The sequence below is a fragment of the Mobula hypostoma genome, chromosome 23 (assembly GCF_963921235.1).
Source record: "Mobula hypostoma chromosome 23, sMobHyp1.1, whole genome shotgun sequence".
Taxonomy (NCBI): Eukaryota; Metazoa; Chordata; class Chondrichthyes; order Myliobatiformes; family Myliobatidae; genus Mobula; species Mobula hypostoma.
This window is the reverse complement of record NC_086119.1, coordinates 3,970,523-4,033,305: the sequence shown is the minus strand read 5'-3', so window position 1 is coordinate 4,033,305 and position 62,783 is coordinate 3,970,523. Positions and strand designations below refer to the sequence as shown.

At 49.7% G+C, this 62,783-nt stretch overlaps 2 protein-coding genes across 2 annotated transcripts; one reads left to right on the top strand and one right to left on the bottom strand.

The window, feature by feature from the left end:
* Window positions 1-8,120: 8,120 nt before the first annotated feature.
* scarf1 (scavenger receptor class F, member 1) lies at window positions 8,121-41,666 on the top strand. Its single transcript, XM_063031974.1, has 11 exons — window positions 8,121-8,310; window positions 21,908-21,969; window positions 23,788-23,889; window positions 24,443-24,965; window positions 28,539-28,757; window positions 32,970-33,098; window positions 34,649-34,752; window positions 36,270-36,372; window positions 37,035-37,159; window positions 39,464-39,589; window positions 39,900-41,666. The coding sequence occupies exons 1-11, from the start codon at window positions 8,210-8,212 to the stop codon at window positions 40,736-40,738; spliced, it is 2,433 nt and encodes an 810-aa protein (XP_062888044.1). The 5' UTR covers window positions 8,121-8,209; the 3' UTR covers window positions 40,739-41,666.
* A 12,125-nt stretch (window positions 41,667-53,791) lies between these two features.
* Window positions 53,792-62,190, bottom strand: LOC134336986 (cardiotrophin-2-like). Its single transcript, XM_063031729.1, has 5 exons — window positions 62,098-62,190; window positions 56,934-57,089; window positions 55,386-55,487; window positions 54,587-54,754; window positions 53,792-53,974 (listed from the first exon to the last, which is right to left on the bottom strand). The coding sequence occupies exons 1-5, from the start codon at window positions 62,188-62,190 to the stop codon at window positions 53,792-53,794; spliced, it is 702 nt and encodes a 233-aa protein (XP_062887799.1).
* Between the last annotated feature and the right edge of the window lie 593 nt (window positions 62,191-62,783).

The window sequence follows — 62,783 nt, the reverse complement described above, 5'->3', positions numbered from 1 at the left end:
CCCACATCCCAGCGATGGGCAGGATGGGTTGGGTGGAGTGGGGTGGGGTGGGGAAAACTTATATAAGCGCAAATAGGTCACAGTGCATCCGGTGGGGGAAATGAAGTGGGCGGGGTCACTGTAAGAGTTGGGCGCTAGCAGAGACCCAGTGGGCCGAACGTTCCCAGTGTCAGAGGGGCTCATACGTGAGGACATGCTTCCGAGAAAGAATTTCGGGGTTGTAAATGGTGACTTATATGTACAGTACCTTGATGATAAAGATTTACTTTGAGAATTTTCAGCGGAGGCCGGTTCAATGTTTGTTTCGGGGCTCCCCCCGTTCCCGACGACAGTGATTGTATGACGGGGTTGAGTTATGATCCAATCGAGGAAAAGACCCCGGGGTGGGGAAAAGAGAGATACCAGGATAGCAGGAGGACGAAGAGAGGAGTCCCGGGGGTAGGAGGAGGGACCAAAATTTCCCCGGTGGAGTTCTGATGGAGGGACGCCGCGTTTCGGGTCGTTCTCCAGTAGCTGCGGCCTCGGCGTTGGGCGGTGAAGTTGCCCGGAACCGCTGCCCCTTCGGGATCGGCCAGTCCGCGCTCACCAGCACTAGCAGCCGCCCCCGCTCCTCCCGAAGCAGCTGCTCCAGCGCATCCGGGCCCAGGTGTCGCACCGCGGGGAAGCGCTGCTGGAGCCACTCGGTCACCGACTCCATGTCGCAACCCCTACCCCAACCCCGGTTGAGGTCCCGCCCACTGGATACGCCCATTCAGCGGCTCTACCCCTGGATTCATCCCCTTGGACAGGCCCTGCTCCTGTCCTGGAAAACACGACTCACCCTGCCCATTCCCTGGACACCAGACCCTCCTACAATGCGGCAGACTCCATGCACAGCAGAATCCAACGACCGGGAGAGAGTGGGATTTGGTGGTCCCAGGAGACTCCCCGCCGCCGCCGCCCCGGCCCCCCCCCCCCACACACACTTCCTGCCGACAGCAGGGACTTTGAACAGAGAGTGCGGTCCCTGTGACTGAACTGCAGTACCTCAGCTCCCGTGTCCAACACCCCCAGCCCCGCTGCCTAAGGGAGACCCCAAGCCCATCAGTGTAATTACCATCCCCTCCACCTCTCTCTGACCCCTCTGTGTCTCCCTGAACCATTCCAACAATGCCCAATGTCGGCTCCAGGAACAGCCACCACCCCCCCACCCAACCACCTTCTGTCTGTCAGGTTGGGTCTGTATATCGGATTCCACAATATCAGATAACCGGCCTTTCCGGCTCGTGTGTCAAGTTCCAACGTCATCGTCATGAACAATACGTCTCCATCCCCATTCAGCCCTTCCGACCGAGGCAGCTCCTCAAACCTGCTGTGGCCATTTATCCTATCTGGTGCTCCCGATGCAGCCTCCCCTACATTGGTGAGATCCGTCATAAATGTATTCACAACAAGTGGAACTTCCAGTGGCCAAACGTTTTAATTCCGATTCCTATTCCCGTTCCAACATGTCAGTCCACAGCTTCCTCTTGTGCCAAGATGAGGCCATCCTCAGGGTAGAGGAGCAACGCCTGGGTAGCCTCCAACCTGATTGTATGAATATAAATTTCTCCTTAATTCGCTCCCTCTTCCCTCTACTTCTATTCCTCACTCTGGCCTCTGCCTATCACCTCCTCTGGATCCCCTCCTCCTTCCCTCTCTCCTGTGCTCCACTCTCCCCTCCTGTCAGATTCCTTCCTCTCCAGCCCGTGACCTTTCCCACCCACCCGGCCTCGCCTATCACCCTCTAGCCACCCTCCTTCCGCCACTTTTTTATTCTAGCATCTTCCCGCTTGCTTTCCCATCCTGACGAAGGGTCTTGACCCGAAAAATCGATTGTTTATTCATTTACAGAGGTTCTGCCTGACCTGCTGAGTTCCTCCAGCATTTTGCGTGTTGACAGGAAAAACTGAGGGTTTCAGAGTTACATAAATAAATCTTGCCTGCCTCTTTTCCAGTGATTCTGACATCCCGTGCTGTCGGCGTGGAGTTTGCACATTCTCTGTCACCTCTGAGGTTTCCCCAGAGTGCTGAAAAACTCCAGGAATCGGTAGGTTAATTGGGAAATTTCCCACCGATGTAATTGCAGGGGGCGTTAATGGGGGCACGAGAAAAGGGTTTCAGAGAAACAAGTGAGGTGATTTGTCTGGTGGGATTGGTTTGAGCTAGTACAGGCTTAATAAGACGAATGGCCTCCAACGCCATAAGGAAAGCTGAGACTATGAGAGCTGATTCTCGTCTCCGAGCCACAGTCGGTCCTGTATCTGGTGGGTAAAGCTCACCAAATATTATGATGCCTGTATTGTGGTAATATTCTGGTTTGTGTGCAGTGTGTGTGATATTTTCTGGATGCACCGCGGTCCGGAGGAACGTTGTTTCGTTTGGTTGTCTATACGTACAGACGGATGACAATAAACTTGAACTTGGATTAACATTTGCAAACCCCCTTTGCTACCCCACCACCACTCTCATTCACCATGTTGCTGAAACTTTCACTGTTCCATCTCCATTTGCTCCCGTCCAACAACGTTTATGAAACTCCGGTGAAGGTGTCTAACATTAAACTTGCCGTGTAAATGAATAGAACAGACTTCCCTCTCCATTCCCCCAACCTCGTGGCATCAGCAGCTCTAGAAATCCTCACAACCCTCCTGTAGACACGCGGCTATCAATAAACCTAGGAATCCCTCAACTCTCCAGTAATCGCTCACCTGGTAGTGAACCTTGCAATTCCTCTGCTCCGTGTTACAGATTAACCACGGTTCAAATTGTCTTTCATAAACACCCTCGCTCAAGTCAACGATGAGCACAGTGCTGAGTTAGCAAAATAGTGCGTTTGCAAGGGAAATCATTCAATATTCCCCGGTAACGCACAAGCCCGAGTGTTCACAGTCAGTAACGATGGAATATATCCACCTCAGCACCGCTCAGCATACACTGACAGACCTGTCCCCACCCGTACCGTACCCCGGTGTTATACACTGACAGACCCGTCCCCACCGGTACCGTACCCCAGTGTTATACAGTGACAGACCCGTCCCCACCGGTACCGTACCCCGGTGTTACACAGCGACAGACCCATCCCCACCGGTACCGTACCCCGGTGTTATACACCGACAAACCCGTCCCCACCGGCACCGTACCCCGGTGTTATACACTAACAGACCGGACTCCGGTGTTATACAGTAACTGTTACGTTGTTATATTTCCCAGACTGTGTGTTTGCACGGTAATGAGCAGTGCTCCGTGTGTTATCCCAGGGCCTCAGTGTCTTTGAGCAGACTTGTCTGCTGTGGGAAAATGTTCTGCGATAGAGGGTGGTGCCTCAGCGATTCCGATGTCATGATCTCTGGCTGCAATCTTCCTCTGGGCAATCCGCCTGCCTTCAGTGTGTTTTTAATGTCACGGATATGTGCCCATGAACTGTGCGCCAGATGTTGTATGAGGTGACGTTGTTCTATCTTGTCCCTGGCCGGGTGTCCCTCGGGATTCCACCCACCCCCCCACCCCCCGCCCCTGCCAGGGTGGAACCCAGTTCTCGCCAATTCAGCAGTTCCCCACCGCAGTACAGAAAGCTAAACTGAAATTGTTGGGCGCGTTGGGCAGGTTTTGCTGGGACCGCGGGGAGGACACGCTTTCAGGGCGTCAGCGGTGGACGAGGGAAGAGACCGCACTCTTTGGGATAGGTCTGTACATTACCATCAGTTGACCCGCAGTTGAAGGTGAAAGCCACAGGGCGAGGAGACGCCCAAAATAAACCACACAAGTCGGCAGAAAGAAGCAGCGTCTGGGAGTGGGAATCCGACAGGAAGCGCGCATTGAACCAAAGACAAGAATCAAAAAGACGTGGAAATTAACTGCTGTTCTCTGGCAGTCGGTCCCAGGCCCAACAGAGTGATGCGATTGCGGAGAAGGCACGCCCAGCAGCTCGACTTCATGAGGGGTCTGAGGAGACTTGGTCTGTCACCGACGACTCCAGCAGAGTTGTACAGAAGTTCTCACCACGGAGGGCATTCTGACTGGCTGCATCACCGTCTGGTACTGAGGGGAAAACTGGATCGGAAAAAGCTGCAGAAAGTTGTAAACTCAGCCAGCTCCATCGTGGGCTCCAGTCTCCCCAGCATCAGGGACATCTTCTAAAGGCGATGTCTCAAGAAGGAGCCATTCATCACGAAGGACCCCCATCACCCAGGACAAACCCCCTCCTCATGGCTACCATCACGGAGGGGGTACAGGAGCCTGAAGACACACACTCGATGATTCAGGACCAGCTTCTTCCCCTCCGCCCCCATCAGATTTCTGAACAGACCGTGAACACTATTTTGCTCGCTTTTAACACTACTCATTTATTTGCTAATATTTCTTCTTGTAAGTTTATGTAGACACTGTTGCCACAAAACAGTCAATTTCACAACGTTATGTCAGCGATGATGAAGCAGACTCTGGATCTAAATCTGAGATGGGAACTGTGAAAGGTTGAGTCAGTGGCTTGACAGCGTAGAGGAACAGAGAAACAGAGAGTGCCAACCGTCAGAAACCAATGCGGAGTGAGGTGGTGAAAGTACTGAAGTTCTACATCACAGAAACAGGCGCTTCAGACCGCTGAGTCTCGGGTAACCATAAACCACACACTCACACTACGTAACGGAGCCACATTCTCCTCAACTCTTCCCTGAAACCTGTCCCTCACTCACACATGTGTGGCGACTGGGAATGTCCATTAACCATATATCGGTGCTACGCTGTGCCCGCCTTTCGACGGGTGCTCAGCCCGAAACGTCAACTGTTTATTCCCCTCCATAGTTGCTGCCTGACCTGCTGAGTTCCTCCAGCGTTTTGTGTGGGTGGCTCTGGATTTGCAGCATCTGCAGAATCTCCTGTGTGTCAGAGACATGGTGTGACCCAGCCACACACGTCGGGCAACTGAGGCCGATTACCGCAGAGTAATGCCAGGTCAGATCCACGGTGAAACTGAGTCACACAAATTCTTTTCGTTATTCCCTCCACCTTTCCCTCAAGCGTCCCTGAATTCAACTTTAAATTCCTGGGTCCAGCCGTAAGTGCCATCGCAAAAAAAGGCGCAACAGCACCTCTGCTTAGAAGTTTGCGAACATTCAGCATGTCACCAAAAACTTACGTATCCTGACAGGTTGCATCAAGACCTGGTATGGAAACGCCAATGCCCAGGAATGGAGAGGGCTACAGAAAGTCCGGCCCATCGCGGGCAAAGCCCTCTCCAGCACTGAGCACATCCACATGGAGCACTGCCACGGGAAATCAGCGTCCATCACCAGGGACCCCCACCATCCAGCCCACGCTCTCTTCTCGCTGCTGCCTTCAGGGAGGAGGTACAGGAGCCTCAGGTCCCACACCACCAGGTTCAGGAACAGTTGTTACCCTACAACCATCAGGCTCCTGAACCAGAGTGGATAACTTCACTCACCTCAACTCTGAACTGATTCCACAACCTACAGACTCACTTTCAAGGACTCGACAACTCACGTTCTCAGTTGTAGTTAGTTTTTTTTTTCATTAGCATAGTTTGTCTTTTGTACGTTGGTTGTTTGTCAGTCTTTCATAAATTCTATCGGTATTTCTTTATTTTCCTGTAAATGCCTGCGAGAATATAAATCTCAAGGTAACGTATAGTATTTGTATGTTATGTTTTATAACTTCAGTACGTTAAACTAATTCAAAGGAAGACACGGAAGACCGGGAACGTGAGTCTAACTTTTGTTTTTCCTTTGAGGCGTGCACGTATCACGGACTAGCATGATGTATGCAATTCACGTATTTATACGTATAACCCATAATGGATTCTTTAAACAAACAAGAATGCTTAATAAACTGACGTATATACAAGATTACTCATATATTAAATACACAACACTGTACTTTGATAAATTGACTTTGGACTTTGACCCTCCCCCACACGCGGGGCAAGTGAGAGAGACCAACAAACCTACTGCCCGCATGTCTTTAGGACGGGGGAGAAAACTGCAGTGCCTGGGTCACACAGAGAGTATGCAAATACCACACAGACGGTGCCAGAAGTCAGGACCGAACCCAGGTCACTAGGACAGTGAGGCACTGCCTACAGTGGTACTGCAACACGCAGCAAGCACAGCGGACCCGGTTCGGTCTCGGCATCCGACACTGTCTGTGTGAAGTCTGCACACCTTCCTTGCGACCGCATGGGCTCCCCCAGTGCTTCGCTTCCCTCCCACATTGCAGGAGCGTGTGGGATGGTGTGTTAACACCCAGAGCAAATTAGCCCTGGTGTGGGGAGGTGGGGTGCAGATTCGTCTCTACCATAGGAGGTATAAGGCGCTCCTTCCCTCCGCTATCCTGCACCTGCTCAGCCCCCGCTCAGGGTCACCTGAAGCCGTGGGAGCGGTGGTGCATCGTCGCATGAGCAGTTGGTGCAGATCACAAGTCCCGGTAATGATACCAGGCAGCATACTCTCTGAAGAGTATCGATAATGGCTGGGGTCACCCGTCTTGTAAAGACACTGCCCAGAAGGCAATGGCAAACCACTTCTGTATAAAACATTGCCAAGAACAGTCTTGGTCGTGGAAAAAGAAAACAATAAGCAGATTAAAGATAAATGGAAAAGACCAAGATCCCCCTCGTCATGCAGCACAACCCATAACGATGATGAGTGGGGTGAATAGCCAAACTGATGGGAAAGTGGGGGGAACGGGCTATAATTAAAGTAGGGGGAAATAAGATTGCTCTGTGAGTCAGCACAGTCTCGATGGGCTGAATGGTATTGGCTTATTATTGTTTCTGTACCGACATATAGTGACAAGCTTGTCTTGCATACTATTGGGTCCTCAGCTCCCGGTGAGTCCAGGCCATCGATGACCTCCCCTCTTCATCGTCCTATGAAGTCGATGGGCTGGTTGGAGTTATCGATGTTTCTGTAATCCATTGCCTGGCCTGTACGGCTTCCCCAGAACCCCGTCCCGTTTCCACTTCCCACAACAGTGCGACAGCGGGGCTGGACCTTGCGAGGCCTTGCATACAGTTCACACCAATCAAACCATTACAGTGCATTCAGGTAGAACAAGGGGAAACAACAACAGAATGCAGAATGAAGTGTAACAACTACAGAGAAAGACAGACAGGAAGGTGCAAGGTCTTAAGGAGCTACATTGTGAGGTCAGGAGTCCATTTCATCGTACCAGGGTCTCTTCAATAGGACAGAGAACTGTTAGGACCAAAGGGCACAGCCTTAGAACAGACGGAGACGAGGAGGAATGTCTTCAGGGTATGACTCTGTGCAATTCATCGCCACAGACAGCTGTGCATTTAAAGTGGAGGTTGGTAGGTTCATGATTATTCAGTGCGTTGAAGGTTACACGTAGAGTAGTGTTGAGAGGGAAAATAAAGCAGCCATGATGGAAACAGAGAAGACCCGATGGGCTGAACGGCCTAATTCCTTATGCCGTTATGGTCTTCGAGTTGGGTGGGACGTGCTTTCAGTCTCCTATCTTCTGCCCGATGGAGGGAAGGAGAAGAGAGGATGGTCCAGGTGGGCTGACGACTTTACTGAGGCAGACAGAGCCCACGGAGGGACCCGGGCAGTATTTGTGAAATACAAGAGGGACAGAGGTTTGGTTCAGGGACTTGCTGAGATCTCTGTGCTCTGCTGGGATCCAGCAGAAACAGCCTGAACACCAGCTTCCCGACAGGATTCGGAGAGGTTGTGCGGGGGTGGGGGTTGGTGAGGGGATGTGCTGAGATCCAACAGGAACAGCCTGAACACCAGATTTCCAATGGGAATCGGAGAGGTTGTGATGGAGTGTGAAGCTCATCCAGCTTCCCAGCACTGGGCTTAGATGGGCTGAATGGCCTCACACGGGGCAGAATGATTCTGGGATTGTCTGGAATCAGTCCTGTTCATTAAGGCATCACTGAGGCTTCAAGTGCTCCATCCAACATAAACGCTGGGTCTCCACCGTCAGCTTTCTTTGTTCCATGCGAACTGAATCACAGGAACTGGGCCTCAAGAGCAGTTTCCCCAGGAACAAGCCACACTTCCTGCAAGGAAGCAGGCCTCTGATCTCTATATCCAAGCCGTTCTGAAGTACACTGCGCAGCCCTGTTCAGGCCAGTGGGACAGAGAGACACAGAGCTGGCTCGGGCAGGCCAGGAATCTTATGCCCGGGTACCCTGAGGGCAGCCATGGGCACGCTACTCCTCCTGGTCACCGTCTGCCCATTGCTGTGGGCTTCGGTTCTCCAGCCTCTCGATCCCAATGGAGCCAACGTGTGTCACTCAGGAAGGTAGGTCCTTCAGCTGAATGTATTGTGTGGCCTGGCCTGTCTGTCTCTCTCTTTCCCTCTCGCTCCCTGGCTCTCTGTCTGTCTCTCTCTTTCCCGCTCGCTCCCTCTCTCTCTCTCTGTCTGTCTGTCTCTTCCCCTCTTGCTCTCTCTCTGTCTGTCTGTCTCTCTCTCAGTCTCTCTTGCTCACCCTCTCCCTGCTTCAGTCTTTGTCTCTCTCACTTACTCACAGTCTCTGTTCGTCTCTCCCCGTTTCCATCTCTCATTCACTCTCTGCTTCTCTTGCTTGTTCAATGTCTCTTGCTCTGTATCCCTGTCTCTCTCTCTGCCTCTCTTCCTCGCTCGCTGTCTGCGTCTTTCTGTTTCACTCTCTGTATCTCTCTCTCCATCTCTGTCTGTCTTTCTCTCTCTCTTTCTACTTTTATCTCTCTCCCTTTCTGTCTCTGTCCGTCTGTCACTCTCACTGTTTCTTGTTCTCACTCTCTCTCTGACCCACTGTGTATCTCTGCCATCCCCTCTCCCACTGTTCCCTCCCCAGCACTGGAGTAGACATGACAAGCCTCATCAGCAGATGTGTCACCCCTCCCCGGACACCCCACACCTTCTGTTGATCATTTCGGTAACCACTTCAAAAACTCAATTAGGCATGATTTTCGATGTATAAAGCCATGCTGACTATCCCAGACAAGTCACCTGGTTTGTTTGGCTCCAGAGGATGTTCAGCAGTGTGTGAGATAATAACACGGTTAAATTACTTGCCAATTACTTGCTCCCCAGTGCCTCAGACCACACGGTTCCAGCCTTCACCACGGCCTGGGTCCCAACACGAGTTCTGGAACATCTTGGATCAAGTCCTCGGCATTCTTCAGCGGGAGGGTAAACAGCCGGAGGTGGTGGTCCATGCGGGTGGCAATGACATGAGAAGGATGCATGACGAGGGTCTGCAAAAGGAGTTCAGGGAGTTAGGTGCTAAGTTAGAGAGCAAAACCTCCAGGGTTGTGATCTCAGAGTTGCTACCCATTCCACACGCTAGTGAGGCCAGAACTAGGAAGGTTGTACAGTTTAACATGTGGCTAAGGAATTGGTGTAGGAGGGAGCACGTCAGATTTTTGGATCATTGGCTCTCTTCCAGGGAAGGTGGGACCTGGACTGAAGGGACAGTTGCTCCTGAACTGGAGGGGGCTAATATCCTAGTGGGAAGGTTTGTTGATGCTGCACAGTGGGGATTAAACTAGAGTTGCAGGGGGATGGGAACTAGAGGGCCAGAACAGATGGTGGAGAGGTTGAGGAGACCAATGTTGTTAAAACCTCAGAAAAGTCAGGGATCAAAAGGTCAAGCATGGTGGGTGGTGGGACTATTATTCTGAGATGCAAGCAGTATCGTAGGAAAGGCAGGTGAGCTCAGGGCATGGATCAATGCATGGAAGTACAATACTGTAGCCATTAGTGAGACTTGTTTGCAGGAGGGACTGGACTGGCAGCTCAGTATTCCGGGGTTCTGTTGTTTTAGATGTGGGAGAGTGGGAGGGATTAAAGGGGGAGGGGTGGCATTACTGCTCAGGGAAAATGTCACAGCATTGCTCAGTCAGGACAGTCTGGAGAACTCATCTAGTGAGGATTATGGGTGGAACTGAGAATTAAGAAAGGTATGAGCATGTTAATGGGATTGTATTACATTATATTGTATTAATAGGATTTAGAGGAATGAATTTGTAGAGAGATTGCACACCACTGCAAGAAACGTAAGATTGTTATAGTAGGTGATTTTAACTTTCCACATATTGACTGGGAATCCCACACTGTCAGAGGACTAGATGGGATAGAGTTTGTCAAACGTGTTCAGGAAGGTTTCCTTAATCAGTATGAAGAAGTTCCAATGAGAGAGGGCATGCGATACTAGATCTGCTATTAGGGAATGAGACAGGGCAGGCATCAGAAGTTTGTGTAGGGAAACTTCTCCCATCTGGTGATCACAATGCCATTAGTTTCACAGTAAATATGTTGAAAGGTAGGTCTGGTCCGCAGGTCGAGATTCTAAATTGGAGAAAGGCCAATTTTGATGGCATCAGAAAGGATCTGGCAAGTGTGGATTGGGATGGGCTGTTTTCTGGCAAAGGTGTGCTTGGTAAGTGGGAGGCCTTCAAAAGTGAAATTTTGAGAGTACAAAGCTTGTCAAAATAAAAGGTAAAGATAACCGATGTAGTTTTCAGGAGATATTGAAGCTCTGGTTAAGAAAAAAGGAGGTGCATAGCAGGTATATTCACGTATGAACAAATGAGGTGCTTATCGAGTATAAGAAATGCAAGAGAACATGTAAGAAAGAAACCAGGAAGATAAATGAAGGCACGAGGTTGCCCTTACAGACAAGATGAAGGAGAATCCCGAGGGATTCTACAGATGGTTAAGAGCAAAAGGATTGCAAGTAACTGGAAGATCAGAGTGGTAATCCATGGGTGAAGCCAAAGGAGATGGGGGAGATCATAAATGGATTTTTTGCATCTGTATTTACCAAGGAGTCAGACACTGAGTCTATGGAAGTGAGGCAAAGAGGCAGTGAGGTCGTGGACCCTGCACTGATTACAGAAGAGGAGGAGTTTGCTGCTGTGAGGCAAATTAGGGTGGATAAATCCACAGGGCATTGAAGCCTACGGGGAGGCAGGTGCAGAAATTGCAGCAGCCCTTTGTGAACATGCAGAGGTATTGAAATCATCCTTAGTGAAGATGAGGTGCCAGAGGATTGGAGGATAGCTAATGTTGTTCCGCTGTTTAAGAAAGGCTCTAAAAATAAACCAGGAAATTATAGGCTGGAGAGCCTGACATCAGTAGTGGGAGAGTTATTGGAAGGTATTCTAATCTAAGCAATTGGATATATTATTATTTAGATAGACATGGACTGATTAAGGATAGTCACCATGGTTTCATGTGTGGTAGGTCATGTCTAACCAATCTTACAGGAGTTTTCAAAGGAAGTTACCAGGAAAGCTAATGAAGGCAAGGCAGTAGATGTTGCTCACATGGACTTTAGACTATAAGATCATAAGACATAGGATTAGAATTAGGCCATTTGGCCAATTGAGTCTACTCTACCATTCAATCATGGCTGATCCTTTTTCCCCTCCTAAGACCCACTCCCTGGCCTTTTCCCTGTAACCTTTGATGTCATGTCCAATCAAGAACCTATCAAGCTCTGTCTTAAATACACCCAATGATCTCACCTCCACAGCCGCCTGTGGTAACAAATTCCTCAAATTCACAACTCTCTGGTGAAAGAAATTTCTCTGCATCTCTGTTTTAAATGGACACCCCTCTATCCTGAGGCTGTGCCCTCTTGTCCTAGATTCCCCCACCATGGGAAACATCCTTTTTACATCTACTCCGTCTGGACTTTTCAACATTCAAAAGGTTTCAATGAGAATCCTTCTGAATCCCAGTGAGTACAGACCCAGAACCATCAAACATTCCTTGTACGATTATCTTTACATTCCCGGAATCATCTTTGTGAGCCTCCTCTGAACGCACTCTAATGCCTGTACATCTATTCTCAGATGTGGAGCCCAAAACTGTTCACAATACTCAAGGAGAGGCCTCATAAGCACCTTATAAAGCCTCAGCATCACATCCCTGCTCTTGTATTCCAGACCTCCTGAATGAATGCTAACATTGTATTTTCCTTCCTCGCCACCAACTCAACCTGCAAGTTAACCTTTAGGGTGTTCTGCACAAGGACTCCCAAGTCCCTTTGCATCTCAGATTTTGGGATTTTCTTCCTGTTTAGAAAATAGTCTGCACATTTATTTCTACTACCAAAGTGCATGACCATGCATTTTCCAACATTGTATATTGTTTGCCACTATCTTGCACATTCTTGTAATGTGTCTAAGTCCTTCTGCATCCTACCTGTTTCCTTAACACTACCTGCCCCTCCACCAATCTTTGTATCATCTGCAAAATTGGCAACAAAGCCATCTATTCCATCATCTAAATTATTGATATACAGCATAAAAAGAAGTGGACCCAACTCCGACTCCTGTGGAACACCACTAGTCACAGGCAGCCAACCAGAAAAGAATCCTATTATTCCCATCCGCTGCCTCCTACCAATCAGCCAATGCTTTAACCATGCCAGTAACTTTCCTGTAATACCATGAGCTCTTAACTTAGTAAGCAGCCTCATGTGTGGCACCTTGTCAAAGGCCGCCCAAAAGTCCAAATATACAACATCCACTGCATCCCCTTTATCTATCCTACTTGCAATCTCCTTAAAGAATTCCAACAGATTCATCAGGCAAGACTTTCCCTTAAGGAAACCATGCTGACTTTTTCCTATCTTGTCCCGTGTCACCAAGTACCTCATCCTTAACAATTGGCTCTATCATCGTCCGGACCACTGAAGACAGGCTAACTGCTCTACAGTTTCCTTTCTGCTGCCTTCCTCCTTTCTTAATGGAGTGACATTTGCATATCCCTCTGATACAACATCTAACCTTGGGCATTCCCAACTACAGCCATCTTTCAGCTGTAATTCAGAGATGGCCACAACGTCATACCCGAGAATCAAGAGAAAATCTGCAGATGCTGGAAATCCGAGCAACACACACAAAATACTGGAGGAACTCAGCAGGCCAGGCAGCATCTGTGGAAAAGAGGACAGTTCACGTTTCAGGCCGAGACCCTTTGGCAGGACTCAGGAATCACACCTGACCATCTGTAATAGTGCACCAAGATCATCCACCTTATTTCTTATACTCTGTATGAGATATAACACTTTGAGTACTGCATTTGCTACCCTTTTTGATTCTGCATCCCTAATGCACTGATACTCACCCTGCTGGCTGCAATTATGTCCCATCATCTGCCTGCACTTCCTGACAGTCTGTCTGCATGCTATCTTTACTTTTTTTACCATCTGTTCTGTCCCGAGTTGCTTCAATCCGATTCCCAACACTCCTGCCAACTTAGTTTAAATCCTCCCCAATAGCTCTAACAAGCCTGCCTGCAAGAATATTGGTTCCCCTCAGGTTCAGGTGCAACTTGTCCCTTTTGAACAGGTCATGCCTGCCCCAGACGAGAGCCCAACGATGCAAGAACCTGAAGCCCTGCCCCCTGCACCAGCTTCTCAGCCACAGGTTAATCTGCCAAATCACCCTGTGTCTACCGTCACTGGCACATGGCACAGGCAACAATCCAGAAATTACTACCCCGGAGGTTCTGCTTCTCAGTTTTCTACCTAGCTCTCGAAATTCTCTTTTCAGGACCTCTTTGCTTTTCCTTCCCATGTCATTGGTACCAATATGTACCAAGACATCTGGCTGCTCCCCCTCCCCATCCAAAATGTTGTGGACGGGATCCGAGATGTCCCTGACCCTGGCACCTGGGAGGCAACAAACCATCCAGGTGTCCCATTCACGTCCACAGAATCTCCTACCTGTTCCTCTGACTATTGAGTCCCCTATCACGACCACTCCCTCTTTCCCTTCTGTACCACAGACCCATGCTCAGTGCCAGTAACCTGGTCTCCATGGCATTCCCCTGGGAGGTCATCCCCCACTACAGTATCCAAAGCGGTATACTTATTATTGAGGGGAATGGCCGCAGGGGTGCTCTGTGCTAACTGCCTATTCACATTTCCATTTCTCCTGACAGTCACCCAGCTACGCTCCTCCTACAGTTTCAGGGAGACTACTTCCCTGTCACTCTGATCAATTATCTCCTCACTCTCCTGTACAAGCCAAAGGTCATCCAGCAGCTGCTCCAGATCCCTAACACGGTCTTCAAGGAGCTGCAGCCGGATGCACTTCACGCAGATGTAGTTCCCTCGGAGACTCTGGGTCTCCCAGGACTCCAACATTCAGCACGAAGAACACACAACTGCCATTTACTACACCAGGTACAGTGAAAGAGAGAAAAAGGAACGTTAACAGAAGATTATCCAGAGCCGAAGCCTCCTTTGACCCAAGCCTAACACTCCTACCCTCACCAGTGGCCTACTCTCAACAGTGGCTACCCCGATTGTCCCTTCTGTACTTCAAACAAGCGTCACCGTCCTGTCAGAAATCTCGTTGCTGTGGCCTGCTCCTGCCACTGATGGGGCTGCCGGAATGAGCCCGAACACCCATGAGGCATTTAACAAGTAATTTGACAAGGTCCTGCATGGGAGGTTGGTCAAGAAGGTTCAGTTATTTGGCATTCAGGAGGAGGTAGTAAACTGGATTAGACTTTGGCTTTCTGGGCGAAGCCAGAGAGTGGTAGGAGATGGATGCCTGTGACTAGCGGTGTCCCAGGGGATCGGTGCTGGGTCCTTTGCTGTTTTGCCGTCTATATCAATGATCTGGATGATATTGTGGTTAACTGGATCAGCAGATTTGTGCATGACACCAAGATTGGGGGTGTAGTGGACAGCAAGTAAGGCTGTCAAAGCTTGCAGGGGATCTGGACCAGCTGAAAAACTGGCAGATGGAATTTAATGCAGACAAGTTTGGTAGGATCAGCCAGGGTAGGTCTTACACAGTGAACAGTAGGGCACCGAGGAGTGTGGTAGGACAAAGGAATCTGGTAATCCAGGCCCATAATTCATTGAAAGTGGTGTCACAGGTAGACAGGGTCATAAAGAGAGGTTCTGGCATGTTGGCCTTCATAGTTCAAAGTATAGTACAGCAGATGGAATGTTATGTTGAAGTTGTATAAGACATTGGAGTATTGTGTGCATGTTTGGCCACCTATATAACCATATAACAATTACAGCACGGAAACAGGCCATCTTGGCCCTTCTAGTCCGTGCCGAACTCTTACTCTCACCTAGTCCCACTGACCTGCACTCAACCCTCTGTTCCTTTCCTGTCCCTAAATCTATCCAATTTAACTTTAAATGACAACATCGAACCTGCCTCAACCACTTCTGCTGGAAGCTCGTTCCACACAGCTACCACTCTCTGAGTAAAGAAGTTCCCCCTCATGTTGCCCCTAAACTTTTGCCCTTTAACTCTCAACTCATGTCCTCTTGTTTGAATCTCCCCCATTCTCAATGAAAAAAGCCTATCCATGTCAACTCTATCTATTCCTCTCATAATTTTAAATACCTCTATCAAATCCCCCCTCAACCTTCGACACTCCAAAGAATAAAGACCCAACTTGTTCAACCTTTCTCTGTAATTTAGGAGATGAAACCCAGGCAACATTCTAGAAAATCTCCTCTGCACTCTCTCAATTTTATTGACATCTTTCCTATAATTCGGTGACCAGAACTGTACACAATACTCCAAATTTGGCTTTACCAATTCCTTATACAATTTCAACATTACATCCCAACTCCTATACTCAATGCTCTGATTTATAAAGGTCAGCATACCAAAAGCTTTCTTCAACACCCTATCCACATGAGATTCCACCTTCAGGGAACTATGCACCATTATTCCTAGATCCCTCTGTTCTACTGCATTCTTCAATGCCCTACCATTTACCATGTATGTCCTATTTTGATTAGTCCTACCAAAATGTAGCACCTCACATTTATCAGCATTAAACTCCATCTGCCATCTTTCAGCCCATTCTTCTAAGTGGTCTAAATCTCTCTGCAAGCTTTGAATACCAACTTCACTATCCACAACTCCACCTATCTTAGTATCATCTGCATACTTACTAATCCAATTTACCATCCCATCATCCAGATCATTAATATATATGACAAACAACGCTGGACCCAGTACAGATCCCTGAGGCACACCACTAGTCACCGGCCTCCAATCTGACACACAGTTATCCACCACTACTCCCTGGTGTCTCCCATCCAGCCACTACTGAATCCATTTTACTACTACGATATTAATACCTAACAATTGAACCTTCCTAATTAACCTTCCGTGTTGAACCTTGTCAAAGGCTTTACTGAAGTCCATATAGACAACATCCACCGCTTTACCCTCGACAAATTTCCTAGTAACCTCTTCAAAAAATTCAATAAGATTTGTCAAACATGACCTTCCGCGCACAAATCCATTTTGACTGTTCCTAATCAGACTCTGTCTATCCAGATAATTATATATACCATCTCTAAGAATACTTTCCATCAATTTACCCACCATTGATGTCAAACTCACAGGCCGATAATTGTCAGGTTTACTCTTAGAACCCTTTTTAAACAATGGAACCACATGAGCAATATGCCAATCCTCCAGCACCATCCCCGTTTCTAATGACATTTGAAATATTTCTGTCAGAGCCCCTGCTATTTCCACACTAACTTCCCTCAGGAAAGATGTCCTCAGGAAATCCTCTTTCCTACCTACAGGAAAGATGTAAATAAGGTTGAAAGAGTACAGAAAAAATTTAGAAGGATGTTGCTGGAGGATAAGGGTTATAGGGAAAGATTGAATAGATTAGAACTTTATTCTTTGGAATGTAGAAGATTAAGAAGAAATTTGATAGAGGTATACAAAATTATGAGGGGTATAAATAGTATAAATGCAAACATTTATACAACCAGACTATAACCAGTGGTCATGGGTTAAGGGTGAAAGGTGAAAAGTTTAAGGGCAATATGAGAGGCTCGTCAGTGTGTGGAAAGAGCTTCCAGCACAAGTGATCCATGCGAGCTCGATTTCAATGTTTAAGCAAAGTTTGAATAGGTATATGGATAGTAGGGGTATGGCGGGGGGGGGGTGCTATGGTCACAGTGAAGGACGATGGGAGTAGGTGGTTTAAATGGTTCAGTATGGGCTAGATGGGCCAAAGGGCCTGTTTCTGTGCAGCACTTCTCTGTGACTCTGCAGACCAGAGAGCTGATCTCTGGAGTGATGTGGGAGTGACTGAGGCAGTGTTTGTCCGAGTATGCATCAAGAATCCCAGTGAGCATCGAAGGGGAGCTCTCCCGTGGACAGCGTCACATCTCACCCAGAGGAAGGCTGGCTGGGTCACTCACACCAGTGCCGGGATATCACACAGGAGTTCCTGAGGACAATGTCCTGGGCACAAACATTGTCAGCTGCTTCATAAAACCTTCCTTTCAGCCACAGGTCAGGGTTGGTGAAGGCACCATGTTCAACCAATTCAGAGTAACACATACAAAAAGACTTGACAAACTTAGCAGGTCATAAATTGGGAACAGATGTTCTCAGGGAAATGCATGGCAGAAATGTGGTAAATGTTCAGGGGATATTTGCATGGAGTTCTGCATAGGTACATTCCAATGAGGGAAAGGATGGTAGGGTACAGGAACCGTTGTGTACAAAGGCTGTTGTAAATCTAGTCAAGAAGGAAAAAAGAGCTTACGAAAGGTTCAAAAAACTAGGTGATGATAGAGACCTAGAAGATTATAAGGCTAGCAGGAAGGAGCTTAAGAAAGGAATTAGGAGAGCCAGAAGGGGCCATGAGAAGGCCTTGGTGGGCAGGATTAAGGAAAACCCCAAGGCATTCTACAATATGTGAAGAGCAAGAGGATAAGACATGAGAGAATAGGATCAATCAAGTGTGACAGTGGAAAAGTGTGTATGGAACTGGAGGAGATAGCAGAGGTTCTTAATGAGTTCTTTGCTTCAGTATTCACTGCGGAATAGGATCTTGATGATTGTAGGGATGACTTACAGTAGGTTGAAAAACTTGAGCATATAGACGTTAAGAAAGAGCAAGTGCTGGAGCTTTTGGAAAGCATGAAGTTGGATAAGTCACCTGGACTGGATGAGGTGTACCCCAGGCGACTGTGGGAGGCGAGGGAGGAGATTGCTGAGCCTCTGGCAATGATCTTTGTATCATCAATGGGGACGGGAGAGGTTCCAGAGGATTGGAGGGTTGCGGATGTTGTTTCATTATTCAAGAAAGGGAGTAGAGATAGCCCAGGAAATTATAGACCAGTAAGTCTTACTTCAGTGGTTGGTAAGTTACATAGAAACATAGAAAACCTACAGCACAATACAGGCCCTTCGGCCCTCAAAGCTGTGCCAAACATGTCCCTACCTTAGAACTACCTAGCTTTACCCATAGCCCTCTATTTTTCTAAACTCCATGTAGCCATCCAGAAGGCTCTTAAAAGACCCTATCGTATCCGCCTCCACCACGGCTGCCAGCAGCAGAGGCTCACCAATCTCCTCTCCCACCTCCCACAGTATCCTGGGGTACATCTCATCCAGTCCCTGTGACTTATCCAACTCGATGCTTTCCACGCACTCACCACTCTCTTTGTAAAAAACTAAACTTACCCTTGACATCTCCTCTGTACCTACTTCCAAGCAGCTTAAAACTGTGCCCTCTCCTGCAAGCCATTTCAGCCCTGGGGAAAAGCCTCTGACTACCCACATGATCAATGCCTCTCATCATCTTACACACCTCTATCAGGTCACCTCTCATCCTCCATTGCTCCAAGGATAAAAGGCCGAGTTCACTCAACTTATTCTCATAAGGCATGCTCCCCAATCCTGGCAACATCCTTGAAAATCTCTGCACCCTTTCTATGGTTTCCACATTTGATGGAGAACATCTTGAGAGGCTGGATTTATGAACATTTGGAGAGGTATAATATGACTGCGTCCGGTGCTCCCGATGTGGCCTTTTATATATTGGCGAGACCCGACGCACACTGGGAGACCGCTTTGCTGAACATCAACGCTCTGTCCGCCAGAGAAAGCAGGATCTCCCAGTGGCCACACATTTTAATTCCACATCCCATTCCCATTCTGACATGTCTGTCCATGGCCTCCTCTACTGTGGAGATGAAGCCACACTCAGGTTGGAGGAACAACACCTTATATTCCGTCTGGGTAGCCTCCAACCTGATGGCACGAACATCGACTTCTCTAACTTCCTGTAAGGCCCCACCTCCCCCTCGTACCCCATCTGTTACTCATTTTTATGCACACATTCTTTCTCTCACTCTCCTTTTTCTCCCTCTGTCCCTCTGAATATACCTCTTGCCCATCCTCTGGGTCACCCCACCCCCCCCCGTCTTTCTTCCCGGACCTCCTGTCCCATGATCCTCTCGTATCCCCTTTTGCCTATCACCTGTCCAGCTCTCGGCTCTATCCCTCCCCCTCCTGTCTTCTCCTATCATTTTGCATCTCCCCCTCCCCCTCCAACTTTCAAATCCCTTACTCACTCTTCCTTCAGTTAGTCCTGACGAAGGGTCTCGGCCTGAAACGTCGACTGCACCTCTTTCTATAGATGCTGCTTGGCCTGCTGCGTTCACCAGCAACTTTGATGTATGTTGCTTGAATTTCCAGCATCTGCAGAATTCCTGTTGATGGCTTTGTCAAAGGCAGGTCGTGCTTGGTAGATGATGGTAGATGTAGTGTATATGGATTTCAGCAAGGCATTTGATAAGGTACCCCATGCAAGGCTCTTTGAGAAAGTAAGGAGGCATGGGATCCAAGGGGACATTGCTTTGTGGATCCAGAGCTGGCTTGCCCACAGAAGGCGAAGAGTGGTTGCAGACAGGTCGCATTCTGCATGGAGGTCAGTGACCAGTGGTGTGCCTCAGGGATCGGTCCTGGGACCCCTGCTCTTTGTGACTTTTATTAATGACCTGGATGAAGATGTGGAGAGATGGTTTAGTAAATTTGCTGATGACACAAAGGTTGGGTGCATTGTGGATAGTGTGGAGGGCTGTCAGACATTACAGCGGGACATTGATGGAATGCAGAACTAGGCTGAGAAATGGCAGATGAAGTTCAACCCAGATTAGTGTGAGTTGGTTCATTTTGGTAGGTCAAGTATGATGACAGAATATAGTATTAATGGTAAGACTCTTGGCAGTGTGGAGGATCAGAGGGATCTTGGGGTCCGAGTCCATAGGACATTCAAAGTTACCGCACAGGTTGACTCTGTGGTTAAGAAGGCATACAGTGCATTGGTCTTCATTAATTGTGGGATTGAGTTTAGGAGCTGAGAGGTAATGTCACAGCTATATAGGGCCCTGGTCAGACCCCACCTGGAGTACTGTGCTCAGTTCTGGTTACCACACTATAGGAAGGATGTGGAAACCATAGAAAGGGTGCAGAGGAGATTTACAAGGATGTTGCCTGGATTGGGGAGCATGCCTTATGAGAACAGGTTGAGTGAACTCAGCCTTTTTTCCTTGGAACGCTGGAGGATGAGAGGTGACCTGTTAAAGGTATATAAAATGATGAGAGACATTGATCATGTGGATAGTCAGAGGCTTTTTCCCAGGGCTAGAATGGCTAGCATGAGAGGGCATAGTTTTAAGCTGCTTGGAAGTAGGTACGGAGGGGATGTCAGGGGTAAGTTTTTTTATACAGAGAGTGGTGGGTGCGTGGAATGGGCTGCCAGCAACGGTGGTTGAGGCAGATATGATAGGGTCTTTTAAGAAACTCCTGGACAGGTACATGGAGCTCAGAAAAATAGAGGGCTATGGGTAACCCTAGGTAATTTTTGAGGTAAGGACATGTTCGGCACAGCTTTGTGGGCCAAAGGGCCTGTATTGTGCTGTACGTTTTCTATGTTTCTGTGTCATGCAGTTTCTATACCAGCTGGTACTCTTTCCCTCCCCTCTCCTTCTTAATCTGGCTTCTTGCCCCTTCCTTGCCAGTCATGATGAAGGGTCTCAGCTGAAACGTTGACTGATTACTCCCCTCCATAGATGCTGCCTGACCTGCTGAGTTCCTCCAGTATTTTGCGTGAGTTGCTCTGGATTTCCAGCATCTGCAGAATCTCTTGTGTTTCATCCACTCACAAGTCTTATTGGCAAAGCATCTAGTGCAACAAAGGGATCTGCAATACAGATCCGTAATCTGTCACAAGGGGGATGGCTTCAGAATCATATTCAGCATCACTGACATACTTTTTGTAAAATTTGTTGTTTGTGTAATCATCTGGTCTGATAATTATACTGTGTTGGATTCCATTCATACCTCAAAGGCAGTCAAATTTATTATAAAACTATATGTACTATTCTACCTTCAGATTTATTGTCTTCATTCTCAAGGGATCGAGTTTAACAGCCGCAAAGTCACACTGCTGTTCTATGAAACCCTGGTTATATCAGACTGGGAATATTGTGTTCAGTTCTGGTCGCCTCATTACACAAAGGATGTGAAACCTTTAGAGAGGGTGCAGAGGAGATTTACCTGGATTAGACAGCATAGAGTCATAGATACGTACAGCATAGAAGCAGGCCTTTTGGCCCATCTAGTCTGTGCCGAACCATTTAAGTAAGCTGTCTGTTCCCATCATAAGCATGACTTTTGAGGATAGGTTGAGTGAGCTAGGGCTTTTTTTCTTTGGAGAGAAGGAGGATGAGAGGAGACTTGATAGATGTGTACAAGATGATAAGAGGCACAGATTGAGTGCATAACCCAAGATCTTTTCCAAGGGTGGAAATGGCTAATACCAGGGGGCATGATTTTAACGTGATGCACCTTAACTCGAAACGTGGGCTAACCAGGGAGCTCCATCTGCCACTTCTCAGCCTGACTCGGCACCCCGTCAGTGCCCCGTTGTAACCCTCGACAACCCACAGCACCACCACCCTTCCCGTCATCTGACCCACCCTAACACTGAAGGATTGGATTGTCGGCCCGGAGAAAGGGGAGGGTGTCTGACGTGGCCCGAGTTTCCCACGTGTATCGCCAGCAATGAACACACTTTGCTTGTCTCGTAGTGGCCTGGCCTCGCTGAGTTGCTGCGCGGGGTGGAAACAACGGGGCAACGACTGCACAATCGGTAAGTGCTCAGTACAACTCCCGCCAAAGTCCAGACCTCCATGACGGGTCATTGGGGGTGGTTGGTAAAGCTGAGGAGGGGCCACACCGTGGGATGGATTGTTTATTAATTATTATTATTGACACGTGTATTGAATGCGTGAAAATCTGTGTTTTGCATGCCATCCACTCAGATCAGTTCATTACAAAGCTGCAATAGAGGGGAAAACAATAACAGAATGCCGAATAAAGTGTCACCGTTACAGAGTGGGCACCGCAGTGGTGTAGTTAGTGCGGCACGGTTCCGAGTTCGATTCCGGTGTCAGCTGTAAGCAGTTTGTACGTTCCTCCCCGTGAGCACGTGGGTTTCCTCCGAGTGCTCTGGTTTCCTCCCATGGTTCAAAGACGGACTGCTAGTAGTTGAACTGGTTATTATAAAATTGTCCTGGGATTGAACAAATGGCTTCTCGGGTGGCGTGGCTGTTTGGCCCGGGAGGCTTTTTTTTTGCGCTTTATCTCCAATTAAATAAAAGAATTAAAAAAGTTAAAAGAAAGTGCAGTGCCGGCAGACAGTACTAACGGGGCAGATTGTGAGGTCGAAAGCGGGGTAGAAGTTGCCCTTCAGCCTGGCGGGACGTGCTTTCAGGCCTTTGTATCTTCCGTCCACTGGGAGAGGGGGAAGTGAGAATATGCGGGTGCGCGGAGCCTTTGATTATATCGGCAACTTTACCGATGCAGTGGGAAGTGTAGACAGAGTCCATGGAGGGGGAGGGCGAGGGGGGAGGCTGGTTTCTGTGATGTGCTGAGCGGGGTCCACATCTCTCTGGAGTTTCTTGTGTCCTGGTCAGAGAGCCGCCGGCATACCAAGCCAGATTGCATCCGGATAGGCACTTTCCACAGTGAATCGATACAAATGGGTCGGGATCGACGGGGACCTGCTGAACTTCTTTCGCCTCCTGAGGAAGTAGAGACGTTGGTGAACTTTCCTGGCAGTGACATCGTGTAGCTGGACCAGGACAGGCTGTTCACATTGACGAACCTGAAACTCCCAACCCTCCCAAACTCAACACTGTTAATGTAGGCAGAACCCTGTGCTCCACCTCCCTTTCTGAAGTCAATGACCGGCTCCTGTCTTGTTGACCTCGAGGGAAAGGCTGTTGTCGTGACACCGTGTCACCAAGCTCTCTACCCCCTTCCTGTTCTCCGACTCGTACGGATACACCCCACTATGGCGGTATCGTCTGCAACCCAGTGGTCGGAGTCGGAGCAGAATCTGGCCCCGTTGCCAACAGCGGAGAGGGAGCAGAGTCGGAAACTGAGAACCACATTGCGGAGCATCAGCGTTTAGAATAATCAAGCTGCAGATGTAGCTGTCTCTCCTTACTGATTGTGATCTGTTGGTCAGGAAGTCAAGGATCCCACTGTAGAGGGAGATGTGTCCCAGGTTTGGCAGTTTGGGGGTCTAGGAGGGGCAGGCCTGAGCGAGTGTGAAGTAGATAGATACCGTGATCACACCTTCCCAATATGTGTGTGGGGGGTGTGGGGTGGTGAGATGGAATTCAGATGGGGGCTGGGGTGATGGTGGAGTGGGGGTGCGCTTCTGGCATGGTGGCAGGGTGTGGGATTGAGGGGCTGAGGTGGGGTTAGATAGGGTGAGATGAGAATGAGATGATGGGTGCTGGTGTGGTGGCCGGGTGGGATTGAGTTGGGGTAGATGGGATTGAGCTAGGGGTGTATAAGATGGCGGGGGTTGCTCAGTCTCCACACTGACCCCCCCCCCCCCACCGTATTCATGGTAAATGTGACGGGACAGCCACAGACCCGATGTTTCTTCCTGCAGCGATCTGTGAAGGGGGGAGCTCCTGTCGCCCTGGAGAGCTCTGCATCCGACCCCAGGAGTGTCGCTGTCCACACGGATACTTCGGAGCCAACTGTGTCACCCGTGAGTGGGCAGAGACCCAGTGAATCCCATCACCGGCCCGTGCTCACCCACTGCATCCCTTCCCTCATCCCACCCTCCCCTCCCGCTCCCTGCCTCCATTCTCCCTCTTCCCTCCTTTCCTTTCCTCCTCCTCCCTTCCCCTCCACTGGTACTGAAGGAGCGTCAGGTGGCCAGAGGGTTGGTACTGAGGGAGCGTCAGGTGGTCAGAGGGTTGGTACCGAGGGAGGGTCAGGTCGCCAGAGGGTTGGTACCGAGGGAGGGTCAGGTGGCCAGAGGGTTGGTACCGAGGGAGGGTCAGGTGGCCAGAGGGTTGGTATTGAGGGAGGGTCAGGTCGCCAGAGGGTTGGTATTGAGGGAGGGTCACACTGTGGGAGCGGCGGCATGAGGGATGACCGCACCGTTGGAGGGGCGTGGGATCCTGCCATGCGCTGTCCGCCGCTGCTCTCAGATGACAGGGCGGAGACAAGACCCAAACCCCTCCCGTTAATTGAGAAGCCCGTGGGGCGTCGGTAGGCGTCACATCAACGCAGACCTGTTTGTTTGTGTCCCGCAGGCTGTCCGGAGCAGTTCTGGGGCGCCGACTGCCGGGAGCTCTGCTCTTGCCACCCCCACGGTGTGTGCGATGCCGTCAGCGGACGCTGCTCCTGCCGGCCCGGCCGCTGGGGCCCCGACTGCAGCCGGAGCTGCAGCTGTTCGCACGGAGTCTGCGAGCCGGACACCGGCCGCTGCCGCTGTAAAGCAGGCTGGTGGGGTGCAGACTGCTCCCGGTTATGCCAGTGCCGGCGGGAGAGCTCCGAGTGCGACCCGCAGACTGGCCGCTGCTCCTGCTCGCCGCGCTGGTGGGGTCGGCGCTGTAACATCCCCTGTTACTGCGGCCAGTTGCCGTGCAGCCAGAGTGCCGGGGAGTGCCTGTGCCAGCCCGGCTGGTGGGGTAACCGCTGTGAACAGCCGTGCGCCTGCCTACATGGCAGCTGCCACCCCCGCAACGGCCGCTGCGTCTGCCAGCCCGGCTACCGAGGCAGCGACTGCGGCGAGCCGTGCGCCGCCGGTACCTACGGAGCGGACTGCGAGAATAGGTAAGAGCCAGGTGGGGTCCGTGGCGGCTTTTGTCACCGCGTGGCCGATACACACACACAAATGTACACAGACGGGTACACATGCACACAGACACAGACAGACAGACACAAACACACACACACACACACACACACACACACGCACACACTTGTACACAGATGGGTACACATACACACAAGTAATTTACATATTACTATTTAACTATTTATGGTTTTATTAATATTTATTATTTATGGTGCAACTGTAACGAAAACCAATTTCCCCCGGGATCAATAAAGCATGACTGTGACTATGACTATAAACACAGACACGGACACGCAGAATATATACTGTATATATTGATTGAGTAGAATTGCTGAGTGCGAAGATGTGACTGGAATTAGCTCCAAGTAAGGGTTGATGTTCTGTTGGGACGGTGGACACAACAGGGTTAAATTTCTGTTGGAACGGTGGAGACAACAGGGTTAAATTTCTGTTGGAACGGTGGAGACAACGGGGTTAATGTTGTGCTGGGACAGTGCAGACAATAGGGTTAATGGTCTGTTGGGACAGTGGAGACAACGGGATTGTTTCTGGAGCCGAGAAGGTTGAGGCGATATTTAATGTAATATTTCAAGCCAGGAACAGAATATCGCAAGGTGATATCCCCAGAGTTGATGAGCCGGGGAAATAGAGGAATCTGACTATTCGGCCCGAATGCTCCATGCCAACCAAGATTCCCATCTAAACTGGTTGCATTTGGCCGAGTTTCGCCCATAACCCTAACCCTTTCCTATCCGAGTTCCTGTCCAAATGTTGTTAATCTACAGTACCTGCTCGACCGCTTCCTCTCATCAACCTGTGCCCTCGTGTTTTTAGCAGCCCCTCCTTGGGAAAAGTCTGTCAGCTTTTACCCAGTCTGTACCCCTTATGATCTTATATACTTCTATCAGGGCATAGAGACAGACGGAGGCTCCATGTCGCAGTTCATTCCCCCGCGCACAAAATGCTGGAGGAACTCAGCAGGTCAGGCAGCACCTATGGAGAGAAATGAACAGTCGATGTTCCAGGCCAAGACCCGACATCAGGGCTCCCTACCTCCTTCCCTTTCTCCCATGGTCATCTTTCCTCTCTTCCTTTTTCTGCCCTTCTCCCCTTTCACCAGTCACCTCCCAGCTCCTAATGCACCCCCTCCCCGACCCACCCAACTTCCCCCTCATCTATCACCTGCAGCTTGTAGTCCTCCCCACCTTCCTTTTCCGGCTTCTCCCCCTTTCTTTCCAGCCTTGATGAAGGGTCTCGGTGGGACGGCGGAGCAGACTCGATGGGCTGAATGCTCTATTTCTGTTCCTATGTCTTGTAGTCTATGGTCTCTCCATAGATGCTGCCTGACCTGCTGAGTTCCTCCAGTGTTTTGTGCGTTGCTCTGGATTTTCCACACCTGCAGGGATCCCTCTGTTCAGCGGCTGCGTGACAGAGGACTCTGGTCTACCCCAGCTGTTTCTGGGGACACGCAGCGAGACAGACACTGTGTGGCCTTGGAAGCCCATCAACTCGGCGAAAGACGTCCCCGGATCTGGGCGAAACCAGCACAGAGAGCTGTCCGCGGAGGACCGGCCGACTGGCAGATTGCGGGCTGCAGCAGGACGTGCACAGGGGACTCGGGGAATCTTCGTGCAGCCGCTGCAGGGGGCTCGGTGGGGAAGAACCATGGTCAGACTCAAAATCAGAATCAGGCTTAATATTACTGGCATATGTCGTGAGATTTGTTCTTCTGAGGCAGAAATACAGTGTAAAGCATAATAATTTTAAAAACTAAAATTTCAAAGTAAATTTATTATCAAAGTACATATGTACTGAGATTCATTTTCTTCTGGGCTTACTCAATAAATCTACAGAATAATAATCATAATAGAATCAATTACAATAATACAAATAAGTATATAGATAGATATAGATATTAAGTGTGTGCAAAAAGAGCACTAAAAGAAAAAAAGTAGAGAGCCGGTGTTCACGGGTTCAATGTCTGTTCAGAAATGTGATGGCAGAGGGGAAGAAGCTGTTCCTGAAACGTTAAACGCGTGTCTTCAGGCTCCTGTACCCCCTCCCTGATGGTAGCAATGAGAAGAGGGCCAGTCCTGGGTGATGAAAGTCCTTAGTGATGGAAACTGCCATTTTCAGGCATCGCCTTTTGAAGATGTCCTCGATGCTGGGGAGGCTGGTGCCCACGATAGAGCTGACTGAGGTTACAACCCTCTGCAGCTTTTCCCGATCCTGTGCAGTGGCCCCTCCACACCAGACGGTGATGCAACCAGTTAGAATGCTCTCCACAGTAAATCTGTAGAAATTTGCCAGTCCTTGGAGAAAGACCAAATCTCAAACTCCTGATGAAATATAGGCTCCTTCCGCTGCCAAACATGGAAGGGCAGAGTTGGGAGGAGACGCCCTCGAACAATGAAGGGAGTAATCAGCTTGGGGAGTTGGGGGGGGGGGCGGGGGAGGTGCACATCAGTGGTTATAGTAGTGTGGTTTTTAAAAATAGTGTTCACAATATTTAATGTATTAACCAAATAACACTAAGAATGTGAAGAGCTTTTCAAAGTGCTTCTCTTTTTGTTTATATAGATTTTATTCTGAATATTGTTTAGATTTTGGAATTTTAAAGAACATCACCTGGAATTACTAGTTGAAACCCTGACCATAACCATGAGCCGGGGTGGGGGGTGGGGGGCGGGATTTAATCTCTTCGGAGCCCGTCACCCTGACTGGGATTTAAGCCATCGGCAGCAGCTCTTCAAAGTCCTCTGTCCTGGGCCAGTCTGCAGGTGTGAATCATCTTCCAGGAGCCTTCCTTTCCCAGGGCTGAGGCCTTTGGAGCTTCGGTTGACGTTTCTGTAGCTCTGGGTTTTTACAGGATGGGTTGCTAGCCTCACACCCAACCCTCCTCATTCTGCAGCCGGGCTTGGGACCGTCCATGGTGGAGTTAAGAAAATCTGCACTGACTTTAGAAAAGAAGAGACAGATGCTGAAAACCTTGAACAAACCGCGGGGACCTCTCGGTAGGACAGATAGCGCAGAGGAGAGAGCACCGGAGCTCAGAGTTTCTACATGAAACCGTAAGGGGAAGCACTGTGAACCGGGATGTTTCCGCACACCCGTGGACCTGAATAAACGCAGTGGAATTTGGAACTGCATTGTGACAGTTTCCTGAACTGCCCGCATAAAGTCTGGGGTTCAGCTGGTGCGGTAAGATGTGGATCGGAGGGTCTGATCATCCACTGCTTTGATGCAGTGAACTGCGCTGTCCCAGTGCCTAGCACGCAGTGTATATTACTAGTGTCAGTGTCCAGCTCTAGTCCTCAACACCTGGCGTCTAATGATACACCCAGGGCCCTATATCCAGTGCCCAGTGCCCAGCACCCAGCCCCCGGATTCTGGTGCCCAATGTACAGCACCCATTGCCCACTGCCCAATACCCAGTGTAGTGTCATGCCCGTAGCCTAGTGCCCACTGGCCAGCCTCCGTGTTTAGTGTTTAGTGCTAGGATTTGGAGTGCAGTGCCCTCTGTCCGCTTAGTGTGCTTTCTCTGCCAGGTGTGGCCATTGTAAGGGAGACCAGCCCTGCTCTCCCGAGGACGGGTCCTGCCTGATGTGTGAGGCGGGTTGGACTGGGAGCCGCTGCGACCAGCTCTGCCCCGCCGGCTCCCACGGAGAGAGCTGTGCGGGCCAGTGTCCCCGGTGCCGGGATGGTGAGCCCTGCAACGTCCACACAGGTCACTGTGCGGCCTGCGACCCGGGATGGACGCAACCCAGGTACGTGATCCCGGCCTGCGCGTACTCCCGGCGCCGCTCGTTCTCCTGTTTCCGTTCACGACTTCGGCCCGCGACGGACTCCACGCACTGTGCACTTCCATCCGTGCGCGCTCTTCCTGTCCCGCATGCTCCCGGCGCCGCTCGCTCTTGGTTCGACGCCCCCAGACATGCGTGCTCTCCCAGTTCCGCGCTCCATAAGACACAGGAGCAGAGTTAGGCCATTCAGCCCATCAAGTCTGCTTCGCCATTCAATCATGGCTGATCCCAGATCTCACTCAACCCCATACACCTGCCTTCTCGCCGTATCCTTTGATGCCCTGACCAATCAGGAAACTATCAACTTCCGCCTTAAATATACCCATGGACTTGGCCTCCACCGCAGTCTGTGGCAGAGCATTCCACAGATTCACTACTCTCTGGCTAAAAAAATCTTCCTCCTTAACTCCGTTCTAAAAGGTCGCCCCTCAATTTGGAGGCTGTGCCCTCTAGTTCTGGATACTCCCACCATAGGAAACATCCTCTCCACATCCATCCTATTAATTCGGTAGGTTTCATTGAGATCTCCCCATATTCTTCTAAATTCCAGTGAGTCCAGGCCCAAAGCTGCCAAACGCTCCTCATATGTTAACCTCTTCATTCCCGGAACCATCCTCGTGAGCCTCCTCTGGACTCTCTCCAATGACAACACATTGTTTCTGAGATATGGGGCCCAAAACTGTTGACAATACTCCAAGTGCGGCCTGACTAGTGTCTTATAAAGCCTCTGCATTATCTGCTTGCTTTGATATTCTATTCCTCTTGAAATAAATGCCAACATTACATTTGCCACCTTTACCACAGACGCAACCAATAAATTAACCTTCTGGGAGTCTTGCACGAGGACTCCCAAGTCCCTTTGCACCTCTGATGTTTGAACCTTCTCCCCATTTAGATAATAGTCTGCACTATTGTTCCTTTTACCAAAATGCATTATCATACATTTCCCAACACTGTATTCCATCTGCCACTTTTTTGCACATTCTTCCAATTTGTCTAAGTCCTGGTACAATTGCATTGCTTCCTCAGCACTACCTACCCTTCATCTATCTTCGTATCATCCGCAGACTTTGCCACAATGCCCTCAATTCCATTATCCAAATCATTGACAAACAATCTGAAAAGTAGCAGTCCCAATACTGACCCCTGAGGAGCACCACTAATCTCCTATAGTCAAGCAGAAAAGGCACCTTTATTCCCACTCGCTACCTCCTGCCTGTCAGCCATTCCAGTGTCTTTCCTGTAACGCCATAGGATTTTATCTTGTTAGGCAGCCTCATGTATGGCACCTTATTTTACTTTTGAAAATTCAAGTAAATGACATTCACTGCCTCTCCTTTGTCCATCCTGCGTGTTTCTTCCTCAAAGAACTCTAATGAATTTGCTAAGCAAGATTTCCCTTGACAGAAACCATGCTGATTTTGACTTACTTTATCATTAGTCTCCATGTACCCGAAACCTCATCCTTAATAATGAAGTACAACACTTTCCCAACCACTGACATTAAGCTAACTGGCCTATAATTTCCTTTATTTTGCCTTTCTCCCTTCTAAAAGAGTGGAGTGACATTTGCAACTTTCCACTACCCTGAAACTATGCCAATACAAGTGATTCTTGAAGGATCATGACCAATGCATTCATTATCTCTTCAGCAACCTCTCTCAGGACTCTGGGTTGTAGCTCATCTGGCCCGGGTGACTTATCCACCTTAAGACCTTTGAGTTTCCCAAGCACTTTATTGCTTTGTAATAGAAATAGCACTCACTTCTGCTCCCTGACACTCCCAGATCACTGGCACACTGCTAGTGTCTTCCTCAGTGAAGACTGAAGCAAAATACCCATTAAGTTCATCTGCCATTTCTTTGTCCCCCATTACTATCTCACCAGCATCATTTTCCAGTGATCCAATATCAACTCTCACCTCCCCTTTACTCTTTATATAACTGAAAAAGAAAAATGTTTGGTACCCTGCTATGGGACATATCTATCCCACACCTATTCCCAGAAAATTCAGCCACCTCTGCTCTGCTGGCATCCCCAGCAGTATCCTCCTCCAATCCACCTGGACAAGCTCCTTTCTCATGTCTCTGTAATTCCCTTTATTCCATTGTGATACTGACATGCGTCTCCCTCTCAAATTGCAGTATGAATTGAATCATATTATGATCACTGTCTCCTAAGTGTTCCTTTACATTAAACTCCCTAATAAGATCTGAGTTGTTGCACAACAGTCAATCTAAGATAGCCTTTCCCTGACACCAACTTGATTTTCCCAATCCCCTTGCATTTTGAAGTCCCCCATTACAATTGTGACATTACCCTTATTACATGCCCTTTCCAGCTCCCTTTGCAATCTCAACCCCACATCTTGGCTATATATGATTCCCATAATGTTTTTTTTTACCATTGCAGTTTCCTAACACCACCCACAAAGAATCAACATTCTCTGACCCAATGTCACCTCTTTCTAAAGATGTAGTTCCATTTCTTACCAACAGAGCCACACCACTGCCTAAGCCTTCCTGCCTGTCCTTCGATACAAAGTATATCCTTTGATGTTACGCTCCCAACTCTGACCTTCTTTCAGCCAAGATTCAGTGATGCCCACAACATCATACTGACCAATCTTTAATTGCGCCGAGAGTTCATCCACCTTATTCCGAATACTACACATTTAAATACAGCATCTTCAGTTCTGCATTCTTCGGCTTTTTGAATTTTGCCTCTGTGGTACAATTTAACTCTTTGCTCTATCTGCATTTGTTCCCAATCATTGGCTTGTCCTTCCTTACATTCATGTTACACCCCTCATCGACTTGTAAACCCGCTGGCTCATCCTCAGCTCTATCATCTGGGTCCCATCCCCTGATATATTATTTTAAACCACCCCCACAGCTCTTGTAAACCTGCCTGCAAGAGTATTGCTCCCCCTCGGATTCAAGTGCAACCCATCCCTTTTCGTAGAGGTCACACCTGCTCCAGAAGAGTCCCAATTATCTAGAAATCTGAATCCCTACCCCTGTTCCAATTCTTCAGCCACGCATTTATCTGCCACCTCATTCTATTCCTATCCTCACTGTCGCATGGCACAGGGAACAATCCCGTGATTACTACCCTTGAGGTCCTGCTTCTCGGCTTCCTTCCCAACTCCCCGTATTCTGCTTTCAGGACCTCCTCCCTTTTTCTTTCTATGTGGTTGGTACCAATATGTACCACAACTTCTGGCTGCTCACCCTCCCTTTTCAGGATATTGTAGATGCGTTCAGAAACTTAGTGGACCCTGGAACCTGGGAGGCAAACTACCATGCTGTATTTCTTCTTCGCGTCCACAGAATCACCTGTCTGTCCCCTCTTCGTTCCATACACCTAACCTTCTCACAAGCCTCAGACCGTCCATTGTCCGCTCCTGGAACCGTCCCACCCGAGCACCACCCCACTAAGTATGCGCTGCACCCTCTCCAGTGCAATTCCAGAGTGTGGGGCAATTCAGCTGTGGCGCTTCCTGAATACCCCCTCTACAGTGCGATGCTCCTTCAATCCTGCCCCCCTTTATTCTTTGCAAAACTACACAAGATACAAACATTCAGCATTCACAATAGTGAATAAATTCACATTAAAATATGATTGTTTCTGTTTATAAAACGGTTAATTACCTGGGGAGGGTCACCACTCACGGTAATCTCCCCCTCCCCCCCACCATTTCCATCATAACTGCATGTTCCCTCTTCAAGGACGGCCGGGCAATTCGAGGGGCAGACAGTCGGCCCCGGCAGAGCCCTCGACTGTCCGCCACCTGGACCTGTGAACGGCAATCCTGACCAGGCCCCGACCAAGTCCACGAGTAAATCCTGCAAGTGTGTGAACCTCCCTCAGTATTTCCCCTTCCACTGTGCTCCCTAGAGGTTGACGCCTCTTCACATTGACTTGCATGTTGTAAGACACAATGCCAGTGCACGGTTCCTCTGTTCACTGTATCCAGTGCATGGATCCCTGTTCACTGTATCCAGCGCGCGGTCCCGCAGTTCACGGTATCCACCGCACGGTCCGTTGGTTCACTGTGAGGTCTGGTGCTCTAGTGCGTGGCCCGGCGGCCTGTGCACAGCGGTGCAGACTGTGATTGCTGGGAATCTCTGGTGCTCTGAGCTCGCGGTGACCACACTCCCTGTTACCGACCAGGTGTGACACTCCCTGTGCGACTGGAACCTACGGCGCCGAATGTCGATCATCCTGTCCGGACTGTTACCATGGGACATGCCACCACGTGACAGGGGAATGCATCTGCGATGCGGGGTATACCGGAGACAGGTCAGTAACCAGGAAAGAGCCAGGAGCACAACACAGGGTCACCCATCGCTGACACCAACCACACAGCAACACTGTCACACTAGGTATCCGGCAGTGACTCTGTACAGTTACACAGTGATCCTCATCTGAATAAACAGTGACTCTATACAGTTACACAACAATCTTCACCCTGAATACACAGTGACTTTGTACAGTTACACAGCAATCTTCACCCTAAATAAACAGTGACCCTGTGCAGTTACACAGTGAGTGACCCTCACCCTGAATAAACAGTGACTCTGTACAGTTACACAGTGACCCTCACCTGAATAAACAGTGACTTTATACAGTTACATAGTGACCTTCATCCTGAATACACAGTGACTCTGTACAGTTACACAGTGACCCTCACCCTGAATAAATAGTGACTCTGTACAGTCACACAGTGACCCTCATTGTGAATACACAGTGACTCTGTACAGTTACACAGTGACTCTCACCTGAATAAACAGTGACTTTATACAGTTACATAGTGACCTTCATCCTGAATACACAGTGACTCTGTACAGTTACACAGTGATCCTCACCCTGAATGAACAGTGACTCTGTACAGTCACACAGGCATGTTTGGCTGGATGGTCTGCTGCTTCCAGACATTAGACTTGTACAATATGGCCCAACCAGTCCATAAGCAGGATGCCAATCCAAGCTCGTTCCATTTGCTCGTGTTTGGTGTACATACTGTGAAATAGTTCCAGTCCGTGTCTCTGTCCAGGTACAGTACCTCTTGAATGTTGTTAATGTACCTGCCACAACCACTTCCTCTGGCAGCTCGTTACACATCTGGACCACCTTCTGGGTGAAGTTGCCCCTTCGAATCCTATTTAGTCTCCCCCCCCCCCGCCCCCATCGTAAACTTATTTTCTCTAGTTGTATGTTCTAGTCGCTTCATCGCCTGATATGGTGGAGCCTCCGCAAAGGACCGGAAAAAGTTGCAGAAAGTTGTAAACTCAGCCAGCTCCATCATGGGCTCTGGCCTGCCCCGCCATCCGGGATAAAGTGATGCCTGGAAAAGGCAGCATCCATCAACTGCCCCACCCCACCCCATCACCCAGCACCCAGCACATGCTCTGTTCTGATTGCTACCATCAAGGAGGAGGTACAGCAACCTGAAGACCCACACTCGACGAGTCAGGAACACGTTCTTCCCCTCTGCTGTCAGATTTCTGGATGGACATTGAACTCATGTACACTACCTCGCTATTTTCATTCTTTTTTCTCTCCTCTTTGCAATACTTATCAATGTTATATATATTTCTAATTGTAATTTATAGTTTATTATTGCGATAATGTATTGCAAAGTACAGCAACCTATTTCATGGCACACTGTCTGCCAATGATATTAAACCTGATTCTTGATTCTCCAACTCCTGGGGAAAAGACTGCGACCATTCACCCGTCTATGCCAATACTATCTATCAATATTGATCCTTTGTTTTCACACTGTCCTGGCCATTGGTTGATTCTCTCTCCCAGATTTCAGTATTCCCAGAGTTCTTGTTGTATTCCAGCTGTAATTCCAGCTGCCAGATGGGAACGCACGGCGTGAACTGCTCGATGAGCTGCCGCTGTCTGGGAGCGACGTGTGACCACGTGACCGGAAGCTGCCCTCTCAGTGAGTGTAAAGATCAGCCTTATTCGTCACGCGTAATCCAAACTTTCAATGAAATGTGTTGTTTGCGCTGGGGGCAGCCCGCAAGCGTCAACGCACTTCCGGAACCAACATAATATGCCTTCAACTTAATAACGCTAACTTGTACCTGTTTGGAATGTGGGAGGAAACCGGAGCATCCGGAGGAAACCCACACAGTCAACGGGAGGATATACACATTCTTTACAGACAGTGACTGGAATTGAACCCGGGACGAAGGCGCTGTAAAGACTTACCTCTACCATGCTGCCCATAGTGATCGATCTGTCCCTGACCACGGGGATAGGGACGCATCCCAACTTCTACCGAAGGGAATTGGACCTCGTATTCTGTCGCCCAGTACACCATGTCAAAGTGAAATCTCACCTCTTTCCAATATCCCACATCAGACTGGGATTGGACCTGGTCGCACTGCCCCCCCCCCCCCCCCCCGGTAACTCACGTTAAATTGGCATTGGACCTGGTCCCGCCACTCCCTGATATCTAACATCAGACTGGGATTGGGCTAATCCTTGTTTGCAGGTTTTCCACATTGAATTGGAATTCGATCTGTTTCTCACCGTTCCCCAGATTCCACATTCGGTTGGGATCAACGTGCTCTCCAATATACCATCCATATTGGGTTGGATGTGGGCACGTGGCCAAGTGGTTAAGGCATTGGACTAGCGACTTGAAGGTCGTGAGTTCGAGCCCCAGCCGAGGCAATGTGTTGTGTCCTTGAGTAAGGCACTTAATCACACATTGCTCTGCGACGACACTGGTGCCAAGCTGTATGGGTCCTAATGCCCTTCCCTTGGACAACATCGCTGTCGTGGAGAGGGGAGACTTGCAGCATGGGCAACTGCTGGTCTTCCATACAACCTTGCCCAGAGTGAAGACTTTCCAGGCGCAGATCCATGGTCTTGCGAGACTAACGGATGCCTTTACTTTATTGGGTTGGGATTGGGCCAGACCCTAGTGCTCTTGGTATCCCACGTCAGATTGGGATTGGATCTACTCCCTAACATTCCCTGGAATGTTTAGGATCAGGCCCGCTTTCTCCAGGGTCCCACGCTGGATGGGGGCTGCAGTGGCGGGATCCCGTTCCACTCGGTAGTAATTCCTCTCCGGGATCTCTTCACGTCCCATTGCCGGCGCTGCTGCCTCGCTGGGAGAACGAGCGTCCGCGGGGTCCTGAGCTCCGTTGTGCAGATGGTCCCGCTGGGCCGCTAAAGCAGGGTTAATCCCACAGGAATTTCACCTCTGGCTCCTGGTTGAAGGGAGGTGTAAATGGCCCAGGTCCCAGCTTTGCCATTTCTCTGTCGATTAACATTTACCCTAATCCCTCCCCGGTACAGTGACCCCCTCCTGTCCTCGCTCACTTCAATGCCCCCATCATCGATTTTCCAGCATCGGCCCTCACCTCCAAAATCCCCTCCTCTGAACTTCGCGGCTTCCCTCTAACCCCTTTACGAATTCCGTGTTCTTCTCCCACTCCGCAGGTACGGCTGGAGTGGTGACAGCTGCCGTTCTCCTTTCGATCCTCCTGTTCCTCTGCCTCCTCTGCTGCTGCTGTGGAGGTGAGGCGGACGATCCCGAAGGCAGGTAGGGAGTCACCGGCGTTTTCTGGGGCCGAGGGCCGAGGCTGGGGGGAGGTGGACTGCGTGTGGAAGTATTGGGTACTTCGTGGGAAACAGTGGCCGCCACCCTCTGCATATTCAACGCTTAGGTCGTGACAGCGTGTCAGAGGTCCCCTGTGTGTTATTGAGGACAGGGAGGCAGGTGAGGCCCAGGAGTCTATTCTGCCCATCTCGATGGTGTCGGTCTTCTGAGGACTTTAGATGGCGATACAGTGGAATGTATCATTTTGTGTCAACGACCAACACAGTCTCAGAATGTGCTGGGGGCAGCCCACAAGTGTCGCCATGTTTCTGGTGCCAGCGTAGCACGCCCACAACTCACTAACCCCAACCCGCATGTCCTTGGTCTGTGGGAGGAAACCTGAGCACCCGGAGGAAACCCACACATTCAAGAAGGAGAACGTGCAGACAGTGCCAGCAATTGAACCCTTGGTACTGGTGCTGTGAAGTGTTAGGCTAACGTTACTGTTGTGCCACGCTTCCGCCTCTCAGCTCATCCTAGACTGATCCTGTGTCTGATATCCCTACTGCCTTGGTCCTTTCACGGGCTCCTTTCTCCTCCCCCCCCCCTCCCCATGGTTTAAATATCCCGAAATATTGAGGAGTTCTCCTGTCGGATCTGTTCAGGGTCGTGGACAACGACAGTGGACCAATAGCAAGGATGAAGCATCACGTCTGGTGTGTGCTCGCCAATCTCCGCTCTCCTGCTTCCTGCTTCACCCTCGGCAATCAGAAACTGCCAAAGGTTACAGGTGAGAGTGAACAGTGTGTCTATAAGTGAGAGTGAACATGGATGTGATTGGATAGCACGTCCACAAGTGAGAGTGAACCTGGGCTGTGATTGGACAGTGTATCTACAAGAGAACGTGAACCTGGTTGTGATTGGACAGCGTGTCTACAAGTGAGAGTGAACATGGATGTGATTGGACAGTGCGTCCACAAGTGAGAGTGAACCTGGGCCGTGATAGGACAGTGTATCTGCAAGTGAGAGTGAACATGGTTCTGATTGGACAATGTGTCTACAAGTGAGCGTGAACATGGTTGTGATTGGACAGTGTATCTACAAGTGAGAGTGAACCCGGGTTGAGATTGGTATGGCCACACAGGAAATTGAACCCGGGCTGTATTTGACGGTGCAGATGCAGATTAGAATGAACCTGGACAGAAATGGCTAATACCAGGAGAGTGGATGAAAGTACAGGGGATGTCAGAGGTAGTTTTTTTTTAACAGAGAGTGGTGGGTGCGTGGAACGCGCTGCCGGGGGTGGTGGTAGAGGCAGGTACATTAGGGACATTTAAGAAACTCTTGGATAGGCAAATGGATGATAGAAAACTAGAGGGTTATGTAGGGGTGAAGGGTTAAATTAACTTTGTTGTTGTTCCTTTTCCGCCATGTGGGGCATCGGGCGGCATTTTTGCCGCTTCTGCAGCATTTTGTCTGTTCTTTACGCGGCCGAGTTGCTAGCTCGTCGCTCAACCGAGCACGGATGAAAAGCGTGCAAGGAGCCGGCCGGATTCAAACCCAGGCCGGCTTCGAAGTCTGACGGCCGAAGCCACTGCAACACTGGCTGAAGACTGATTTTAGAGCTGGTTAGAAGGAGAGCACCAAGTCGGTCACACGGAGAATGTGCAGACTATGTCCAGCATCCCCGGAGACTGAACCCAGGTCTCCAGAGCTGTAAGGCGGTAGCACTGCACGCTGTGGTGCTCTGCACTCGTACTGATCATTTTCCTGCAGTGTACCCATATCCACAATTCCCCCAATACCCAGAAGCATACAGGCTACTGTCGAGTCCGTCAGGCGAGTGTGTCCTGTGGTGGTGAGTGTATCGGGAGGGGTAGACAATAGACAATAGGTGCAGGAGTAGCACCGCCATTCACTGTGATCATGGCTGATCATCCACAATCAGTATCCAGTTCCTGCCTTGTCCCCATAATCTTTGATTCCGTTATCTTTAAGAGCCCTATCCATCTCTTTCTTGAAAGCATCCAGACACTTGGCCTCCACAGCCTTCTGGGGCAGAGCATTCCATATATCCACCACTCTCTGGGTGAAAAAGTTTTTCCTCAACTCCGTTCTAAATGGCCTACCCTTTATCCTTAAACTGTGGCCTCTGGTTCTGGACTCACCCATCAGCGGGAACATGCTTCCTGCCTCCAGCGTGTCCAATCCCTTAATAATCTTATATGTTTCAATAACATCCCCTCTCAGCCTTCTAAATTCCAGAGTATACAAGCCCAGTCGCTCCAATCTTTCGACGGATGACAGTCCCACCATCCCGGGAATTAACCTTGTGAACCTACGCTGCACTCCCTCAATAGCAAGAATGTCCTTCCTCAAATTTGGAGACCAAAACTGCACACAGTACTCCAGGTGTGGTCTCACCAGGGCCCTGTACAGCTGCAGAAGGACCTCTTTGCTCTTATACTCAATTCCCCTTGTTATGAAGGCCAGCATGCCATTAGCTTTCTTCACTGCCTGCTGTACTTGCATGCTTGCTTTCAGTGACTGATGTACAAGAGTACCTAGATCTCGTTGTGCTTCCCCTTTTCCTAACTTGACTCCATTTAGATAATAATAAGTGAGTGTGATTGGTGGGTGTATCGGGAGGGGTAGTGAGTGTGATTGGTGGGTGTATCGGGAGGGGTAGTGAGTGTGATTGGTGAGTGTATCGGGACGGGTAGTGAGTGTGACCGGTGAGTGTATCGGGAGGTGTAGTGAGTGTGATTGGTGAGTGTATCGGGACGGGTAGTGAGTGTGACCGGTGACTTCATCGGGAAGGACGGTGAGTGTGATTGGTGGGTGTATCGGGAAGGGTGGTGAGTGTATCGGGAGGGGTAGTGAGTGTGACCGGTGGGTGTATCGGGAAGGGCAGTGAGTGTATCGGGAGGGGTAGTGAGTGTGATTGGTGGGTGTATCGGGAGGGGTAGCGAGTGTGACCGGTGAGTGTATCGGGAAGGACGGTGAGTGTGCCAAGAAGGGGTGGTTGGAGTTAGACCCGGGACGCACTGCTTGATGCCAGTAATAGTTACCTCCCTGTTCACCCCCCCCCCAGTGTTGCCCCACGACGCCGACCTCACCCTGAACTGCAGCTTCATTGACACCCCCTCGGCGGTCTGGGACTCGGACTCGTTCGACACGGACGACGAGGGTCCGGTGTATTGCACCCCGCCCATGGAAGGTGAGCGGGAGGGGGTGAGTGCTGTTGGAGAGGGTGGGGGCGCGGTAGGACACGCAAAAGGAATGGGTGGCGAATCCCCTACTGGAGGAGGTGGGATGTGAGAGGGGAGGGTCAGGGATTTGCAGGCGCAGGTGGTGGGGGTTAACAAGAGTGGAGGGGGCTGTGAGTGGGGACGGTTGAGGGGGTAACTGAGGGTGGGAAGTTGGGGAGGGGAGAGTGATGAGCGGGTGAAGGGCGATCAGGGTGGTGCTAAAGGGTAGATCGGGATCCGATGGGAGCACTAATCCTCTGCGCTCTCTCTCCTCCATAGAGAGTCTCCCGTCAGCACCAGGCAACACCTACCAGGAGCCGGGCTCCCGCTGTAACTATCTGCCGGCCGAGACGGGGGAGGCGGCCAGCGAGGAGCGGCTGCAGCCGGTGCAAATCCCCCGCACCTCCAGCGTGGCTGCTCCTAAGCGGCCGTCGGTCTCCTTCGCCGAGGGCACCAAATTTGAGCCAGAGAGGCGCCGGGCCTCGGCGTCAGAGCCAGGCTCCCGCCCCCCGAGGAAGGCAAAGCTCTCTTGGAGGCTCAGCCGGTTGCTCATGGCACCGGGGGAGCCGGCGGACCCCAGCCCCAGCCATAGCCCGCTCGCCGAGCCCCGGGCCAGCGACCCCGGCGCTGCGCCAAGCTCCCCGGGCCCCGAGGGGAGCGACCCCGGTGCTACAGAAGGTCCACAGGCACCCTCAGGTGGCGAGGGGCCAGCGGCCGGGAAGAGGCCAAGGAGCTGGGGCCTCTCCCCGACAGGAGGGGTGGTGGCGGCCGGGACGGTGCGCGCGGCGCTGAGGAGGTTCGGCGGCTCCCGGCGCCGGCGGCGGGCAGGTCCCGCTGACCGAGGGGAGGGCACGCTCCGGGCCCAGCCTGGTCCCCAAGAGGGGCCCTCTGCGCCCGGGGCCAGCGGCAGCCTGAGCAGGAGGCCCCTCATCCCCGCTACTCCCGTCCTCCGTAAATTAGTGGCCAATGTGGTCGTGGTCGAGGACAGCGGCGCCCGGCTGGGGGTGGTGATCCCTATTACTGCCCCCGCCCAGGACGGCTGCTCCCCCGAGGGGCAGCAAGCGCACGACATGCCGGCCCCGCCTGACTCCTCCAGGTCGGCTGAGCAGGACCGCTGATGAGAAGCGGCGAGTGGGGTTGGGTGTTGGGGTGCGTGTTTATGTCCCGTGTCCGAGAAAGACTCCCCTTCTTTCTGCAGCGAGCAGCAGTCCGTATGGGATGCCCTCTCCGCAGCAAGGCATATCCCTGAGGGGAGTGGGGCTAGGAGAGCTGGAGGGGCCGATGGGCCTGTGGGGTGGGTAAAGGTTGTGGATACAAGGACAGAAGGGAGAGACCGGCTTTGGGCTCACTGAATGCACATAGTGGACTCACTAATATAGAAACCATAGAAACTACAGCACAGAAACAGGCCTTTTGGCCCTTCTTGGCTGTGCCGAACCATTTTCTGCCTAGTCCCACTGACCTGCACACGGACCATATCCTTCCATACACCTCCCATCCATGTATCTGTCCAATTTATTCTTAAATGTTAAAAAAGAACCCGCATTTACCACCTCATCTGGCAGCTCATTCCATACTCCCACCACTCTCTGTGTGCAGAAGCCCCCCACATATGTTCCTTTTAAACCTTTCCTCCCTCACCCTTAACCCATGTCCTCTGGTTTTTTTCTCCCCTTGCCTCAGTGGAAAAAGCCTGCTTGCATTCACTCTGTCTATACCCATCATAATTTTATATACCTCTATCAAATCTCCCCTCATTCTTCTACGCTCCAGGGAATAAAGTCCCAACCTATTCAACCTTTCTCTGTAACTGAGTTTCTCAAGTCCCGGCAACATCCTTGTAAACCTTCTCTGCACTCTTTCAAACTTATTTATATCCTTCCTGTAATTTGGTGACTAAATCTGAACACAATACTCCAGATTCGGCCTCACCAATGCCTTATACAACCTCATCATAACATTCCAGCTCTTATACTCAATACTTTGATTAATAAAGGCCAATGTACCAAAAGCTCTCTTTACGACCCTATCTACCTGTGACACCACTTTTAGGGAATTTTGTATCTGTATTCCCAGATCCCTCTGTTCCACTGCACTCCTCGGTGCCTTACCATTAACCCTGTATGTTCTACGTTGGTTTGTCCTTCCAACGTGCAATACGTCACACTTGTCAGTGTTAAACTCCATCTGCCATTTTTTAGCCCATTTTTCCAGCTGGTCCAAGTCCCTCTGCAGGCTCTGAAAATCTTCCTCACTGTCTACTACACCTCCAATCTTTGTATCATCAGCAAATTTGCTGATCCAATTTACCACATTATCATCCAGATCATTGATATAGATGACAAATAACAATGGACCCAGCACTGATCCCTGTGGTACACCACTAGTCACAGGCCTCCACTCAGAGAAGCAATTCTCTACCACCACTCTCTGGCTTCTTCCATCGAGCCAATGTCTAATCCAATTTACCACCTCTCCATGTATACCTAGCGACTGAATTTTCCTAACTAACCTCCCATGCAGGACCTTGTCAAAATATCTGTCCACTTGTCTCATTCCCCCCTCTCAGTACTGCCCCCCCTTTTTTTACAAAACTACTAAAGTTTATTTACACAAAAATACAGAAAATACGAACATCTAGTATTTACAAGGCAGTGAATAAATTGAAATTAAAATGTGATTACTACTGTCTATAAAACAGCCAATTCCTGGAGAGGGGCTCCGCTCCCGGAAATCCCTCACTGTACCCTTTGCCACCGCATGCTCCCTCTCCAAGGACAGCCGAGCACGAACGTAGCCTCGGACGAGGAGCAGGCAGTCGGCCCCAGCAGAGCCCTGGACTGCCCGCCGCCTAGACCCATCAATGCCATTTTGGCCGGGCCCAGGAGCAAGCTGACTATTAAATCCACAGAGTGACCCGCTCCCTTCCGTACTGGGTGCCCGTCCAAATGAAGCTCGCGGCTGAAGTCCGACCAGAGCCTGAGCAGCGGCCCTTTCAGAAACTCAAACAGGGGCTGCAACCTCCCACACTCCATTTATACGTCGGTCCCACACTGACTCCTCCCGGCCGCAGAATGGACAGTTGGACGGTGAACGTACCTAAAAGTCTATTGCACGACAATGCCCCATGAAACACCTTCTGCCCCAGGTCGCCAATGTACTGGGGGTCTCCCCGACTGTCGGATGGTAACACGGACCGCTATGACGAGTCCGGTCGCCAGACGAGGGTGAAGAAGCGGAACGTGTACAGGAGCAGCCTGTACAGGAAACGCTTTGGCGCGTGGCGAAATGGCAAGGCGGGCATCGCTCCGAAATGCCTGCGTTATGTGGATTGGCACTGCCACAGTATGAGCCAACCTCCAACAGTGTGACCCTCCATCAGTGCCGCCGAATTTTTTCAGGGAAAATACCAAAACCTTGTTAATATTAAAGTATCTTCATACAAGCTTCCAACCTCAAGACCCAGGCTGTGAAGGAGATGCTATTCCGGAACAAACTGAAGAAGAATGGGAGTCCATCATGCCACCCGATTCCTCGACTTGGACCAAGAGCCCACCCTCTCCCACGCAGTTTGCCCGTCCCTCAGTACCGCCCCTCCCACAGTGTGACACTCCCTCAGTACCACCCCTCCCACAGTGTGACCCTCCCTCAGTACCACCCCTCCCCACAGTGTGACACTCCCTCAGTACCACCCCTCCCACAGTGTGACCCTCCCTCAGTACCACCCCTCCCACAGTGTGAAACTCCCTCAGTACCTCCTCTCCCCACAGTGTGACACTCCCTCAGTACCGCCCCTCCCACAGTGTGACCCTCTCTCAGTACCACCCCTCCCCATAGTGTGAGACTCCCTCAGTACCGCCCCTCCCACAGTGTGACACTCCCTCAGTACCACCCCTCCCACAGTGTGACCCTCCCTCAGTACCACCCCTCCCACAGTGTGAAACTCCCTCAGTACCTCCCCTCCCCACAGTGTGACACTCCCTCAGTACCGCCCCTCCCACAGTGTGACCCTCCCTCAGTACCACCCCTCCCCATAGTGTGAGACTCCCTCAGTACCGCCCCTCCCACAGTGTGACTCTCCCTCAGTACCACCCCTCCCCACAGTGAGAAACTCCCTCAGTACCTCCCCTCCCCACAGTGTGACACTCCCTCAGTACCACCCCTCCCACAGTGTGACCCTCCCTCAGTACCACCCCTCCCCACAGTGTGAAACTCCCTCAGTACCACCCCCCCCACAGTAGTACCTCCCCTCCCCACAGTGTGACCCTCCCTCAGTATCACCCCTCCCCACAGTGTGAAACTCCCTCAGTACCACCCCTCCCCACAGTGTGAAACTCCCTCAGTACCACCCCCCCCACAGTGTGACCCTCCCTCGGTACCACCCCTCCCACAGTGTGACCCTCCCTCAGTATCACCCCTCCCCACAGTGTGAAACTCCCTCAGTACCACCCCTCCCCACAGTGTGAAACTCCCTCAGTACCGCCTCTCCCACAGTGTGACACTCCCTCGGTACCGCCCCTCCCACAGTGTGATCCTCCCTCAGTACCACCCCTCCCACAGTGTGACCCTCCCTCAGTACCACCCACAGTGTGACCCTCCCTCAGTACCGCCCCTCCCACAGTGTGACCCTCCCTCGTTACCACGACCCACAGTGTGACTCTCCCTCAGTATCACCCCTCCCACAGTGTGACACTCCCTCAGTACCACCCACAGTGTGACCCTCCCTCAGTACCGCCCCTCCCACAGTGTGACCCTCCCTCGTTACCACCACCCACAGTGTGACCCTCCCTCAGTACCGCCCCTCCCACAGTGTGACCCTCCCTCAGTACCACCCACAGTGTGACCCTCCCTCAGTACCGCCCCTCCCACAGTGTGACCCTCCCTCGTTACCACCACCCACAGTGTGACTCTCCCTCAGTATCACCCCTCCCACAGTGTGACCCTCCCTCAGTACCACCCACAGTGTGACCCTCCCTCAGTACCGCCCCTCCCACAGTGTGACCCTCCCTCGTTACCACCACCCACAGTGTGACTCTCCCTCAGTATCACCCCTCCCACAGTGTGACACTCCCTCAGTACCACCCACAGTGTGACCCTCCCTCAGTACCGCCCCTCCCACAGTGTGACCCTCCCTCGTTACCACCACCCACAGTGTGACCCTCCCTCAGTACCACCCCTCCCACAGTGTGACCCTCCCTCAGTACCACCCACAGTGTGACCCTCCCTCAGTACCACCCCTCCCACAGTGTGACCCTCCCTCGTTACCACCACCCACAGTGTGACTCTCCCTCAGTATCACCCCTCCCACAGTGTGACCCTCCCTCAGTACCACCCACAGTGTGACCCTCCCTCAGTACCGCCCCTCCCACAGTGTGACCCTCCCTCGTTACCACCACCCACAGTGTGACTCTCCCTCAGTATCACCCCTCCCACAGTGTGACCCTCCCTCAGTACCACCCACAGTGACCCTCTCTCAGTACCGCCCCTCCCACAGTGTGACCCTCCCTCGTTACCACCACCCACAGTGTGACTCTCCCTCAGTATCACCCCTCCCACAGTGTGACACTCCCTCAGTACCACCCCTCCCACAGTGTGACCCTCCCTCAGTACCGCCCCTCCCACAGTGTGACCCTCCCTCGTTACCACCACCCACAGTGTGACTTTCCCTCAGTACCACCCCTCCCACAGTGTGACTCTCCCTCAGTACCACCCTCCCACAGTGTGACCCTCCCTCGGTACCACCACCCCCCACCGAACAGTGTGACTCTCCCTCAGTACCACCCCTCCCACAGAGTGACCGTCCCATCCTGTTTTTCATGTGTTTGTGTGTCTGTGTGTTCGATAATTCTGTGTGATAGTGGGGATACATCTCTGTATGTACGTGAATAATTTTCTGTGTCTTTCTGCATGTGTTGCTAATTTACTGTGTGTGTGTAATTCTGTGCGAGTGTATGTGGTTCTGTGTGAAACTGAGGTAATTCTGTGTGAGGCTGGTGGGAATTCTGTGAGAGTGGAGTAATTCTCTGTGGGAGAGTGGGTGGTTCTGTGTGACAGTTAGGGTAATACTTTGTGTGAGAGTGAAGTTAATTCTCCGTGTATTTTAGTGTGAGAGTGTGTGCCGTGATTTTCAGCTCCTGGACCGGGTGCCCCTGTTCCTGAACTTTCCCCTCAGCGCCACAGAGAGTAAGTTGAACGTCCATCACCCCCGCCGTTCTCTCCCTGTGTCCGAGGCCCTATGACACTGTAACCTCTCTGTGCAAGACAGTAAATTTCAGTTCCTTTATAATGCCAATGTTTGGCAATGCCTGTTTTTGTCAGATGATTTTTGATTAAAAATAGACTTTGTTACAATAAATCAGTTATTGAGTTTGCATACTTCCACTATTGTCACTGTTTCCTGGACAGACATCCCCACCTGTTTCCACCCCTCCCCCCTTCCCCATCCCTCCCCCTTCCTCCCTCTGTCCCCAACCCATTCTCATCCCTTCACCCGTCCCCACCCCGCTCACTCCTCCCCCAGCTACACCCTGTTCTCACCCCTTCTCACCCTTCTCCCCCCCACTCTGTTCACCCCGTTCCCCTGCCCCCTCCGTCCACACCTCTTGCCCCCTCCCTCCCGTCCCCACCTCGTTCTCCCCCACCCCATTCTCACCCTGTCCCAGCCCTCCTCATCCTCCCTCCACCCCCACCCCTTCTGATCCCTCCTCCACTGTTCCCACCACATTTTCACCCTCCCGCCCTGTTCCCTGCTCTCCCCTCACCCCTCCGCCCCACCCCATTCTCCCCTCCCCTTTTGTTCCCTACCCCCCTGTCCACACCTCTTTCTCCACTCTCACCATCTCCACCTAGTTCCCCTACTCCCCCTCTGTCCCTATCCCTTTCTCCCTCTATCCCCACCACACTCTAACACCTCCATCCTGTCCCACCCCACGTCTTCTCTCTGCCCCATCCCATTCTTATCCCTCCCCCTTTGTCTCCCCCACAGGTTTCTACTCCCCCCTCTGTTCTCACTTCTTTACCCCCTCCCCAGCCCCACCCATTCAACCCAACCCCCTGTCCCCACCTCTTCCCCCTTTCTCTATAACCACATTTCCCCCTCCTACCCTGTTATGCCCCCCTCTGTCCCCACCCTGACCTCACCCCTCCCCCTCTATCCCCACCCCGTTTTCACCCCTCCTCGTTAATCCAATGTCATTCAGCTAGCCGCTCCCACACGGCAGGAGTTCACATCCTGTACAAGCAGGGTTATCAATAAAGTTCAGTTGAAAATCCTGCATGCTGGTGTCCTGGTGTGCTCTGCACTCTCCCTCAATATCGAACAAAAGATGATGTCAGAAGTGGTTGATCATCAATGAATTCGGGCTGCAGACCAAAGGAGATCCCAGCAAAAAAAAAAAAAAACAATTTGCAGTAAGTCTCTTGTTGTTTGCATATACTGTATCTGTGGGAGGTGTTCAGGGACTTGTCGGCCTGGACTGCCCATGCTAGTTGCTAAGAGTATGCACTGAAACTGAGCTGGGACCTGGCCAGGGTTGCCAGGGAATGCTGGCAAGCTACACCCAGAAGTGGATACATTTTACTAATCTGTGGGCCACTAGCCTGGGAAGTGCACAGAGACACAGACACAGGAGAGAAGTCAGTCAGACTCTCAGGGGGAGAAAAGAAGACTTTTAATATTGTAAATAAAATAAAAATAAGCAAAAAAGGAAAATGGAGCAAAAACCTGCAGTACCCACATCTGCTTACCTAATGAATCCCCCCACCCCACCCAGGCATTTGATTTCTCCAAACCAGGGGATTTTGAGAGATTGCTCAGATGCTTTGAGAGTTTTAGACAATTTCGCTCATGCTTCAGAAGAGGATCAAGTAAGCCCAGTGATATACTGCATGTGACAAAGCAGATGACATCTTGGGTGGATTAGGCTGGAGTCGCCCTGAACCAAAAGAAATGTGAATGTGCAAAGTTGAAGGTGATATTCTTGGGCCACCCACTGTCCTTAGAAGGAGTGAAACCAGATTCAGACAAACAGGCAGGAGTTTGGAGCATGGAACAACCTATCAGAGATCCACAGCTTCCTTGGCATGGTAAACCAGCTGAGAAATTTCATTCCAGATTCGGCAGAGAGTAAAGCCACTCTGTGACCTCCTTCTCTTAGAGAAACGCTTGGAGCTGGGACGCACCACATGAGAAGTCATTCTCATCACTGAAAACAGAGCTCATTTCTCTGCCAACATTGGCACTCTTTGATCTGAACAAAGCAACCAAGGTCTCAGCATACGCTAATGCACCACTGCAGTGGTGTACGGAAACTGGTGGCATATGCATCAAGAGCACTAACTCCTACTTATCAGAAACGGCTCTTGTGTGGGCTTGTGAGAGGTTCAGCTGCTACTTGATAGGCACAAAATTCCTGCTTGAAACAGACCACAAGCCCCTTGTCAGTCTCCTCCTTCCAAACTTGGATAACTTAACTCCACGTCTGCAAAGATTCAGGATGAGGCTCATGTGATACGGTTATGACATTGAACATGGCCTACAACACCGGATGCTCTGTCGAGGATGTCTTGCGGAAGTGAGTGGGCGAAGGCTGACCCTGTGCTCATGGAGGATAGCAACATCTACTTAGCTCAGGTATGTGAAAGCTTTCCCGCACAGAGTACATGACAAAACTCGTGCTGAGTTGATGAAGGATGAAATCTGCAGTTAGGTCATGCAATACTGTGAGCATGGATGGCCAGCTGTTCCAAAAGGAGCTCACCAACTCAGACCTTACTGGCTTGAAAAAGACACACTCACCACTCTTGACATCAACAATCACCATTAGTTTCAACTTGATCATGGATAAAGATAGATCTGGTCCTCGCATTGAGGTTCTAAACTGGAAAAAGGCCAAATTTGAAAAAATAGGATCTAAAAAGCATGGATTGGGACGGGTTGTTCTCTGGCAAGGATGTGATTGGTAAGTGGGAGGCCTTCAAAGGAGAAATTTTGAGAGTACAGAGTTTGTATGTTCCTGTCAGGATTAAAGGCAAAGTGAATAAGAATAAGGAACCTTGGTTCTCAAGGGATATTGGAACTCTGATTAAGAAGAAGAGAGAGATGTATGACGTGTATAGGAAACAGGGAGCAAATAAGGTGCTTGAGGAATATAAAAAGTGCAAAAAATACTTAAGAAAGAAATCAGGAGGGCTAAAAGAAGACATGAGGTTGCTTTGGCAGTCAAGGTGAAGGATAATCCAAAAAGCTTCTATAGGTATATTAAAAGCAAAAAGATAGTAAGGGATAAAATTAGTCGTCTTGAAGATCAGAGCGGTCAGCTATGTATGGAACCAAAAGAAATGGGGGCGATCTTAAATGGGTTTTTTGCGTCTGTATTTACTAAGGAAACTGGCATGGAGTCAATGGAAATAAGGCAAACAAGTAGTGAGGTCATGGAACCTATACAGATTGAGGAGGAGGAGGTGCTTGCTATCTTGAGGCAAATCAGAGTAGATAAATCCCCAGGACTTGATAGGGTATTCCCTCGGACCTTGAAGGAGACTAGTGTTGAAATTGCAGGGGCCTTGGCAGATATATTTAAAATGTCAGTATCTACGGGTGAGGTGCCGGAAGATTGGAGGATAGCTCATGTTGTTCCGTTGTTTAAAAAAGCTCTAAAAGTAATCTGGGAAATTATAGGCCGGTAAATTTGATGGCGGTAGTAGGTAGATTATTGGAAGGAGTACTAAGAGATAGGATCTACAAGTATTTGGATAGACAGGGACTTATTAGGGAGAGTCAACGTGGCTTTGTTCATGGTAGGTCATGTTTAACAAATCTATTAGAGTTTTTCGAGGAGGTTACCAGGAAATTAGATGAAGAGAAGGCAGTGGATGTTGTCTACATGGACTTCAGTAAGGCCTTTGACAAGGTCCCGCATGGGAGGTTAGTTAGGAAGATTCAGTCGCTAGGTATACATGGAGAGGTGGTAAATTGGATTAGACATTGGCTCAATGGAAGAAGCCAGAGAGTGGTAGTGGAGGATTGCTTCTCCGAGTGGAGGCCTGTGACTAGTGGTGTGCCACAGGGATCAGTGCTGGGTCCGTTGTTATTTGTCATCTATATCAATGATCTGGATGAAAATGTGGTAAACTGGATCAGCAAATTTGCTGATGATACAAAGATTGGAAGTGTAGTGGACAGTGAGGAAGGTTTTCAAAGCTTGCAGGGGGATTTGGACCAGCTGGAAAAATGGGCTGAAAAATGGCAGATGGAGTTTAATACAGACAAGTGTGAGGTATTGCACGTTGGAAGGACAAACCAACGTAGAACATACAGGGTAAATGGTAGGGCACTGAAGAGTGCAGTAGAACAGAGGGATCTGGGAATACAGATACAAAATTCCCTAAAAGTGGCATCACAGGGAGATAGGGTCATAAAGAGAGCTTTTGGTACATTGGCCTTTATAAATAAAAGTATTGAGTATAAGAGCTGGAATGTTATGGTGAGGTTGTATAAGGCATTGGTGAGGCTGAATTTGGAATATTGTGTGCAGTTTTGGTCACCAAATTACAGGAAGGATATAAATAAGGTTGAAAGAGTGCAGAGAAGGTTTATGAGGATGTTGCCGGGACTTGAGAAACTCAGTTACAGAGAAAGGTTGAATAGGTTAGGACTTTATTCCCTGGAGTGTAGAAGAATGAGGGGAGATTTGATAGGGTATATAAAATTATGATGGGTATAGGTAGAGTGAATGCAAGCAGGCTTTTTCCACTGAGGCCAGGGGAGAAAAAAAAAACAGAGGACATGGGTTAAGGGTGAAGGGGGAAAAGTTTAAAGGGAACATTAGGGGGGGCTTCTTCACACAGAGAGTGGTGGGAGTGTGGAATGAGCTGCCAGATGAAGTGGTAAATGTGGGCTCACTTTTAACATTTAAGAAAAACTTGGACAGGTACATGGTTGAGAGGTGTGTGTAGGGATATGGTCCGTGTGCAGGTCAGTGGGACTAGGCAGAAAAATGGTTCGGCACAGCCAAGAAGGGCCAAAAGGCCTGTTTCTGTGCTGTAATGCTCTATGGTTCTAAATGTTGTCTAAGACCAAGGCAATCTGTGTGGTGGATGGTCTGAGCACACAGCTGGGAGATTAAGTAAAGCAATGTGAAGCATGCAGAAACCTGCACAAAAATCACGTTGAACCTCTCCGTCCCACAGAATTCCCGAACCTTCCATGCAAAATTACAGGCATGGACATTTCCGAGTTAAAGAGAGACAAATATCCTCTCACTGGGGATTACTACTCATGGAATGTTGAGGTGTCCATGCTGTCCTCAATTCCTCAACAGCAGCTGCATAGCATGTGACAGCTGTATTCACTTTCCGTAGAATTCCAGGGACACTTGTGTCAGACAACGGTCCACACTTCAGCTGCTCAGAATTCAAAGTCTTTGCTAGGGACTATGAGTTCAAACACCAGGGAAGCAGTCCACAGCACTCACAGGTAAATGGAGAGGCAGAAAGAGCAGTGCAAACTGATAAGAGTCTCCTACTGAAGTAAAAGATCCCGACAAAGCTCTGCTAGCTTATCGCTCCACGTCTCTTGCACATGGCTACAGTCCATCACAGCTGTCAATGGACCAGAGACGGAGAACAATCCTGCCCTTTCTTCCTTCCCTTCTGCAACCTCACTTTCCCGACCTAGACAAAGCGAGAAACCTTGAGACAACGCAGCGTGGGAAAACAAAGAGCATGTATGATCTCAGGCACAGAGCAAAATCTTCCTTGCCGCTCAGGAGTGGTGAAGCCGTTTGGGTTTCAGACCAGTTCACCAAAGGAACACTAATTCAGCAGCACCACGATCAGAACGTCAGGTGGAACAGGTGTGCACCCAAAGTCACGAAAGGTAAAGGAAGAAATAGAGTGGCTGATCCTAATGACGAGAACCACTTACCTGAGGTAGACGTGCCTGTTCAAGAATCTCTATCCACTCTAACACTTCCAGGAACCTATGGACGTCAACCCCAAGATCCCTCTGTTCCTCTACACTGCCTAAGAGTCTCATCATTAACCCTAAACTCATTCTAACATGTCAGTCCATGGCATCCTCTTCTGCCACAATGAGGCCACACTCAAGTTAGAAGAGCAGCACCTTATTTTGCATCTGGGTAGCCTCCAACCTGATGGCATGAACATCGGTTTATCAAATTTCTGCTTTTCACCATTCCCCATTCCCAATTTTCTCTCTCACATTAACTCCTTACCTGCCTAACACTTCTCTCTGCTGTTCCTCCCCCTTCCCTTCTTCCATGGTCCCTGTCATATCAGATCCCCTCTTCCCCAGCCATTTATCTCTTCCACCAATCAACTTTGCTTCTCCTTCTCCCACTTTCACCTATCACCTACCACCTTGTACTTCTTCCCCCTCTCCCCCCACCCCACCCCCCACCTTGCTCTGACTTCTCATATTTTTTTTCCGGTCCTGATGAAGGGTCTCAGCCTGAAATGTCAACTGTTTACTCTTTTCCATAGATGCTGCCTGGCGTGTTGAGTTCCTCCAGCGTTTTGTGTGTATTGGTGTGGTGTGTTGGTGTTCATTAGTTGGGGGATTGAGTTCAAGAACCGTGAGGTAATGTTGCAGCTCCACAAAACTCTGGTTGGCTCAGACTTGAAATGTTGTGTTCATTTGTGGTCGCCTCTTTATAGGAAGGATATGGAAACTTTAGAGAGGGTGTAGAAGAGATCTACCAAGATGCTGCCTAGATTAGAGAGCATGTCTTATGAGGAATGGTTGAGCAAGCTGGAGGCATGTGATCCAGGGAAATTTGGCTGTGTGGATTCAGAAGAGGCCTGCCTGTAGAAGGCTGAGGGTAATTGTAGTTGGAAAGTATTCTGTCTGGAGCTCAGTGACCAGTGGTATTCCACAGGGACTCCTGCTCTTGGAGATTTTTATAAATGACTTGGATGAGGAAGTGGAAGGGTGGGTTCGTAATTTTGCAGATGACGCAAAGGTTGGTGTTGTGGATAGCGTAGAGGATTGTCTTAGGTTACAGCGGGACATTGACAAGTTGCAGAGCTGGGCTGAGAAGTGGCAGATGGAGTTGAAACCCCAGAGAAGTGTGAAGTGGTTCGCTTTTATAAGGTCAAACCTGAAGGCAGAGTTAATGACAGTGTGGAGAAACGGGGATCTTGGGGTCCATGTCCATAGTTCCCTCACTGTTGCAGTGCAAGTGATTGAGTGGTCGAGAACACTGTAACTGGTTACATCACCGTCTGGTGTGGAGGGGCCACTGCACAGGATCGGAAAGAGCTGCAGGAAGTTGTAAACTCAGCCAGCTCCATCGTGAGCACCAACCTCCTCACTATTGAGTACACGTTCAAAAGGCGATGCCTCAGAAAAGGCAGTATCCCTCACGAAGGAGCCCCATTACCCTGCCCTCTTCTCTTTGCTATCATCAGGAAGGAGGTACAGGAGCCTGAAGACCCACACTCAGTGTTTCAGCAGCAGCTCCTGCCCCTTGGCCAGCAGATTTCCGGATGGGCAATGAGCCCATCAGCAACACCTCACTAATTTATTTGCTGTTTTTCCCTCTCTTTTTGCACCACTTATTTAATTTTTCTTCAATTTTTATACATTTTTAGATTTAATTTATATATATATATATTGTTGTTGTTCCTCTCCACGCCTTGTGGCACATTGGGTGACAATTTTGCCATTTCTGTAGCATTTTGTCTGTTTTTTATGAGGATAAGTTTCGAGTTCGACACTCAACCCAGCACGGATGTGTTGGCCAAAGAGCCGGCCAGATTTGGACCCGGGACCATTTGCCTTGAACCCTGTCACAGATGCCACTACACCACCAGCCAGCTTTATATATATATATACATATATTTTATTATAATTTAAATACATATTGCAACGTACTGCTGCCACAAACCAAAACATTTCACGACACACGCTAGTGACATTAAACTGTTTCTGATCAGTGTGGCAAACTTAGCAGCTGGACAATAAATAGAATAACCAGCAAGACCAAGGACTTAGAAGAGAAAACTCTGGTATAATTCAATGCAGTGTTTGATTGTTGAATAGATTGGAAGTATTTGTTTCTCAATGTCGAACACTGACACGATACATGAATGTTTGTTGAACTATCACAGAGCATTCGGTTCTAATCCCAGCCACGGGTGCCCAGAGCTCAGGCCTGATACTTGGTGCTTAAGAGGGTGAAGTCGCGGACAACCTTGTTCAGGTAGGTCTCCAGGTCTCGGAAGATGATGTAGCCCTGCAGGTTACTGAGCCATGTGTTACCGCCACTCGGGGTGCTGATGGGGATGCTGAATTTTGGCGGTTCTGGTAGACTGCTGTTGAGAGCCTGGATCTGGAGAAACGAAGCATACAAAGTGTGTAAGACTATATCATCAGACATAGGAGCAGAATTAGGCCATTCAGCCCATCAAGTCTGCTTCGGCATTCCACCATGTCTGATCTCAACCCCATTCTCCCCATAACCTTTCATGCCCCAACTAATCAAGAACCTATCAACTTCCACTTAAATATAGTCAATTATTTGGCCTCCACAGCCATCCATGGAAATGAATTCCACTGATTCACCAGCTTCTGGCTGAAGAAATTCCTCCTCATCTCTGTTCTAAAGGGATATCATTCTTATCTGAGTCTGTGCCCTCTGGTCCAAGACTCCCCACTATAGGAAACATCCTCTCTAGCTAGCCCTTTCAACATTGGAAAAGCTTCAATGAGATCCTCCCCGTAGTGGGGGAGTCTAGACCAGAGGGCACACCCTCAGAATAAAGGGGTGTCCTTTTAGAACCGAGATGTGGAGGGATTTCTTTAGTAGGTTATTTGGTCACATGGGTATAATTGGACAGCACAGGCTCATTGGGCAGAAGGGCCTGTTACTGTGCTGTATTTCTAATCAAATAAAAAGCTAAAGTCCCCCCAGCCTCAGCACTGCCCTCCCTGGCCCCCATACCTGAGAGCTCAGCTGAGAGATGAGATCCCTGAGATCCAAGGACACCACCTCGATGAACTTGCTGAGCACACACTGTTGGCACTCGCCCATCTCATCCACTCGCTTGAAGTCCACGTGGACCCAGAAGATGTTCAGGTCCTCGGCATTGCGCTGTAGGCGCTCCACGTCCTGGGGAGAGGGTAACAGACCGTCAGCTGTGCAGCAGGGCTCGTCCAGGCTGGGCAAAGGGAGTGTGGCTGCGGAGGACTGGCGGGTCCAGAGGTAGGGGCCTGAAAATCGAGTCTACGCGTCTGGAGACGGGATGTCCAATGACTAAGAGCCTGAGAATCCACGGCCAGCGACTGAAGCACCAGAGGTGGTCTGCGCTGCAGCTGGAGACCTGTCTGTGTGTGTGAGTGTGTGGGGAGGGGGCTGAGAAGGAGGAAAGGGACTTACTGTCTGTGTTGTTCTGCTAAGCTATGTTGGCGCCAGAAGCACGGCAACAATTATGGGCTGCCCCCAGCAAATTCTTGGACTGTGCTAGTCATTGAAGCAAACACATTTCACTCTACACTTCAATGTACATAAGACAAATAAAGCTAATCTTTAAAATCTTTTCCCCCCACTTACCCCACAGGAATCCCTCGTCCATGACTCTTTGAAAGAAGCATGGGATGGGGATTCAAGGAACTCAAGCCTGTGCTTTACTTTACATTACAAGCTCCTTACCCAGTCTGCCCATGGAAAGTGTGTCTAGCCTCAGATCCCACTGGGGGGAGCCGGGGGGAGGGGGGGGGAAGCAGGATGAGGTGGTGCTTACCTGCATCTGCAGCCAATAGCTGTAGACATTACTGGAATGCGGCAAGCTCTTCAGATCCACGTTGTAATCCTCAAAGGCAGCGTTTCCAATTTTCTCTCGTTTCTTTAATCAAGTGAGAGGAGATGGTCAGCGAGGGTTTTCTCGGGGATCAGTCACTAGTCCTGACCCCTGAGCTTGAACTTGGTATGGGAACTGCTTTGCCCGTGACCACAAGAAATCGCTGAGTTGTGGCCACATCCTGAAAGCACATCCCACCGGGCTCAAGGACAGCTTCTACTCTACTGTTCTGAGACTATTGAACCCTAGTCTGATAACAAAGTATCTTGACCTTGCAATCTACCCCATTATGGTCTTGCACCTTATTGTCTGCCTGCACTGCACTTTCTCTGTAACTGTAACACTCTATTCTGCATTCTGTTACTGTTTTACCTTGCTTTACCTCAATGCACTGAGTAACGCTTTCATATCAACAGTATGCATGGCAGGTTTTTCACCGTATCTCCGAACAGGCGACAATTCTAATTCCCACTGCCCGCTTCCCGCTTCAGTTCTCCAATACCCCACAAAATCATGGGTGGCCACTATCCCCAGACCCAACATCACCCCATGTCAGGACACGACAGGGGAGAGGAGTCGCAGGTAGGGACAGCAAATGCAATGTTAGCTTTTGTTTAGGAGGACTAGGATATAAGAGAAGGGTGTGATGCTGAGGCTTCATCAGGCATTGATCAGTCTTGGAATATCATGAGCAGTTTTAGGTTCCATATCTAAGAAAGGAAGTGCTGGAATTGGAGAGAGTCCGGAGAAGGTTCATGAGAATGATCCCAAGAATGAAAGGGTTAAGGTATGAGGAGTGTTTGATGGCTCTGGGTCTGTGCTCACTGGAGTTTTGAAGAATGGGGTGGGGGATGCCATTGAAACCTATCAAATATTGAAAGGCTTAGATAGATTGAACATGAAGAGATGTTTCCTATGGTGGGGGAGTCCAGGACCAGAGGACACAGCCTCAGAATAGAAGGATGCCCCTATAGAACAGGGATGAGGAGGAATTTCTTTAACCTGAGGATGGTGAAACTGTGCAATTCATGATCACAGATGGCGGTGGAGTTCAAGTCATTGGGTATATTGAAAGCAGAGGTTGATAGATTCTTCATCAGTCAGGATGACAAAAGTTATGGGGAGAAGGCAGGAGAATGGGATTGAGAGGGAAAATAAATCAGCCACGATGGAATGGGAGAGCAGGCTCGATGGGCTGAATGGCCTCATTCTGCTGCAAGGTTTTAAGGAGAGAATTCCTGCTATACTTGTCATTCCTTCCTGACTCCTTCACCAATCCCATCCCTCATGTTACACTGGGGAGGAGAGTAGGGGGTATAACTGACCCCCTTTGCTGGGGTTCACTCGCAGCAGACACCCGGCCTGTGCGTGGTTGAACTCTCTGGGTGGCCTGTTCTTTGTCCAGCCTCTCCTCCCACAGTCCTCCGACGCAGTGAGGCCCCTAGTTCCCCAGCACTTCGCTCTGAATGTCAAGGTGACCGTGGTCCTTACGTAGGTGATCAGCAGATCGCGAACATCCTGCAGGATCTTCCGGGAAAGATTCAGGCTCCTTTGGAAAGAGGTGCTGTGGGCACGTGGATCCGCGGTCGATGGAGCAAGGAGTGTAATGGAGAGAGCAAAGAGCAGGAAACCCGCCATGAATCGTACCTGCAAATCAGAACATAGAACATAGCAGCAGCGTCCAGGCTCTTTGGCCCACTATGTTGTGCTGGCCCTTCCATCCCACATAACCCTCCAATTTTCCATCATCCATCTGCCTATCTAAGAGACTTAAATGCCCCCAAATGCATCTGCCTCTACCTCCGCCCAGGCACACATTCCACACACCTACCACTCTCTGCGTAAAAAAAAAACCTGCCTCTGACATCCCCTCTATACTTTCTTCCAATCACTTTAAAATTATGCCTCCTTTTGTACTGGCCATCTCTGCCCCAGGGAGAAGGGTTTCTGGCTGTCCATGATGGCGCAGCCTCGGCTAGTTTGTCCGGGTGAGTTTCAGCCCTCACTCTTCTCGCCTCCAGCCCTGCCCCACTGTAGAAGAAAAGCAGCCTCTTTCGTGGCATCTGGCACAGAGCGAGGCAGTAGAACTCACCGTCAAGACTTCTCTGTTAACCTTGCCTTCTGATCAGATGGCTGTCCCAGGAAAGAGTGTGTCTTCTGGTTGCAGTCAGTGAGATTTATAGTGTTTTGGTCTGCAGGTATTTCCCCCCTCCCCCCCGGACCATTCTGAAAATCCCACTGTTCAAAACCCAAGCACTTGAAATTGAAAAATGCAGCTTTTGCTTCTGAGGTTGCAGGGTATTTTCTACAGTCAAAATATAGACCAGACACGTAAATGAAACTGGAGGTATAACTTCTTGGAGATTAAAGCTGGTTTTTTATTCATAGATACATGGGTAGCTTAATTTTGCAAAAGACATGATCTTTTGCTGATTTTACAGAACTTACTCATCCTTCACTGCCTTGGAAAGGTAGGACTGAGCTGCCTTCTTGAACCACTGTCGCAGTCAGGGTTGTTTCTCGTCATTCTTCCGTGTGCCGGTGTAACGTAACTTTTCACTGCCCGTTACCCCGCTGGTGTTTCGGGCAGCAGTGAAGGTCCTCCATCTCTGCTGCGTTCAGGGCTTCTGTCATCGTGCCAGTAGCTCGGTTTTCACTACCGCCAGTCATGCAAGTCCCGGGTGCAGCCTCAGGAATACTGCCGTACACAGATGTAGAAGCATTCTTCATTGCTGTTTCAGTAACAGATTTGTTTTACCAGTCAGGGTTGTTAGCCCCGAGCTGACCCCCCGAACCTGGAGGACCGGTGAACCGACCATTCTTAATCTGGCCTCTACCCTTTGACCTATTTGGCATGGGTGACCCTACCAAGAGCCAAAGCATAAAGCCCTGACTCCAGCTCTCCAGGACATTGAGGCTCACAAGCCTCTGAACCATGACAAGGTCGTGGTCCTCTTGGAGTGTACAAGTGTAAAGGAGACCACGATGATTGTTACCTTGGATGCAATGCAACACAAATAAACACAATGAACATAACAAACACAATAAAAACACAAGAGTCTACACTAACCGTAAGCATGAAAGTAATCCTATAAAAATTCCACCATGGACAGTCCCAATCTTGGCTGTGAAAGAAGAGGCGTTGGGTATGAGGCTAGCAATCCCATCCCGTAAAATCCCAGGCTACAGAAACACCGACAAAAGCTGCAAAGACCTCACCCCTGGGAGAAGGATGATCTTTGCTTAGAGATATATAGGTGGGCTACTCCTGGACTTGAGGAACTGGCCCAGAATTCAAGGTCTGAGACTGTATAGACTGATTGTACATACGTAAGGTGATGCTATGTGATGTGTATGTAGTGGTGGTGGGGGGTGTGGGGGGGTGGGTTAGTGGGTGGAGGTGTTTTACTGTTTGGGGAAAGTAACTGTTTTTGAGTCTGGTGGTCCTGACGTAGCCTCCTCCTTGATGGGAGTGGGACAAACAGTCCATGAGCAGGGTGGCTGGGGTCCTTCATGATGTTCCTGGTCCTTTGCCAGCACCCTTCTATATATACCTTCTTTATATCGGCTCGGCCAGTGCCAGTGATGCTTTGGGCAGATTTGAGTGCGGTTTTGAAGGGGAGTGCAGGTTGTGTGCCATTCAGCTTGTGGTGATGCCCTCCTAAATGCAGTTCTTCTGGTGAAGGTTCTGCCCTTGTGCTGAGGGCAGTGAGTTCTAGCAATTAGGCCCAGAGACTGTGAATGTGCTGCACTGATTTCTAAGTCAGGATGGTGGGTGACCTGCCGGTGAACCTCCAAATGGGGGTTCTGGTAGATGGTGTCCTGGCCAAGTAACTGTGGGGTATTGTGTAGGTTGTGCTGACCGTAGACACTGTATGTTGATGGTAGAGGGAGGGGGTGTCCAGGGGGATAGATGGGGAGATGATTAAGTGGGTGACTTTGTCCTGGGAAGATGTTGAAGACACATTCATACAGGCCAGTGGAGAGTACACAGTACAGAGGGGCCCCTTATCTAAGAAAGGATGTGCTGATATTGGAAAGGCTTCAAAGGAGGTTCACAAAACTGATTCTGGGTTTGAAAGGCTGAGGAACATTTGCTGGCTCTGGGCCTGTACTCTCTGGAATTCAGAAAAATGCGGGGGGACCTCATTGAAACCCATCGAACGCCAAAAGGCCTCGCTAGAGTGGATGTGGAGAGGATGTTTCCTATGGTGGAGGAGTCTAAGGCCAGTGGACACAGCCTCAAAATGGAGGGGTGCCCTTTCAGAACAGATGTGATGAGGGATTTCTTTAGCCAGAGGACTGTGAATCTATGGAATTCATTGCCACAGCTGGCTATGGAGGCCAAATCTTTTAGTATATTTAAGGCAGAAGTTGATAGATTCTTGATTAGTCAGGGCATGAAAGGATATGGGAAGAAGGCAGGGAAAATGGATCAGCATGAAGAAATGGTGGAGCTGTCTCAATGGGCCAAATGGCCTAATTCTGGTCCTAAATCTTATGGTCTTATGGTCAGTGACCAGGAGCAGAAGTTGATAGATTCTTGATTAGTCAAGGCCCTGCCTAGACAATGTCTGTGCCAAATGAAACCAAGTGGCTTCCACTTGCACACGTGCCAGATCCCCACATTCCCCGCACCTTCGCATGGCTAACAATCTCTTAAACTTGAAAGAGTACAGAGAAGATTTGCAAGGACTGGGGTGTTATGCTGAAGTTGTATAAGACATTGGTGAGGTCTAATTTGGAGTCCTGTGCACAGTTTTGGTCACCTATCTACAGTAAAGATGTAAATAAGATTGGAAGAGCGCAGAGAAAATTTACATAGACGTTGCCGGGACTTGAGAACCTGAGTTATTGGGAAAGGTTGAGGAGGTTAGGATTTTATTCCCTGGAGTGCAGGAGAATGAGGGGAGATTTGACTGAGTTATACAAAATTATGAGGGGTATAGATAAGGTAAATGCAAGCAGGCTTTTTCCACTTAGGTTGGGTGAGACTAGAACTAGAGGATACAGGTTAAAGGTGAAAGGTGAAATATTTAAGAGGAACCTGGGGGGGGGGTGTGAAAGAACAAGTGGCCAGCAGAAGACGTGGTAGGTGAGACTAGGACTGAAGGTTGTAGGTTGATGTGAAAGGAGAAAAATTTACACTGAATGTAGAGCAGTATAGCTCAGGATCAGACCCTGTGGCCCATAATATTGTGCTAGTAACCAAATGACTAACTAAACTAGCCCCATCTTCCTACACAATGTCCGTATCCTTCCATTTTCCTCACATTCATGCACCTATCTAAACGTCTCTTAAAACTCCCAAATGTCTACCACCACCCCAGGCACCAACCACTCTGTGTAAAAAAAACTTTCCTCTCACATCTCCTTTAAACTTTCCTCCTCTCACCTTAAACCTATGTGCTCTGAAATTTGACATTTCTACCCTGGTCAAAAGATTCTGGCTGTCTCCCCTCTTTACTTCTCTCCTAATTTTATGAATGTGACTGGTCTCCCCTCAGCCTCTGCTCCCTGCACGTCCCCGGGTTGTGTTGGTTGTTAATGCAAAAGACACATTTCACTGTCTGTTTCAGTGAACGTGTGATAAGTGAGTCTGAATCTGAATCTAATGGGCAGACCAGGAGTGCACAGTGTGGAGTGACCAGACTTCTATACAGCTGCAATTTGATTTCAACCAACGAAGGCAAGTATGTCACATGCCTTCTTTACCACCTCATCCACTTGTGTGTCACTTTCAGGGACCCCTGTTTCCATCCAGGGGGTGAGTGTGGACATGGTGGAGGATTACAAATACCTGGGTATACGAATTGACAATAAACTGGACTGGCCAAAGAACACCGAGGCTGCCTACAAGAAGGGTCAGACCTGTCTCTATTTCCTGAGGAGACTGAGGTCCTTTAACATCTGCCGGACGATGCTGAGGATGTTCTATGAGTCTGTGGTGGCCAGTGCGATCATGTTTGCTGTTGTGTGCTGGGGCAGCAGGCTGAGGGTAGCAGACACCAACAGAATCAACAAACTCATTCGTAAGGCCAGTGATGTTGTGGGGATGGAACTGGACTCTCTCACAGTGGTGTCTGAAAAGAGGATGCTGTCCAAGTTGCATGCCATCTTGGACAATGTCTCCCATCCACTACATAATGTTCTGGTTGGGCACAGGAGTACGTTCAGCCAGAGACTCATTCCACCGAGATGCAACACTGAGCGTCATAGGAAGTCATTCCTGCCTGTGGCCATCAAACTTTACAACTCCTCCCTTGGAGGGTCAGACACCCTGAGCCAATAAGCTGGTCCTGGACTTATTTCCTGGCATAATTTACATATTACTATTTAACTATTTATGGTTTTATTACTATATATTATTTATGGTGCAACTGTAACGAAAACCAATTTCCGCCGGGATCGATAAAGTATGACTATGATTATGACTATGACTATGAATGGACTTAGCCCGTAAGATCCCTCTGTATATCAGCTGCTGATATACAGAGGGATCCCTTACACAGGATCTCCCAAAGTGTAGCCTCTTGCACATCCTTGATTTAAACTCCATCTGCCACTTCTCCGCCCTCCACCCTATCACTTGACAAATGCACCAATCTTTGCATTGTCTGCAAACTTGCTCACCCACCCATCTATATTTCCATACAACGCATGCGTCAGAGGTCCCAACACTGATCCCTGTGTAACACTCTTCCTCGTGGATCTCCAGCCGTAACACCACTCCACCACTTCCCTCCATCTTCTACGGGCAAGACAATCCGAATCCGAAACAGACAAGTCACCGTGGACCTCATCCATGTCCACCTTCTAGATTAACCTGCCTTGAGGGACCTTGCCAAACAAGTTTAATGCAGACAAATGCAAGGGTAGGTCTTACACAGTGAACCGTAAGGCATTGAGCAGTGTGGTAGAACAAAAGGATCTGGAAATACAGGTACATAGTTTGTTGAAAGTGGCGTCACAGGTAGATAGGGTTGTAAGGAAAGCTTTTGGCGCATTGGCCTTCATAAATCAAAATATTAAGTGCAGAAGATGGAATGTTATACTGAAGTTGTATAAGACCTCATTTGTGTGCGATTCTGGTCACCTACCAACAGGAAAGATGTAAATAAGAAACATAGAAAACTTACAGCACAATACAGGCCCTTTGGCCCACAATACTGTGTCAAACATGTACTTACTTTAGAAATTACCTAGGGTTACCCATAGCCCTCTATTTTTCTAAGTTCCATGTACCTGTCCAGGGGTCTCGTATCCACCTCCACCACAGTCGCCGGCAGCCCATTCCACGCACTCACCACTCTCTGCGTAAAAAAACTTACCCTTGACATC

What these genes read in the sequence shown, in the direction of transcription:
- scarf1 (XM_063031974.1), top strand. Translation starts at nt 8,210, where the DNA reads ATGGGCACGCTACTCCTCCTGGTCACCGTCTGCCCATTGCTGTGGGCT. An exon ending in GGAGCGGACTGCGAGAATAG is followed by an intron (nt 24,966 to 28,538) that starts GTAAGAGCCAGG and finishes TTTCTCTGCCAG; the next exon opens with GTGTGGCCATTGTAAGGGAG. An exon ending in GAAACTGCCAAAGGTTACAG is followed by an intron (nt 37,160 to 39,463) that starts GTGAGAGTGAAC and finishes CCCCCCCCCCAG; the next exon opens with TGTTGCCCCACGACGCCGAC.
- LOC134336986 (XM_063031729.1), bottom strand. Translation starts at nt 62,190, where the DNA reads ATGGAGGGAAGTGGTGGAGTGGTGTTACGGCTGGAGATCCACGAGGAA. An exon ending in GCTATTGGCTGCAGATGCAG is followed by an intron (nt 54,755 to 55,385) that starts GTAAGCACCACC and finishes CCCTCTCCCCAG; the next exon opens with GACGTGGAGCGCCTACAGCG. An exon ending in TCTCTCAGCTGAGCTCTCAG is followed by an intron (nt 53,975 to 54,586) that starts GTATGGGGGCCA and finishes TCGTTTCTCCAG; the next exon opens with ATCCAGGCTCTCAACAGCAG.